Source organism: Coffea eugenioides, chromosome 11, assembly GCF_003713205.1.
Source record: "Coffea eugenioides isolate CCC68of chromosome 11, Ceug_1.0, whole genome shotgun sequence".
Lineage (NCBI taxonomy): Eukaryota > Viridiplantae > Streptophyta > Magnoliopsida > Gentianales > Rubiaceae > Coffea > Coffea eugenioides.
The window spans coordinates 4,742,171-4,814,259 of record NC_040045.1 but is presented as its reverse complement, the minus strand read 5'-3'; the positions used below and the strand labels follow the sequence as shown (position 1 = coordinate 4,814,259).

At 36.0% G+C, this 72,089-nt stretch overlaps 1 protein-coding gene across 1 annotated transcript; it reads left to right on the top strand.

The window, feature by feature from the left end:
- The first annotated feature begins 20,494 nt into the window (after nucleotides 1–20,494).
- LOC113751717 lies at nucleotides 20,495–70,694 on the top strand. The gene is given in 48 exon segments (XM_027295827.1): nucleotides 20,495–20,600; nucleotides 20,713–20,790; nucleotides 20,958–21,070; nucleotides 23,727–23,820; nucleotides 27,578–27,621; nucleotides 28,946–29,014; nucleotides 30,948–31,009; nucleotides 33,782–33,989; nucleotides 37,612–37,680; nucleotides 37,781–37,860; nucleotides 39,108–39,257; nucleotides 39,570–39,633; nucleotides 41,735–41,836; nucleotides 42,037–42,225; nucleotides 42,349–42,476; nucleotides 42,945–43,092; nucleotides 43,915–44,010; nucleotides 44,137–44,238; nucleotides 45,052–45,110; nucleotides 45,279–45,381; nucleotides 47,778–47,966; nucleotides 48,096–48,212; nucleotides 51,032–51,315; nucleotides 52,435–54,005; nucleotides 54,106–55,289; nucleotides 55,553–55,681; nucleotides 55,773–55,928; nucleotides 58,912–59,331; nucleotides 59,334–59,543; nucleotides 59,629–59,700; nucleotides 59,793–60,251; nucleotides 60,344–60,527; nucleotides 60,619–61,381; nucleotides 61,509–61,625; nucleotides 62,172–62,445; nucleotides 63,190–63,303; nucleotides 63,499–63,582; nucleotides 64,409–64,459; nucleotides 64,549–64,728; nucleotides 64,824–65,116; nucleotides 65,233–65,565; nucleotides 65,654–65,717; nucleotides 65,826–65,972; nucleotides 67,783–67,887; nucleotides 67,959–68,069; nucleotides 68,147–68,251; nucleotides 69,410–69,479; nucleotides 69,629–70,694. Coding segments are annotated over 48 exon segments (10,542 nt in total). The 5' UTR covers nucleotides 20,495–20,503; the 3' UTR covers nucleotides 70,330–70,694.
- The last annotated feature ends 1,395 nt before the right edge of the window (nucleotides 70,695–72,089 follow it).

The following is a 72,089-nucleotide window of genomic DNA, read 5'->3' as shown; positions in this document are numbered from 1 at the left end:
TTCATTCATACTATTATTATTCACTCTTAATAGTCTAAAAATAATGGTTTTAAGTCCCTCAATTAATCGCGCGCGTAAAAACGCGTACTCCCAATTTAAGCGCAATAAAGTGAAATCTCCAAGAAATTCTTATAACGATAGTATAACTAACTATCATTTGAGCACTTACACATAAAAATACCTATTTCGAGACTAATGTACAAGTCTCCAATTTTCTAATCTCATTGTACTCTCAAATCGGCTATAGTCTCCAAACACGTATTCACTATTCTCACTTAACGAGTTTTCAAAAAAATAACTTTTGGAATCAAGTCATTTTTAAAATACATGTGAGGCATAATTCCATGTATTTGAGCAATAAAAGGTTGAAATAAAATATTCAGAGAAAACGTGTGAGTAAATAATTAATTAAACCAGTAAAATAAAATAAAACAAGAAAATTTCGGGTCCTCACATATGCACTACTTCAAACTTTTTTCTATCTAAAATGGGTGAGAAAGAAGAGGTAAAGGAAAAGAGGTGGTTTGGGTGATGGCTAGGGATAGAGGGAGAGGAAGGAGAAAGAGGTGGCAAGGGACAGAAGTGGTTGAGAGAAGAAGAAAGAAGGAAGAAGCAAGAGTGGGTGTGGGAGTTGTTCGCAACCAGTAGATGGCAGGTTAGGGGAGAATATGGGTATAGGGATGGGGTTTTTTAAAACTTGTTTTATTGGTGTTTTTCTATAACTTGTAAACATTTTAGAATGTTACTATAGATAAAATTTTATAAAAATTATTTTCCTAAAATGGGCCTAAAACTGGTTTGCAAACAAACGTTGAAAACTAGTTACTAAACAAATCCTAACTCCATGTGGATTAGGTATTTCTAGGGGTATTTTTTAAAAATTTTACTGTAATAGTATGTATGAAAAACTTCTACTATAAATAGTTAGGTGTTTTGGAGGGTGCTTTTAAGGATGCCTTTTGAGATATTTTCTGAATTAAAAATTTTAGTGTGGTATCTTTTAAAAATTTTAAAAAAACTTCACCACCTACCACTACCCATTGTTGGAAAATAGCCACAAAACAACGTTAACTAAAACTAATAAAATGTAGCTTGAGTCGTGCTTTGCTTTAATAGCACTGTCCTAAGAAACTATTTTAGAAAGTCGAAATATTTCCCCAAAATCAAACAAGCCTTCTTCTTGGTAATAAACAAGAAGGATCAGAAACTAGCAAATATGATAAATCCAACAGAGGGTGTAGAAGGAGGAGAAGAAGAAACAACGAAATGAAACTTTCAGGAAGGCCTCTACTGTCAGCTTTGGTATATTTTCTAAACTGGAAATAGCTGTTATTTTAGGCCAGAAAGTGTACGTTGGAGAGGATAGTATCTGATAAATGTGGCCTAATTTCGTGTAACAGAAACTATTATTAGATAACATGCCCTGACTTTCTGTAGAAATAGTCAAAATTTGATTTATAAGATGTAAAGTAAAATTTATTTTTCCTCGTAGCAAAATCAACTTGGTCCATGTTTAACCCACGTGCAGGAGGGAGGGGCAAATCCGCCAGTTTGTACTGAAATTGGCCAAACTCAACTTCCCTTCCATGCGCATGAGCCCACGCTAATTACCAACTTAACACATGTCCAATAAAGGAGTAAATATTATAAATGATGAAGAGTCCCTTTAACTTTCCGATGTGGGACAAAACTTTTGAAATATTCCTATTTTTGCAAGACCCATCACCCCTCCCCTCTTCCCTCCTCTATTGCTGCTTCTACTGCCATCCCCCTTCCTCTCATCTTTTTCTCTTTCTCCTCTCCCTTCTTCCTTTTCTCTCTTTCCCTTCCTTCCCCCATCACCCCGTCCTCCCCTCTAATAGTGAATAAGAGGTCATAACCAGATTTTGTCGCAGCCATATGGTGGTTACGATAGTCGCGATCAGAGAGTAGGCAAGGGAATGAAGGGGGTTTCTAGCCTGGGGAGAGTAAGGGAGAGGAAGGGAGTGACAAAATCGTTGACCTTTACTCACTGGCAAGGTAAGTAGCATAAATCGCGCTTGTTTTTCTACAAACAAATGAGCTTAAGTCCTCTAAAAGATACCAAGAAAGAGTAGGACTGTTAATTGGGTTGAATGACACAAGTTCGATCGATCTCAGTTCAAAAAAGATTTGTTGAATTATGTACGGGCCTATATATAGGTCAAAATTTAAAATCAACTAATTGTCGTGCCCCATTTTTTTTAAAGAAAAAAATAATAAGGTTGAAAAAATAAAATAAGATTTATTTAGGGGTTAGAAAAAAAGTATTTTATTTGAAAATTTTTATCTTGGAATTAGTTTTTATTTTAGTAAATAAATAAAGAAAAATGAGGGAGTAAAATGGGACTTAAAAAGTGCGATGATTTTGGCCCAAAATAATAGTTTAAAAAGGATTTTTTTTAAAAAAAAATCGCTACTTGGTATCGAGTTTAGGTATACCAAATCACATAAAAATGTATTTTTAATAAAAATAGATGAAACTCTTTTTAGACGACTCCAGGTCTTTAAAAATAAAAGAAAATAGTTCGGGAGTCACGGTTGAAAAAAGAGAAGACAAAAATTTGATAGAATCAAACCTGAAGTACCTTTTCAACCTAATCAAGACTAGTTGCGAGATTTAGTCGAAAATTTTCTTAATCTAATTTATAAGACTTATCACATTAGAGCGTTTCTATATGCATGCAAATCTAAACCTAATGAATATCGAGAGGATCGAAATATCTCTTCAAAATTTAATTGGTGTAAATCACATTAATTGTAATGTCTAAAATGATTCTCATAAGAGGTTATGAATATGCAAAAATAAGATTCGAAAAAAAAATTATAATATATAAATGCATGTGACCTAAATGAGAGGAATGCAACATAACCGAATGGCAGATTAAGATTCGTGACTCAATTTTCCTTTTTATAGAGAGGATACAATGGTGTTAAGGTTAATAAGTCACATTCGTTTGTTTCCCATACTTGAAAGGGGACTTTCCTACTCTAGTCAAACAAATGAATTACCTACTTCTATTTTTCTAAATGAAATGCAAGTCTAAATGTCATGTTTTATGCATATAGGAATAAGAAAGATAATATATAGCGGGAAAATCATGCAAGATGAGAAAATATCCTAAAAGTGAAAAATATGTATAAAATGTGATGAATGTCATGCAAAAATATGAATTCTATTGCAAGAACGGCCTAAAGGATCTAGTATTGGACTATCCCATTTCTACAAATTTTCACCAGCGTTGAACTAGTGAAAATTCTGAAAAAATGGCCACAACTAGCGTTGGACTAGTGTGGTGACGTCATATATTTATTCTAAACAAATAAATCATATAAAATATAATTAAAGTAAATAAATACATAATGCACATAGAACGCATAACACATAAGCATAATTTCTAAATGCAAAACACTAATGAAAGTAAATAAACACGTAAACACACAAACATGTAAGCACACAAGCAAATAAATGCAAATAAAAGTTTAACTATTATATTCGGGGCTCTAATTACAATCTAAGGGGGAAATTTTTAAAATAATGACCTAACTAATTACATTTTTGACAAAAATTAAAACCTATCTATTATATAGGCTAACTAAATACATATTTTGAACACTTATCTATTACAATTTGGCATTTAAATGCCTCATTAATAATCATCAAAGTTAAATAAAATAAATGAAATTTAAAATGAATGAAATGAATAATTAAAAGAAAAGCACTCAAAACATGCAATTACACATAAAAATACATTGGAGCACATAAAAGAATTAAAAATAATAAGAGAAATTACCTCCCTTGAAATAGTGATTGAATTGGGTGAAATTTGTCCCATTTATACTCCAAAATCAACAAAACAGTCAAGGCACTAATTTAATTAATAAATAAATTATGAAGAAATGGAAATAATTATGAAATCTACCAATTAAAACATTGAAATGAAGTATAACTAACAATTAAAGAAGACAAACAACTTATATTTAAAAAATCAAAACTATCAGGGACCTAAGTGTAAAAATTAAGAAAGTTTTTTGGGTCAAATTATAATTATTATAAAAATTAGGGATCAAATCAAAGAAAAATAAAGTTCAATGACCAGATTGCAATTAAATTAGGAACCTAATTAAAAAAATTCAAAATTTGTAGGACCACAAAAAATTATGCAAAAATACAGGCCATTGGCCATTCTCCTATTTTTTTCTTGGGCCAAGGCCATTTTGGCCCAATAAAAACCCGAGGCAGAAGAACGGGCCAGCTTGCTATTTATATCAAATAAACTCAACAAAAAAAATAGGTTTCAAACTCCCAAACCCATGCTAAAACCCAGAACTAAAAAACCAACGGCTGTTTTTGGATTCCCTGTTTTTTTGGGTGTTTTTGAAAATTTTTTACTGTAGCAATTTTTTAAAAACACTCATTTGTTGTTTGGATTGTTGTTTTTGAAAAACTCATATTTTTTAAAAAACACATGCGTTTGGATTGAGCTGTTTTTGAAAAATAGCTATAAACAAATTATTTGAATGGTCCAAATGTGTAATTGGCAAATACCTTCGGGTCATTGCAAATAATGGACAGCTCGAAAAATGTCACCTCCTGCAATTGGGCAAAGTACTAGTTGGCAAAGGTTCAACCAAAACCCCTGTAAAAAATGTATCTAGAACTTAACTGGGTCATGAGTTATTCGTACGCTACCATTTACAAAAACAAGAACTAAACCGGCAAACTGAATACTTACTGAGGTTGTAGAGCAAAGTATGAGTCCGCAAATATAATACAAAGGTGCAAATCCTGTTCAAGCAATAATACATTAACTGTAGACAAATTAAAAGTAATCTCTCATTCACAACGATCGTGAACCAAATATTAAGTACAAACCGCTGCCAAATTAACACACTATCGGTCCTAGGCCAAGCACTGGAGTCTAATTATTAGCATTCCAATACATGTGCGCCGTCATTGCCCGCCGATTTTCATTCCAGTTATCTATGCCCTGCTGCGACATATCGATAGGTTGACCCATCTGCACTTGTTCCCCTACTATGTGTGCATCTGCAAAGGCACCATTTATCGCTTCTTCGTTGAAGTACTCGTCATTTGCACATAATCGCGCATAAAATTGTGCAAAGCACAACATGCAAGTACAATACTATTTTGCGTTGCTATCAGGTAGTTCTGCATTGGACCTTTGAGTATTGGAAAACACTTCTTAAGAACTCCAAATATGCGCTCAATAATATTCCTAACCGATGCATGTCGCCTATTGAACAGCGCTTTAGCTGCTTGCTCATGATGCGTGCCCCGTGCATCTCTAAACGGAGCTATAAACCCCGGCATATTTCTTTAGGCAGCATCTACCGCATAATATTTTCCTGTTGATTTAATGACATAGATTTTATTTAAGACCCCTACTCATTTATACGGAAACAAATGCAAAAATTTGTCAAAGAAATTTGAGACTATTTCCTACTACCTTGTATTATAAAAGTAATTCGTTACTGGGCATATTCCAAAATAGCATGTCAATTAAATTACCTTGCGGTGGCATTGGAAATCCTGAGCCCGGATCAAGCAAGGTCTCTTGGAGAATTTTGGCATCATGAGCACTACCTCCCAACCGACCAGAACAAAGACAAATCGCATATCATGATCGCAAGCAGCAAGTACATTCTGGGATAAGTCGCCATGCCGATTTCTGAACCTCTCTCTTACCTCTGCTTTGCACCAAACGGATATGTGGGTCTCATCTAAGGCTCCTACACAATCCTATAGAAGTTCGATGGTTTTAATATAAGTTCCAAAGCGCATAAGAAACCAGAAAAGTGCATCTGAATAAAAATGACATACATACCCAGAACCACGACATGAGCAAACCATTGTTTAAAATCCTTGGATGCGTGTCATCGATGTTTCTTGGCCTAACGAGATCACGACCTAGCCGAACCAAAGTTCGTAAGACACGATGAATGTGTCAATTAATTGTCTCCGTTGAATGCTAGAACCGTTCGTCTAGCACCCGGTGCCACTCATCATGGCTCAGGCACATTCGGGTTAAAGCAACGGATTCATGTACCCCCACTCTTTGAGAATGATATGCATGTCAATAACCCCGATTAACCAATAAATCGCACAGCAGAAGGAATTGAGGAACATCCAAGCGCCTATTCTCAATAATTCGGGATTCATGACCGTTTATCAGCTCAAGCACATAATCCCTCCTTGAGAGCGCACTATCTCGTACTCTTCTTCTTCTGGGGACCTGCTGATGTGTATCCTGAAATAAGAACATGAAACGCAATAATACGACGTACATAAGGATGTTGTCGAGCTCCTCATCATCTAGCTCGTCATCCAGTTGACCTCATTGAATGTGCCCCTGGTTGTCCATCTTCCTTGGGCAACAACTTTGAACTCTGAAACTGGCCAAGTAATTAAAGAACATTAAGCACCAGAATAGTACAAGTGGAATAGTATCAACCAAGAAATAATAACCATGTGGCACACATTCCAAGAAATTATTATAATAAAAAAAAGTCCAAGCATTATTTCTGAAAAAAAAAACACAAAGACATTAGGTTGATATCCTCAATATAATGCAAAAAAAATGTAACTATGAATACATAATCGGGAAATAAGCACATAATCCCTCGTATGTTAACTCACAACCACATTTAAACCCACCTCCACGTAAACCAATATAACCAATTGGTGAAATCCACAACAAATTTGGCTAAATAAGTTCAACCCATTATTATAAACACTCACAAATAAATTAATAGCAATATCCTCAATATAAAGAAAAAAGTAAGTTCAACCCTATTATGTAAACACGTGAAATATTCTCAATACAAGTGTGAGAACAATTATAATACAAGTGAAATTAGAAAACAAGACAAACCAATTGCTATAAACACGCACAAGTGAAATAAGTCATTGTATCCTAACAAGTGAAGTTCACCCAATTATTATAAACACTCACAAATAAATTAGGGAAAAGTGTCCTCAATATAAAGAAAAAAATTAAGTTCAACCCTGTGCCAACGAGTGAAATATTCTTAATATAAGTTCTTCCAATTACATTACAAGTGAAATAATTAAACAAGTTCAACCATTTATTATAAAGAGTCACAAGTGAAATAAGTAAATCTCCTAACAAGTAAATGGAATGTAAGTTCACTCAATTATTATAAACAGTCACAAATAAATTAATACAAATGTCCTCAATATAATGAAAACAAAAATATGCTCAACACTGTTATGTAAACAAGTGAAATAATCTCAATTTGGGTTCAACCAATTACAATACAAGTGAAATAATTAAACAAGTTCAACCAATTCATATGAAGACTCACAAGTGAAATAAGTAAATATCGTAACATGTATAGCAAATAAGTTCAACCAATATTTATAAACACTCACAAATAATTTAATAGAAATATCGTCAATATGGGGAAAATAATAAGTTCAACCCTGTTATGCAAACAAGTGAAATATATCCTAAATTTAAGTTCAACCAATTATAATACAAGTGGACTAAGTGAATAGTATCAACCAATTATTACAAACATTCACAAGTAATTAAAGTAAATATCCTAACAAGTATAGTAAATAAGTTCAACCAATTACAATAAACACTCACTAATCATTACAAATGAATATCCTCAATATATATTAAGACAAAAAAATATCCCAGGCAAAGTCACAATGTCTACTAAATCCAACTGCCCAAAATTAATATGGCAACTCCAAGTACACAATAAATAATAGCCATTGCCCTTTTCCTCAATAATTAATTGTTAGTAAACAACTTCAATCAAAATTTATAACCTCAGCACAAATAAATTAGCCATCATTCCCAGGTACGGAAAGGAAAAAAAAAAAAAACAGGCCCGGGTCCAATTACCTTTTGAGAAAATAACTGAACAAAGTCCAATATCAACTCCAAAAAAATTAATATGGCAACTCCAACTACACAAAATAGTCATTGCACTTTTTCTTAACAATTAATATATAGTAAACTACTTCAACCAATATTTCTAATCGCAGGACAAATAAATTAGCAGACATGAGCCAGGTACATTCACTCAATAAATTAGAAGACATTAAGCCAGTTATTTAAGAAAATAAATGAATAATTAATACCAACATCACCTCACCAAAAAATTAATATGGCAACTCCGAGTACACAAAATATTAGCCATTGCACTTTTTCCTAACAATTGATATTTAGTAAACAACATCAACCAATATTGCTATCCTCAGCACAAATAAATTATGTAAACATTCCCTAAATGGCACAAGAAAAAAATGATAACTGGCTCCGGTCCAAATGTGAGAACAGAATGAACAAAGTACAATATTATATGCTGCCAATAAAATTAATTTGGCAACATGGCTGACCAATATATACGCCATTGCACTATTTCCTAACAACCAATATTGAGAAGCACTACTACAACCAATATTGAAAAGCACACTCAAATTATTTAGCAGACAAATCCCTGCATATACAGAAAAATATCAGAAATAACCTGAACCAGATCCAAATGTTAAAAAATAACCACACAAAGTTCAACATCAGCTCACAAAAAAATGTAGCGGCAACTCCTGTCACACAAAATCAAAATCCTTGTACTATTTGCTAACAAATAATATATAGTAAACTACTTCAACCAACATTTATAAGCGCACACAAATAAATTATCAAAAATATTTGTAACCTCAACTTCACCTTACAAAAAAAAAAACTAAGGTTCGCGGTACAGTACAGAAATGAATAACAAAGGCCAATGTCAACTCGAACTACATAAATCCAAACGAACAGCTGAAATTTTAAGGCATGGGGAAAAAGGTAGAAGGCTGCCGCAATAGTCACTGGCTGGACAGAATGAGGTGCTAAGCGGGGGGAAAGAAGCCCCAATGTCTCACGAAGGCAAGGCGATCTTCGTCGTTCACGCATAAAAACCAAATGAGACGCTCCTCACGATTCCTTAGCAGATCGGCCATCTTGAGGCGCACAGTTACACCCAAGTGAAGACCGCTCAAACTGGCCAAGGCAGTCTCTAGCTCCTCGTCTTCATCAACAGGAGGCTTTTTACTCTTAGCGGGAGAAGAGACCGAACCGGAGATCCCAGAGCTCTTTTTACTGCTCAATCGTGTCTAGATGCTATCTAAAACCCGGACGTATTTCTGGAATTGGGGGGAGGACGGCGCAAAGAAATACTCATTTGACATGTCCCCCGATTTGCGCTTTCCTTTGCCCTTCTTCACATTCTCTTTCCCTTTCCGGGTCACATGAACGCCATCTTCTTCGTCTGATGAATCGACATCCACAACCCCCTTGTCCCTGGAACGTCTAGCAGCTTTTTCCAGTTCCAATTCGTCGGCCAAATTAGCAGGTGATACTACAAATCCAGAGCTAAAATCCCCAGTAGTCCCCTGATTTATGAAGACTTCTTCAAGCAAATGGAATAGCAGACATGAGCGGTTGTAGAATCTATTGTATCCGGGGTTCACCTACAGCAGACCAAAACAACTTTTTGTAATAATCCCTAACAATACTTTACAGCAAAAGAGTTTAAGTCAATAGACAGCATTGAGAAATAATAAGGGTGCAACAGGTCAGCAATATTTACAAATATTAAGGGATAAACTATATTTACAATTAATAAACAGCTTTGTTAACCATTATTAAACAGAGAAATCGAAGTATCAGACCTGAAGTAGATGATTCCATCTCTCATCGTCCATCATGAAGGTATAGTTGATTGAATCCTAACCCATACCAATGCCTCGCCTCTTTGAAGGACATAATACTTCTGCCGGATAGTATCGCGGGGAAAAAATACCCCGAAAGTCTCATTCAACAACGTAGTAATAACAGGGACAACATGGCTCCCGATGGTATGTGGTGCAATTTCTCTATTCCTATGCATGATGACCAGCTGATGTGCCATGGCAATTTCCATATCCGGTTTGAAGGTATTTCGTTCCTTATACGAACCTTTTGGTTTGAGCATCTTAGTTTTCTTTAGGAATGTCAAAACTACAAAAATATGTTTAGGGTGACCCCACATGGGAAATTAGACAGATTATAAGCGAATATTGGGAACTTTGCTTAAGTCATCACGACCTAGTCACTTGTAACTGACCATGAAGTAGTTAGTTATACAAAGACGCAAATCGTTTTTTCTCTGCGCCGACTTCGAAGAACAATTGTTAAATCCCGTAGTCCGAACCAAAGCTGTGAATAAGGATGTTAAAAATACGACTCCTACAGTTCAACACTCTTTAAATTTGACTGAATAAATGAACCGCAATTGTTGCTCCTTACCCTTCGAAGCACTCCGAGTCACATGGGGCATCACAATCCTAAAAATATGTACAAGGTACCACTAAAATGCTATTAGCAGGCCAATATTATAAAATGTTAAGAAAAAGTAACCGATTTTTTGTTAGAAAGTGGCAATCAGTTCCATCCATTTATCGAAGTTCATATGAGGTCAAAAATATGCGGGGAAACAATGTCACAGAATATAAACAGCTGCAAATAGAACAACATATGCAAGTTTTGACCATCTACTTTGGCTGTAGCAATCAAAACGAAACTCAAATTGCTATAATTCATCTATGACCAGACATGCAAGGTAGGACTAACCTGAATAGGTGACACAATGTGAAAATAATCGACAATTACTGTCTAAAATAACTGTGAAAAAGTAGACAATTAGGTGAGACAGATCCTAACTTTGGCTACCCTGTACATACTATTCAACTGTTGTGCCGTGTAATAAGCAGGTTCACTGGCACCTGCTGATTTAAACAATATCAAAAACACCTGATTATCACGGACCAATAAAATTTACCAAAGTTGAGTTTTATTTGCCAACATTTAATGGTAATACAATTGCTCCAAGAAGAATGAAATAAAAGTAGAGCACGGCAATCTATTGTTGGATATTCTACTTCTTCCCTACTTTTTTACTAGAGAGGCACATAACAGGGATAAAGAAGACATTCCAATCTGATGGTTTTAGGTTTAGAAATCCAAAAATGTGTACCTTAATTAATACACACACACACACATATATATATATTAGCTCAAGATAGGTAACCCCACCTCTACGGGGAAAGATGTCTAGGAATTCAGTCTCATATAAAGTAACTGATCTATTTAATAGATTAGAACAATACGAATTGACCAAATTCACCGAAACAGAGAGAGACCATGAGCTATTAAAAAAAAGCTATCTTATGAATGCCAAACACACATCCGAAAGCAGCAAACCAAATTAATATGCAAATAACCACTATGTCTACCCTGTGTAACAACCACCAATTGGGGCATACTTTGACATACGAGGGGAGGAAAAAAAAGGTACAAATCAGTGGTGAAGCTGACAGTATACCGAGACAAAATGCATCTACGAAACCAGAATAAAAGCAATTGCGGCAGCATTGATGCATAATTGACCCGTGTGAAATACAATTTCCAATTCACAACATGTCATTCGATTATTGGAAATAAATTCCTTTGTCTCTACCAATTACAATCTGCACAAGCATTTTCACAGGCTTTGATTGAACCAAAAAAATTTGGCTGAATAAATACTGTAGCCTTACGAATTAGGGCCCAATTTCGTGAACAGTTCAACGTACCTCCAAAGGGCAATAGCTGACCAGCGGCGTAACCATGTCGCAGCAAGCACAGCAGGTACCGACGACCTCAGGGAGCGACTTCGAAGCTGAATATGCTGCTCACTTTCTCAGCGCCACCCTGCCTCTTGTCCTCGATGGCTCTGCAGCGAAGCAAATTTCAGCTCCTTCTTCGTTGTTCTGCAACGCCGAAGTTTAGCTGGTAATTGTGGAGGGAGATGGGAATAATACAACTTTCGGAGAGGTGCAGCACCGAACCTCGAAGGATTAGCACCAGTTGGGTCCAAACTGTTAGTGATTTCTCCAACGAAAATGAAGCTCGGTTGTATGTGCTAGAACAGGAGCAAGAAGAGGAAAGATAACTTAACAGAAACTTTGTGCCGACAAAAATTGAAGGAGCAACGGGTTACTCAACAAAGGATTGGTTAAAAACTTGTTTTACAATTGGAGACCCAAAACGGAGTCGTATGTCAGGCGCGGCACTGTAGCAATTCAAATCCATTAGTTGACTGAAATTTGTAGTTTGACAACAAAAACAGTTTTAGCCAAAAACAGTGCATCCAAACACAACAAAAGTCTTTTATCAAAATCCAAATAGAAATAACCTTCAACCCAAACAAACCTATTTCATTAAAACCAAACAAAGTAATAAATCTACAAAAAATGCTATGCCTTAATTATGCATTAAATCACAGAATTAATCTACCCAAAAAGTCACACAAAACATACAAAAGAAGATTAAAGTTTAAAAGGGGCAAAATTAGTTCAATCTTTCCAAATTTTAGGCCACAGTGCAATTAGACAAAAGTAGGGGGTCAAAATATAATTTTTGAAAATTATCCATGCAAGCTTCGAAGAAGGTTTCTGCAACTTCTTCTCATTTCATCAAAATGCAAAATGCCGCCGACAAACATCAAAATTTGGACCAAAACAAGATTGTGCAGTTTGGAAACTTAACCAAATCTCATCACTTGGACATCATATCGAATCACATGCAAACATTGCAAAAATCTTAAACTAATAATCCATAAAAAAAATACAGCAGAAAAAGGAAAGAGACAAGGACAAATGGATCAAATTTCGGCATATTTGTTGCATATTCGGGTATATACGAAAGAAGAGGGATGAACGGGCTACCTTTTGACATCTTTTGGCAGCAAGTGTGGAAAATTCCAAGAAAAACACGTTCCAATGCTGGAATTTAGCAATCAAACTTGCTGCAGAATTTTTAAGGGTGACGAAGACAGCAAGTTCAAACCCAAATTTGAAAATGTTTCTGAGGTTTTCTCTGAAAATTTCCAACATGAAACTTCCTCCCCAACCAACGTAGTTTGCCCAGAAAAGAAAATCTTCCCACAAAAAGCCCTAGGGAGATCGAAATCAGGCGGGGAAGGTGACTGAACCACCAACTCTGGTTCAAAATTTTTTTCCGGAAAACTCTTTCAAAAGAGCAGATTCAAGCCTTGATTTGAGGGGATTCTAGACATTTTTTGCAAGAGGTCTCTAAATGAAATTTTCTCTCCTCACTTCCTAGTTTTTCTAGAAGCAAAAATCTCTCTTAATGGAGTTTTGTAGAAGGAGAAAGTGGAGCTCAAAGGTGGCTGATCGGCCAACCCTGTTTTTCTGAAATTTTTCTGCAATCTTATTCTTCTTCTTTTCTTTTTCTTTTTTTCTCTCTTTCCCTCTATTTTTTTCTTTTTCCACCGCCTCTCCTTTGTTCTCCTTACCTAATGGCTGCATTTGGAGCCTTTTATAAGAACCAAAACCTTCTCCCCAACTCTAGAAATGATGGTGCAGATTTTGCTGCATTTTCTGGCCAATTTTGGGCCATTAGATTGGCTTTAATCCAAATTTTTCTTGGTGTTTTAGATCAATGCCAAGTGATTTTGTATTGGAGTGATTGAATAGAGGAAAAAACAGAAGAAAAAATGAATGGAAACGGCTAAGAAATGCTGCTACAATTTGTACTGGCTTTGCTCTTCTTCTTCGTACAAAGAAGAAGAAAACCAGTGCGCTTTCCCTTCTTTTTTTTTTAACAAAAACTGATTTTGATTTTTTTTTATTTTGCTTTTCTTCATTTTCCTACAAAATAAAACAAAACAATTAAAAAAATGAATTCATTTAAACAACAACAACTTCTTTTTTTTCTCTCTTTTTTTTAATAAAAGATAACAATAAAATGAATTGATAAAATTTTGGTGTCTACACTAATTTGAGCAATTCAAAACTCAGGGCAATATAAATTCGACCCAAATCTGCCTATATATGTTTAAGGGATAATGTAAAAAATCTCCCTCGAGATTTCTCATAATTTTATTTAGTACCCTTAAGATTTTTAATATTACACTTACCTCCCTTGGCCATACGAAATGATTACAATAGCCTTAACATATCAATATTTTTTCATGCAATTAAACAATCTACTCCTATTCTCATATGATTACATCACATAATTAGATATTTATTGGAAACAAAAATAAAATTCACTCGTGGATTAATCGATTATATCCTAAACATAATTATAACATATTACAAATTAATTTTAACTTTGTTTGAAGTATCTGGAGATAAATAGAAGCAGATGTAAAACTAGTATTGGTACTCCAACATTTGAGGGTTAGGATGTAGTATTAATGCAGTTATTGAAAACTTTTGAATTTTTTTGAATTTCGATTGCAATTTTAGAATTTAGGGATTGATGGTTATAATGATCTTGGTGACAATGGTACTAATTTGAGATGTGATAATATGAAAGTTTAAAAAAGTAGAGATGAGGGTTAAAAATGAGTGTGACATTTTGTGCATATTCCATATTTTTTAAATAATTTTACAAAAAGGTAAAATAAATTTCACAAATTTATGAGGGCATTTTGGGTTATTCATTCAAAATTTTGACCATTAAATAGTTTTTGTTACCAAAATGGTAAATTTAGGGGAGATGTGTGTAATTTTTCAAGCCTCAAAGGAACTAGTTGATATTGTTAAAAACCTCAAGAAGGGTTTTTGAAATTATCCCTATGTTTAGTTGTCATTTCAATAATTATATCATAATTCATTTATTATGTGACAATTGTTATTACTTAACAAGTTTATGATACTAATTTAAAGTAGTTTTATGTGAATTTTCTATAACTTTGGGTTTTAAATTCAAATCTTATGCTTTTGGTGAAATACTTTTTAATTAAATAATAAAATGTGCAAAAAATTTTTATTTGGCCCACGCCAATATTAGATAAGATATCCTAAGAACTAATTGCACCAAGATTGGGCCCTAACAATTTAAGCTCGAGACAATCAATCCCTCGTGGTAAGGATGTTTTTTTTCATCAAACTAGGGCTTCAACTCAAAAAAATTTGGCCCAAAGATTCAAATTGATAATGCTGTTAAATGAATCGAGCTATTTATTAGCTTAACTCATTTAGACTCATTCGTATTTGATAACGGTTCGTTCAAAATTTTATATGAGTCGAGTTCGAACAATCATTTTTGATTCTATAAATAATCAAATGAACAAGAGCTCATTAGTGAATTTAAACCATCGTTCACAAAAGATGTGCGTAATTGTCATTTTACAAAATTTAGAGTTAATAATATTGTACTCCTAATTCCTATTCCAAGCTTTCCAGCTTCTGTTAGTCTCAAACCTGGGCCACTCAAACTTCACAAAGTTCCCATCAAACGTCTTGAGCCTATTCACAAACGGCTCATTTATGTTAAACGAGTCGAGTTCAAACTCGAACTCGAACTAAGGTTTTGTTAATGAATCGAACATGAGACTTGTTCGAGTAACTTAATAAATAGAGTTTAAGCATGAGATACTTGGTTCGACTCGACTTATTTACAGATCTACAAATTGACCATCCTAATAAGGAGAGGAAAAAAAAATAGTATGTGATGAGGTAGAAGAAAAATTTTGGAATAAGATACGAGCATTTTTTTTTCAAAAATAAAATTAATTTAATCCCTTGTTTCTTCTTATGCTCTATTTTTTGGCCTTCTTCCCAAAGTTTCTCTTTTTTTGGGTTATTATTTGATTTCATGTTCAATGTTTTCTTTTTTTTTTTGTTTTTTTTCATTACACTACTAATAGAAAACTGAAATTTGCAACAATTATTTTAATTTTCTCTTTCTAATATGGAATTCGGACTTCTGGAATTTGACAATATCAATGTGTATGTAACTGAAGTGGCAAAATGGATTCATATCCACCAATCCATCCATATAAACCAACCTTAAATGGATTTGGATGATCCATATAAATTCAATGGTTTTAAATGGATAACCATTTAAATCCAATTATGTTGGTGGATTTAAATGGATTATCCATCTTATCCATATACATCCATTTAACTTAAAAAATAGAAAACACATTTATAAAAATGTGAGATAAAATCTTGTGGGACCATCTATTCTTTTCTTCATAACTTCCTCATATGTCAAATTAATTTTGTGGGACCACCTATTCTTTCCTTCATAACTTCCTCACATGCCAAGTTGCCAATAACATTAATTGCATTTTATTTGCTTCTAGTTCCTAGACTTCTTCCATCCTTTTCAAAATTATATTTTAGTCTCTACTCTTGTTTTTTTTAATTAAACTCTCATGTAGTAATGATTGCAAACATTTATATTCTTAAGTAAAGAAAAAGCGAGAATGCATCATGCAGTGTCAAAATAATTTTTATTTTTTTAATTCTTTTATTTATAAAAAGAATTTTTCTAACGAGTGTCCCCGCAACATTGGTTAAGATATGTAAATGACAATTTTATTTTTTTTTTCCAAATCCTAGTACTTGCAATCCCTCTCCCCTTATCACCTAACCCAACTATCCAAAAAAAAAGACACCTAATTTATTAAGTAATATAAGGTAGCTTGTGTATCAATGGTATAATAAGGAATTTCATACATTTTTAGGTACTACGTGCACATATGATGAAAATATTTTACTTGTCAAATAATATAAGATTTCTTGTTAGAACTGCACTTTTATTCAAGACATCACTCTTGAACAGGAGTGCAAAAAATTGGAAACGTAAACTTCTTTTCACTGTAAAGCCGTATTCAATTCATTCAAAAGTTATAAAAATGTAGCCAAGTTCTTAATTGTTCATTACTTTACAAAATGATACTTAAAGTAATGACGAAAGATTAAATTGACCACAGCAGTTAAATTTTCTTGGAACTAAACTAATTTTATGAAGTACTGAAATAGAGTAGTAGTACAAGCATTTGTTATTACCAAAAGATTTTAGGTGATTTAAGAATAGAACTTTGGGGATATGTATTTTTTGGAAAAAAACATTTGGATCTTAAATTTAGGATTTGGAAGAGTAAATGGATAAATGGATGGATCATGGTTTACACTATCCATTTAAATGACATCCATTTAGATCCATTTATTAAATGATTTTAATTGGATTGGATCAATTTGATCCACTATCCATTTAACTAAAACCATTTATCAACCATATATCCATTTTGTCACTTCTATATGTAAGGATTGAGAGGTAAAATGAGTTGCTATGGGTAGTTTTCACTTCTAAGTAGTTTATTTGAAGGGTTTTAAGTGCGTAATGTCTAAGGCATGAATGTGCGATAAAATCAACAATTCCAAATCAATCAAGGAGCATGGTGTTTAAGAAAGCTCTCTTGATCATTAGGTATTACATCATAGGAGAGATTTTTCCTACCGAATGATTTTATCCACTTTCAATTCTATATTCATGACGAATGGTGCGTTTGATAAAATTGAAATTTGAAAAGTAAAATCTAAAATCAGAAGTTTAAATCCATTAAATTATTGAATTGTTAAGTACTAAATTTGATACATTTGAGTGTATATCACATTAAGTGATAAATGCATAGTTTATTACTTATTTTGAGAGTAAATTTTGTCTAGAAAATTTAGTGCCACTTAATTAATTCAGGTGTTCAATTTTTTGTTATCAAACACATCCAGATATGTTAAGATCTTAATACATTAAATTTAAGTGTTGAATTGGGTTATCAAACATGGCCTAAAAGCCTTTTAAGAAAATAATATACAAGGGAAATGGCTCTTAAGATGTTATTTATTCCAAATTTGTAAGGTTAATGATGATGATGCTAAGTTTATCTGCTGAAGAGCAATTGTTGGGTCTATTATTTTTTTTGGCGCAATGGTAACATTCCTATAACTTAAACTATTATAATCTAGGGGGAGGGGGAACCGATGGGAGTAGAAACTCAATCGGAAAAAGCCACTAAAGGCAGCCATAAATAGTGGCAATTTAGTGGGAAGCAAGGGTTGAACTCTTGACCTCCCAATACCACTAAGACTTAAGTGCTTGGCAGTGACCACCAGGGCATAGGGTTGGTGGCAATTGTTGGGTCTATTGAGATGGTGTGTTTTTTGAGGGTTTATACAAAACTTTACTGTAAATTATTTTTATGCATTTGAAGGTTTGGAAAAATTGAAAAATTATCTAATTTCCTTTTTCTTTCTTTTTTTTATCTCCTTTTGTTCCTTTCTTATTTTTCTTTCCCCGTACTACCGCTACTCTTCTTTCTCCCTCACTTTTTTACTGCTATTGCTACAGGTCGCTGCCATTGCCACCTTGCCCTTTGTTCTCTCTCTTTCTCTCCTCCATTTGCGATCAGAGATGGATAAAAAGGGGAGGGGGTTGCAAGGCAAATTGAAAAGGAAACTGAAAGGGAAAAGGAAAGGAGAAGTGGGGGGAAGAGGAAGGAGGGGAGGAAGAGGAAGAGGGAGAAGGGAAGAGGATAAAAGAGGGGGATAAAGAAGTGGAAGGAGAGAGAAGAAAGGAGGGGGAAGACAGTGGCAACAGCGGAGAAGGTAGGAAGGGTACGTGGTGATGATAGGTGATGAAAGTTGGTGGAAAATAATAAATTTTTAAAAATACCTTAATTTATCGTTTTACAAAACTTTTTACATGCTGCTGTATCCATTGTACACCCTGGTTGTACTAAGGCCCTGTTTGAAACTTCAAGTTTTTTGTAAGTTTGTACGCTACTAGTTTTTTAACAAGTTTTGCTACAGGAATCCCAAAAAATTTATCAAAGTTTTAAACCTACACATGTTAAATCTAATATACAAAAAATTTCCCTTCAACTTTTCTTCTTTTTCCTCCCTCACCCAACCCACCATGTCACTGGTTGCCAGCCACCACCGGTCCCGACGCCGACACCTATTATGGCACTGGAATCAGTGCCGGCTTTCCTCTTTTGTTTTTCTCTCCCTCTCCCTCTTCCCCTCTCCTCCCCGCAAGCGGGAAGGCTTGCGGGGAGGAGAGGGGAAGAGGGAGAGAAAAAACTAAAAAAAAATATATCGTGGCTGTAAGTTCTAATACAAGTCGGAGTGCGAGGGGGAGGGGAGAGGAGAGACAGAGAGGGAGAGGGGAGACAGAGAGGGAGAGGGAAAAAAGGGGAAGAGAAAGGAAAAAAAATTTGCAGGCTGTTGGGCGACTAGATTGCAGCTAGGGGGAGGGGGAGGAGAGTGGGGAGAGAAAGCCAGAAAAAAAAATCCATGGCTTCACCTATTCCGGCGTCGGAGGGTGACGGGGAGGGGAAGAATAGGGAGAGAGGCAGAGAGAGAGGGAGAGGGAGAAGAGGGGGAGAGAAAAAATTAAAAAAAATTTTTTCCCATGGCTGCTGGTTCTTCTACATCAGAGGTAGAGGTGCGGGGGGTGGGGGAAGGGAGAAGAAGAAGAGAGGAAAGAAAAGAAAAAAGAAAGAAAGAAAGAAAGAAAGAAAGAAAAAGAAAAAGAAAAAGAAAGAAAAAAGTTTTTCATTCTAAAAATTTTTCTTATAACTTTTATAGTAATTTACAATAAAATTTTAGACAAACACCTAAAAAACTCACCTTCCAATCGGGACCTAAATTTCTGAACTAAAAAGTGCAGGAGAAAAAAGGTGATGAAACCTAGAATAGTTTATATTAATATACATTTAAAGGATAAAAGCTAGAAGCTAGAGTATTAATAGGGTTAATTCCACTTTGTCCCCCCCAAACTTTGGACGATTATCCACTTCAATTCCTAAACTTCAAAATGGAACACTTAAGTCCCTAAACTTTTAAATAACTTCTAATTAAGGAAAATTGTTGACAAAATCCTGAATGCCATTGGTGGTCGAAGTGTCCCATTTTATAAGTTTAGAAATTTAAGTGTCCCATTTTATAAGCTTAGGGATTTAAGTGTCCAAATTTATAAGTTTTAGGGATTTAAGTGTCCAATTTTGAAGTTTAGGGACTTAAGTAGGTAATCGTCCAAAATTTGGGGGGACAAAGTGAAATTAACCCGTATTAATACACACATTTTAAGGGTAAAAGCTAGGGGTTTAATGTTTAGCTTTAAAACATTGGGTGGGTGAAAACTGGGATAAATGTAAAGTTACAGGGATCGACTTGGTAAAAATTGAGAGTTAAAAAGCTTCTTCGCTCCGGTCAGTAGAAATAGAATTCCCCCACTGCTGTTGGCTGACGGAACTCCCTGTGTTCTTCTCTTCCGTCTTCATCTTCGTCTTCGTCTTCGCCTTCGCCTTCGTTCCATACTTCCACGAATGGTTACTAGTACTACAATTATCGTGCTTTAGTATCGAATAAAAAGTAAGTAAATACCTGTAAATCAATGTTAAAATGCTTTGCTTTTCTCATCTTCTTAGTTATTTTTTTCTAATTATTTCATTTTTCTCAGCTTTCAGCTAGGGCAGGGATGCATCAAAATTTTGTAGTGGAAATCAGAATTAGGTCTAATTGATTAAATTCAATTGGTATTGGTGGTGGTGGTGGTGGTGGTGGTGGTGCGGAGGAGGAGCATAGGAAGAAAGGAAGATGTTCGAAGGGTTAGTGCGGCAACTGATATTGGGGTACTTGGGTCGATACATCAGAGACATCCAAAAGGAGCAGCTTAAGATTACACTGTGGAATGGTCGGTTGAGTATTTTTATGACTATTTCCTAATTTAACCTTTTTTTTGTTAATTTTGTTTTTAGCTTGATGATTGAATACTGGTATGTGGTTTTTCTTGTTTGTTTGTGCAGAAGAAGTTCTTTTGGAAAATGTAGAGCTGATTCTTGAAGCTTTCGATTACCTTCAGTTGCCATTCGCTCTCAAGCATGGTAAATCCGCTCGTTTATGTTCCATCGATTACTGTTATGATGTTTTACATCAGATATCAACACTCGTAATTGGTTAGATTTGAAAAGTATACAAAGTTTGTTCTTTTTTTGAATTTTTATGATCAGCTTTTTTTTAAATAAACATCTTTATGTATCTTGTATATTAGGACGTGTTGGTAAATTGAGCATAAAGATTCCATGGAAAAAGCTCGGTTGGGACCCCATCATAATTGTTTTGGAAGATGTTTTTATTTCTGCCTGTCAACGAGAGGACAAGGAGGTAACATTCTATCCAACTTGTGGTTTAATCTATTTTAATTTAGTTATTAGGTTGCTAACTTCATTTCCTTGGGTCTTCAACAAGATATGATCTGTTTGATGATCACAGAAACAAGTTAATTGCTCAGTGAAGTGTATCAGAGAACTTTTCTTAAGATTTAGCCTCTTTACTTTGTTTCATCTGAATGGAGCATGTTTATATTCTTGCTACTGCTTGTACACGGGGAACATATTTTAGACTTGCTTGAGTAAATTTAAGCCAGCTGCGTTGGATTACTGAGTTTGTATATGGAGTAGATGCTTAATTTAGTAGGTTGATTTTCGACTAAAATAAGACTATTTTCACTGTAGATCACCTGTGGTTCTTTGATTTGGCAGTTTGATATTCCTTAACATAATTTTTGCATGATATGTTTTGGCTAGTATGATTTGCCCTATCACAACATAAGCAATGGATTTAAACTAGGCATACGACAAAAATGGATTGGAAGGCATTCTGATAATGAACCCACCATGTGAGGGCTCGATAAACATCATACTGCTGTATGCTATTCACCTTGAGAGTCCAAAAAAATGGACATTTTTGTGTCAGAAAGTGGGAATTGAAAATTGGAGGTTGAGATCCCTCATCAAGTTAAGCATTGTCGACCTATCAAGAATTGCCTTTGAATTATAAAAATTCTTCTTGAAGATGTTTTGACATGTCCAGAAAGACCAATGGTTCACTGCAGGGTATGTACAAAACCTTAAATACATACAAGTCTACAGTGACACACCCCAGAAACACCTGAAAAACACTCCAAATATAATAAATACAAAAAAAAATTCCTTAATAAAAAGAAGAAGGAGGGGGGAGGAGCTGGAGTGGTTTTGGGGGGACGGGGGAAGGAAAGGGGAGGGGGGAGAGGAGGGAATGGGAAGGAGGAGGTAAGTGATCTGGGGGAGGGGTGAGGAGTGGGGCTGGATAGGGAAGGAAGAAGGGGGGAAAAGAGGAGGGCAAGGGGAAGGAGGAGATGGGGGGAAGAGGAGGGAGGAGAGAAAGGGGGGAAGGAGGAGGGTGGCTGGCAAGGGATGAGGGAGGGATGAGGGAGGGAGGAGCAGGTGAGGAGGGAGAGGGTGGAGTGGGGAGGTGGTAGGAGGTTCAGGTAGAGAGGGAGAAGACCAAAATTTAAAATTTCGAAAGTACCCCAAAAAGTTTTAATTTTATAGTAAATTTTTGAAATACAATGCTACAATTTTTTGAAAAACACCTAATCCATATGGGCCCTTAGTTCTCTCAAGAATTGCTTCCAAGAAGCTGTATATATTGGGGATTGCCTATTCCAAAATCAATTAAAAGTTCTAGTGAAGAATGGCTTTTCCAAAATATGCTTGTCCCATTCTGCTAGTGGAATATACTTATGTTACCCCTTTGATAGGTCACAGCACCAAAATGACTGCTCTTGCCCCTTCTTCATTTTGTTCCCTTCTTTATTTTGTTCCAATAGAGTCTAAGATAAAGGGCGTTTCTCATTCTCGTCTCTTTGACATATTCATCCCTACCCGGAAAAATTATTTGTTAACCATGACTGCGTGATTTTATCGGCATGAAGCACTTTATCTAGAGAAAGAGAGGAGATTGGCATTCAACAGTCATGAAAGTTTCATAGGGTTGTCACCTTACAATAAGCTACACAAATCCTAGTTTCAGTTCCAAAAGTGGGGAAGTTGATTTGATAGTAAAAATGATGCGTCTATCTCCTTCTCTATAAAGATTCCTGCAATTTTAGATCTTAAATAAGTGAAACCCCTTGAATAAGGAAAAGAATTGAGATTGGAATGCCAATTGTACATACTCCTCAAGTAAGGTCTACAATGAGGAAAAACCAGTTATCATGTCAGATGAGACTGTAACAGGTCCAAATTGGTGACCTTAGCAAGCCAACATTGTTTGGCAACGAAAGAATTTTGACCCTTTTGGGAGCAGCACCTTAGTTGTGCAATCTTAGTACTTCAAGCTGTTTTAGCATGTACCTACTTTTATGACTTAAACTCTTTCAGTCAAATACTTAAGTGTGAAGCTCTTTGCATGAGTAACCCAATTTGTGCAACCTAAAAAATTTTTCATAGAGATATCGACCAGTGGTGATTACAATAAATGCCTTTACTATATAGGGGATGTTGCTTATAGTAAAAGGAGGAACTTAAGCAAAAATATATGTTCTCTTCTGCAGGTTTGTTGTGAATCTAGTCTTTTTGAGGTTGACTCCATGTTTTACCAAGCCTAATTCCTGCCAAACCCTTGGTGCATTCCTAGGTTTTTCTGCTTCCTGTGTTTTGTAGATATCTATAACTTTATTGGAATCTATCTCCAGTTCTTGCTGTTGCTCACGTGAGATCTTATATATTATAAAGGAAGAGCAGCTGCTTCAACCAGTATTAATATAGCATGATGATAAGGATGAACAATTGCCCTGTATATTTGAGTATTATAGTCAAATTATGAGGTCAACTTTTTCAGATATATGTACTGTACATAGCCATGAATTAGTACCTTTGCCTTGAAATCTAATAATTACCTAGACATTTTGACTCTATACATAATACAGCTTTTTTTTTTGGTTCCATTGTTTTTTTAATGTACAGTTTTAGTCATGTTTCATTTCTTTTTTTGGCAGTGGTCTGTAGATGAAATTGAGAAAAGAGAATTTGCAGGCAAAAAGGCTAAACTTGCTGCTGCAGAGCTTGCCAAACTGTCAAGACGTGTGTGTGGTAAGTAGAATCATGGGCTTACTGTTATTGAGCTTTATGAGATAATCCCAAAAAAGGCGCCGAGCTTGCATTTCTAAGTGCTTGTAAAGACAATTTAGAGTGAAACTAAAAGAAGAATGCAGAAAGAAATAAAAGAACTCTTTGGTGATCAGCGGTAAGCTTATACATGAAGAGTACATGATTATGGTAGTTTTTCGGGTTCATATGTTACGAATAATGTCATGATTTGTACATCCACTTCATTGGGGCTGTATTGGGATTCTACGGGCTATGATTTCCTCTTGCTACTTATGTTTGCAGTTTATGCATAGTTCAGTGCCTTGCTATGGCGTATGCTATGGCTCCAGCAGAAGTTCAGCACTAGTGCATCCACTTTTAATTAGCAGTCACCATGTTCGCAATAGCACATAGCACCTAAAATATGGCCCTTTTGTTAATTTTTGGTGACTTTTTAAATCTGGTCAGTTCAATTTTAAACTAACAGCTAGCACTGGGTTGTGCTATATTTGTGCTCACTCTTGTGTACCAAATCATGTTGCCCTAATTTGTGACCATTATAAAAGAAAAAGTAAGGGCTGAGTTGCGCACAAGTTTTAATGTCTGTCAACTCCCTGGTTTTCTTTCTCTGCTTCTGTTCTTCTTCTTCTTCACTTGTCTCTCCTCCTTCTTCTGGGACTAAGACTCTGGACTACTATAGGATTCTTCATGGTTGATGCTGTTAATTGCCTATTTAAATGATCACATATCTAATTTGACCATATTTGTGTTTGTCTTGTTCAATTTGTCTTCTCTGTCCTTTGCTTTTCCTCTTAAAAGCATTAATAGATGAATTAACACGTCCATATCTGTTGATTTATTACATATTTGCTGTGACTTGAGGAATGTGTGCTTAGATGGTTTGCTACTATGGCTGTAGCCTATGGTGAACGTTTGTGCTAATAAGTCTTTTTATCTCTGGTTACATGTTTGTCAATGTTAACTGTTGGACTGGGTTCATCCTACATGATAGAGCTTTCTTTGACGAGTAGAGATTCAAGTTTTTTCCTATGAAGGAGAATGGTGGAGCTTGGAATTTTGAAAGGTTTGCAAAATACAAATGTATCTGGAAAGTGGCGAACTATGGAAACATTCTTTGTGTAAGGAGAGATTGAACAGGGTTTCAAACTTCATTTTTTGTTTGAACGGTTGATAAAGGTTGGCTTGTAGGTATAAGAGTTGCATCTTTCACAATTGATATTCCTTGGCTCCAAAAATTATTGTTCCCTTTTATAAAGATGAATTTTAAGATAATGTCACTATATATGGGGGTTGTTAAGCATCTTGTAATATTCTACCTTTAGCCAGATTAATAATACTGCAAAAAGGTTGTCTCATAAATTTAGAAGAGAGGATTATGAGATATTGCTTATAGTCATTGGCTTTTATAAGTGATCAATGAATATGGGTATGCAAAGGGCCTGATCTTGTTTACTTAACTTTTAACAACTTGCTTAAATGAAGGGTGATTCTTGAGAACGCTGTTTAAAAGATTGAGAAGTTGTCATTGTTTTGAAGAACATTTGAAAGACCAAAAGCTTTTCTGCAGCATGTTTATAGCTGCTTCTTATAATAGGGTTTCAGCTTGAAATAAAGCTAATATTTTCAGTCAAGGCAAAACGAGAAAAGCTCAATACAGAAGCTATCTGCAGACGATTATTATAAGCAACCAAGAATACCCAGAAAATAAATCTGCACTTAATATGGGAATGAGCATATTCTTTTTACTGAAGAACAGTAAAGAAAAAAAAAAGAAACTGGATCCTCTGTTAAGTTGAAAATTATCAATATAGAACAAGTTGCAAGTAGATCCTTGCTAAACTTTTTTATTTGTTGGTTTTTATTTGCATTATTTTTTAGGATTTCAATTGGATCGGAATGATTGATTTAAATGGTCATATTTAATTATGATGATTGGCTCTATCATGTTTGAAAATAATCTATCTTTTACTGATTTAGTTAGGGGTGAAAATTTGATTGCCATGTTGCTAACGAGTTGAGAGTCCATAGTGGAATAGCATGCTGGTTAACCTTGTAATCTGAAAACATATCTAACAAATGTGTCTTGGAGAACAATATCTTTTTCTTTTTTGGCTTTGAGTTTTGATATGTTGTTCAATAGGAATAAAGGAATCCAGAATTTGGAAGACACCATGAGTGGTTTTGTTTCGTTAGATAATATATTGGCTACTTCAAATTGGAAGTTTGGAAAAGTTTTACTTGCTAACACAGTCTAGCAAAGATACATTTTTTATTAGTACGCATATCTCCCAACAATCTTTAATCAGATTGCATTAAGTGTAAGAGGAGCATTACTTTCCTCTCTGCCTGGGATTATGGTATTATGTCAGCTTATACATAGATGTTAGAGAAATTTGTCCAAAATGTCTCTCACATCTCACTAAATGAATTTTTTCATCCTTTACTTTTCAAATAGTAATTTTACGTCCCTTACAAAATCAAGTTGGTAAAATTTGGTCCCAACTTAGGTTTTTGACTGCTGTTTACGTTAAATCTATCATATGGCCCGCATATGATCATTTTTTAGGAGCAAAAAGATTAATCCCATTTGTAGCTAAACAAATGATCTGATCCATATTTATTTTTGCCCTAAAAAGTAGGATCTGGCGCTAACTATGTTTATTTTTCCTTAAAAAGGTGGGATTGGACCCAATCCATATTCATTTTTGCCTCTAAAAAAGTGGGATCTGACATTTTTGTACATAAAAAATGACTGCATGTGGGTCACGTGGTGCTTTCAGGGTGAAAAGTAGTTGAAACCTATGTTGGAACCAAATTTTATTGACTTGATTTTGCAAGGGACATAAAGTTACCATTTTAAAAATGAAGGACGGAAAAATTCATTTGGTGAAATATTAGGGACATTTTAAATGATTTTTCCTAGATTTTAGAAAACTGTGTCATTTACATGTGTGCCATCTTTTGTTTGTCAATTTGATTCTAATGTACTAGAGTAGCAATATCCTATCAAATCGTAGCATGACTTGGTGAAAATCATCTTCGGTTGGGTAGAGCACAAACCTTGAATATGGTTTGGGGAAATACTTTTCTTTGTAAAGTGTGGCTAGTTTTTTATTGGTTAGACTAATGGTGCTAAAATAGCTCTTCAGTGAGGTCACTTCGTAATTGATTGAACTGCCAATGGGACTATAAAACAGGTGTATGTTTTACCAATCCAAGCATTTTCTGGAATTTCTTTATTATTTATTGCTTTGGTGGATGATTTGGTCTTAAGTGGAAGGAAGTCTCATAAATCTTATATCTTATACAGCCGACATGTCTTTAGTGGGACTGTTTTGTTGATTTCCTACTAGGAGGCAAAGATATTGATCCTTTCTGCAACGAGGGACAACATGACTATTAAAATTGGATAGGAATTTGAATTCTTATATGCATGTATATGTTAGTTTTTAATAGTTATTGCTGTCAAGTGACTGGGGAAGTACTGAAATAACAAAGAATGAACTAGGAAACATTTAAAGCTCTAGAAAAGAAATTTGTGTTGCAATGAATAGAAAGACTTATTCATCATTCCACTTATTGGCTAAGCTCTTGATAATACATTTGTGGGGAAGTATATTGATAAAAATTAAGAATTTCAGTTTACAAAAATGAAAAAGCTTTCCTTTTTGTGGGACTAGTAAATAAATTGTCTCCAGTTTCTTCTTTGGGTGTTTATAACATTTTCACTTTGCTGCAGATGATCATGCTGGAAAATCATTTAGTTCATACATTACTGCAAAGGTAACTATGATTTGTTCCTTTGCTTCTTGTAGAAAGTGTAGATACTGGTATAGGATGCATCTATGACAGAGTGTTGAGTGTCAATGGCACTTCAGTTTTGTATGCACTGTTCTTTGTTTAATTGTAGGAGTAGGAAATGATGAGGATGACATTTTTCTTGGAAAAATAGAGTTCAATCTACGAGTAACTACTACTGATGTGGCTCTCAGATATAAGTAGCTGTTGCCCCCTTTTGTGTACAAGCTAGGAAGTTGAACTAATTTGTGTAGCCAAAACATGATTAAAGATAATTACAAAGATGAATTATACGTGTGATTCAGGAACATACATCGGTAATATATTGTATGCGTAAAAACTAAATACAAGTATTTGCCCTGTATGTCCTAATTTTACTCTTGAGTACTCCTTTTTTGTGAAGTTCCAAGATATTACTCATCAATGAAAATTTGCTCTGTTTCTGCTTGTTACCATCTTTGAGTTTGCTTTTGTTATTAATGCTTCAATTATTGGATGTGAATTAAACTATCTAATCCTAACATGTCTGTTATAAAGTTTTGTGAACACTTAACTGGACTGGCTTAATCTGACAATTTAGGTCCATTTAATTCTTTAGTTAGTCAGATGTAAAGTAGAAATTCTAATGGTCAATGGAGGCAATGGGATGGAAATGATTTAATTAGTTTGATAAGGATAAATATCTTTTATTCATTTAAAATTTTGGTTGCAAGAGCTAAATCTCAAGAGACTTCGGGCCTTAGCAGTTGGTGTAGATTGTATGTAACTGGAAAATCTTTCTGTTGGTTAGTTTTGAGTTGGTTTTCCTGTGGTATGAAATCAAAAGTGGTTCAATGTAAAAACTGGAGTAGCTTTTATTGTTCGGAAGGTGAAAATGAATACTTTGCCAACGGCTCAGTTGACACTCTGGGGCCATATTTTACCTTAAATTAATTTAATTCAAATGCATTACATGAAGAAAATAGCCAAGGGAGTCCATTTGATTGATAAATATGGCCTCTGTTTGGATGGTCTATTTTAGGAAACAAAATTTGTTTAAAATACTATCTACAGGATTACTCTAAAGCACCCACAAGTGTTAGGAAAACACCAAAAGGAAAGTACGTTAAACAGAGTACTGGTGGTGGAGGTGGATACTGGTGGTGGGGAGGGAGAAGGTGTATTTTTGCAAAATAGAGGATGATTTGAGTGTTTTGGACAAGCACCAGCAGTTTTACTAAAATAACTACAATAAGCTACCCTTAACTGTGTTTCATTTCTGTTGAAGGGTTAAGCTCATATCTCTCTCTCTCTCTCTCTGTTGACACAGATTCTTGATGGCATACAAGTGTCTATAAGAAATGTCCACGTCCTATACCGGGACATGCTGACTGCTTCGGTACTATTTCTGCTATATTTCTTAGACGTTACATTGTATTTTATCAATTGAACATCCTAGCATCTATATATTTTTATTAGGGAATATGTATGTCAATGATACAGCAGAACAAAATAACTTGAAGCACTGTTGATATATCTGTTCGGTAATGAGCCCAATAAGAAAGTTGTTTGTTGAGTGTAAATATTTCAATTGACAGTTATTACAGAGTTATGTGGTTCATAATTGTTGTAAAGATGGTAATTTCTTCCATGTCTCGTTTTTGCCTTTATTTTGATAGAGATGTTAAGTCATTTCTTTTTGGTTCTTATAAAGCTGACTATAACCTTTAGGAATTCTAAATAAAGCAGGGCTTGCATGGTAGCTAATAATTCTAACTCTTTTGATGTTGATTAATTATTTTATGTGCAAAGCAGCTAGGCTTCTGCTACAAGATTCTCCTAGGGTTAGACATTTGCTGCTTGTTGTATACTTTTGGCGAAAAGGTTTGAATGTTTTGAATCTGCATAACTTAATTGGTCTTGGCTTTTATTTGTGCTAAGCATTGGTCCACGCATTACTATATTAACCCAAAAAGTGTCGGTTTATGTGAGATGTTGGTTTTGGTGAAGAACAAGCTTTGATCAACGGCTTTTGAAGACTCAATGCCAAAAATTTTACGAGGAAGGAAAGCTGCTCAAGCATTTTCCTTTAGAGAATAAAGAAAAAATAAAGAAGAGCAAGCACAAGACTGGCATTTCTGCCATGTCTTATGCTCTTCCTTTTTTAATTTCATTTTTTTGGGGAAACCGATGCCAGCCTGAAATTTTATTAATAAAAATAAAGGGGGGGCAATAGGACCTGACCTCCGTACATTTTTAGTGTTTTGAAAAATAAAGGAGTACTGCTCCCTTGCATGGAAAGGTCTAAGCATACTAGTTTGACATGACCTTGATTCTTCTTTGGAAATACTAACAGTAAATGTACAAAGCATTCTGATGGAGCACCCCAAGATGCAATGGAATCAGCCATGGAGTTAGCCTAGCTGAAAATCTGCCTTAAAGACCCCCAAACTTCCTTGAGGAGATGCCATATTTTACTCAGAACAGAGCACAAATGCCATTTGGATGAAGCATTGGTATTAATGAGAAGCACTAATGACTGGGAATCCGCTTCAATGTCCACATTTTGGAAACCATTAGAGAAAGAAAGATGTAGTCACAAAATGCCCCAGCTTCAGCAGATTGTACATTAAGCTCCCCAAATTCTCTGTAGAATGCAAAAACCAATTTGCCATGATGATCCCTCAAGATTCCACCTCCTATAACTTTACCATCAATGACACTGGCATCTGTATTCTGTTTCAATTAAGAGTAACACCAGAATGGAAAGGAGTAGACCTTGTGTTGTCCCCCTTCCTCTGCCATTTTTATATATACCCGCTCTTCACTAGTCATGGTCAAAGTGCACGCAGTTCAAGAAATTCAAAAGTTGACTAAGACTTGTTACTTGGCATCATGTTATTCACAATTTCCCTTCAATTTACTTTTGCTTTTGTTAATCAAGATCATTACTCTGGAAATTTTAGGGGGTTAAGATGGGGAAATAGTGGTTTCTTGATTTAATTTTTCAACCCATGTTCAAATATTTTGGCATGGACGAAACCAGTAAGCATGAACAATGAAATTGGATGGATGGGGTATTTTTTAGACTTTATGAAATGAAGATGATTAATCAACAGGTTCTTCAAGGGCTATTTTTGGTTTGGTAATGTCTGAAGTAATCTTCTTGTCAACGGTGATATTGTGTATTATTGTCATCATACTATGTCATTGTCTTTTTCAGTCTCCTATGTGGAAGCAATTTGCTGAAGAAATTACCATGTTACCGTTGATAGAACATCATTAGAGAGATTCAAGATACTTATTTCATTTTTTTTCCTTTTAATTTCCAGGCGGTGACTGTATTTGGTTTGAAGTTTTCTGGTCTGACTATTAGCCGACAAAATCTTGTTGGGTATTCTTCTACTCCCTGTAATGTGTGTTACTGTTTGAAAACCCTCACTCTCATCCATTAAAACCCTGAAAAATAGTGTAGCTGATTGAACCCACGCCGTGGCAAAGGGTAGTTCTGATATATTTGTTCAACCTGAGAGGGGGGTTAGGTGTATTTTGTTGAGGTTGTACTTTGGTAGTCAGATACAAGTGCTCTCTCTCTCTCTCTCTCTCTCTGTACTTCACATTTTTCCATCAAGGATGTGACATCGGTATGCTGGCTCAAGCTTAATAAATGACATTATCAGACAACTTTCTCTGTTCTGCATTTGGTCTTTTCTAAAAGTTTCCTAATTTTCTCTCACTATGAGACGCATATTTCTCATTGTCCATCCTAATAGGTTGACAGCTTGAGCTTTGATCTTTGAATTGTTTTCGTGTATGTTTTCGCTTACTGCAGCTCCTTTTGTTGTAGGGTGAGTAGAAAATCTCCTATAACTAGCAGCACACATCAGTGACTTAGGGCCTTCTTCACCGCAAACAGGGTTTCAACGTAAAATAAGAGAAAAAGAAGGAATTCAGAGAAGCAGGAAACTACAATAACTAAATTTCTCATTAACTTGGGGATAAGTTGATTAGCTCCCCATAGAACAAATAGGTCCAAATCAATTCCTTTTATAGTGTTGAGGATTTAAATTTGTCCTTAAAACTTGTTACTAAGTAACTGCTAGACAACTAGAACTTTGATATAGTGAAATTAGTCAATAATTTGAGTTATTATCCATCGCGCGTTCAATGGAAAGTTCTGTATGATCATTACTAAAATTTTGTTGAATAAAACTGACTATAAAGCAAGATTTAAGTGTGGCATGGGCGTGAATTATTGAGAATGGCTTCACTTTATGGTTTCTTAATTTTTTTTCTCTTTTTGTGCATCTTAGTACTTAAGATTTGAGATTTTGTTGTTTTGAGTATGTAAACAGCGGTATAGACCTATTGCATGGTCAACTAATAGTACTGAGCCAAAGATCAAATGTTGTTTTATTGTTGTGAAACTTCTTTTCAAGTGTATACTTGTCCAAAATTCTTTAGGAAAAAGGAATTGATATTCTTATCATTTACCTATTTGTTTACTATTATATAATGGATGGTCACCAACCAAGTGATCACTCTTTTTCTCCTAAACTATGTTAACATGGTATCAGAGCAAAGTTTTATGAGAGAGAAGTCGCAACTTTCAGTTAACTGAACAAGTTAATGGTCATTATTCATGAGCTATTTTTGTTGCAAAGAATTTTCATGGTCGCCATAGCATTGAACCTATACACAAGCCAGTAGAGTATACATTTCCTTGACATTTTCTCATTTTGACCAATCACATTTTATTGTGTTTGTCTTATCTTTTTGACAAGCCACACATGCCACATATGATTTACATTCTGTTAATCGTATTTGAAGATTACAATTTTAAATTAAACTTGTGGAATGCACTGTGTTCCGTTGAAGTATTCATAATATTATAATTAAAGGTATTGCAGCTTAAAGCATGAAGATGCATAATTAGAGGTGAGAAAGGTAAGGGTATTCAAGAGCTTAATTTACTCATTGGCTATGGTGCCAAACTGAAGATTTTCGAGATACTTTTTGGATATCCATTTTTTCCGAAGAAAGTATGCTCTTGATATAATTTGATGTTGGCATGATATTTCAAATGCATGAATAACTTTTGTGTGTCCCAATTTGAAATTATTCCTAGAAGAGTGTGAGTTGTTAGAAGATCCAGTAGAGTATTGTGGAAAGCCACATTATCTAACTTACACTACAAATTTTTTGCTTTCTGGTGTTAGTTAGATTGAAGGGTGTAAATCTGCAAATTGGGTTGATTCAATTTTAAATAGAGATAATGTGTTTGTCGCTCGAAACTGAGCGGCATGGAAGAGTAGAAACAAAAAGTTGTTGCCAGGTCAAGTGCACAATGTGTGTGCAGTGCTGTTGCTCATGTACATTGATTTGAACTGGTTAAAGACATATGCGAACTGGGTTTTGAGCATAATCAACTTCTGAATTTAGCGTCTGATAACCAATTAGCAATTTATAGTCCATGTAACCTATTATTCCATGAGAGAATGATGCATATGAAAGTTGATTGCCATTATTTTAATTGGGTTGAGTTGCTAGAAGAGGCAATTAGATAATGTCTGGAACAATCTTTAAATTGATTTACCTGACGTTTTTACCCAATTTTTTTGGAGGTTTACTTGTTGGGAGCTTGTAATAAACATGCTACACCTTGAGGATATTCTTGAAATATATATATTTACAAACATACATGTATACATATATATACACACACACGCTTGTTAGTATGTATAGTAGGGCTACCTACTATGGGATAACTCTTGTTGAGTCGGTTCAGTCAAAGTATTTTGGGAAACGTGATTTTGGAAGTCTTGATCAAAGCTGGGCACTGTGTATCTTATGCCTCTACTTTGGTATTACATCATTAGTTCTCTTACTATTTATTGAAGTACCATCCTAAATGATCAGAGTATACAAGACAGATTCAGTTCAGCTCTTCAGATATTGTATTGCTGGGATTTTCTGAGTGTTGGAGTGAGTACTTAGGAGTTCCCATTTGACCATGCAGAACTCATAAAAAATGGTCTAATTTTTTTTTTTTGGTTCTGACAATACTACCAGTTTTTCCTTGAGAAATTCTCTTCTGTGGAAATTTACATTGTTTGCATTTTGCAACATCCTCAACTCTTCCTATTGTGTTATTGTTTCTTTTCAGATTATCTAGTGGGAAAATAAGAGGGGGCCAAGTCAATAAAGTGATTGAAGTTCAGGGGTTGGAGTCATACTGTAGAACTTTTCAAGGGACTCTTGATTTGATGAGTATGTATGGTGGCATTGATTCAAAGTATCAAGAGAATTCAAGACCTGAAGGCGATAAACATGTTCACATGTTATCCCCATTGAATGTGTTAGTGTATCTTTCGGTATGTATATCTTGCTGCTTCCTATGCTTTGTTCCTCTGTTTAATTGTCCTTTTTGACTCTGCCCGCGCTATTGCTTCTTTTGTGTTACTTGATGTTATTGTTGAAACTTGAAACTTGATTTCCCCTCCTTTCTTGGTTGTTTGGACCACTACCTGACTCAGTTCCCACAAGAGAAATGCATCCCCCCCCCCCCGGCTCTTTGGATTAAGTGGAAGCTGATTTATAACCAATTCTTTTGGCGGGAAAATCGCCAATTTAGTCCCTAACCTTTTTTTTATTGTCGATTTAGTACCTATACATTATTTATAGCCAATTTAATCCCTAAACTTATATTTCGATTCCAATCAAGGAGCTTAGCGGTGGCGCCACCGCATAATTTCCATCAGCTCAACCCAAAAGGGGTATTTTAGGAACTTCCATTCTGCAGCCTTAACCAAAATTAACCGAAACCAGTCTTATGAAAAATACCCACCCAAAACCCAAAATGAAAACAAAAATGACCTGTTAATGTAGATTACTCAAAACAACGTTGCTTTCTTCGGCTTCTTCTTACAAGCAGTTTATCTCACTTTTAGTACTCACAGCCTCTTTCTTTTTCAAATGCCTCTTTCTTTTACTTTTAGTACTCAAAAAATGACCTTACCGATGCCAAATGCCTTTTTCAACTAAACCGACAAAAGCTACTTGAAATTTGCCAGCAACTTCTGCTGCTTTTTCTGAAATTTGCGGACAATCGGGTAGGGACCAGGTCTAGCTCTCTCTTTTATCGCAATAATTGCCTCCTTAATCATCTGAAAATCGGCCATGGATGAAAATTGAAAATCGCCATTGCTGAAATTGAAGACCGAAATTTGGATCAGATTCAATAGCGACCTTGTTGCGACCAAATTTGACATGGAGGAGATGGGTGGAAGTGCTGGAGAGGGAGAGGAAGATGGAGGAGGGGGGTAGAGTGGGAAGAGGGAGGTAGAGAGGTTGCGGTTGTGGGAGAGTGCGGCAGTGGAGGTTGGGAGGGGAGTGATGGTGAAGGAGGGGATGTTGGGTTGGGTGTCGGGAAGGTGGTGGAAGAAGGAGACATGGTGGTGTTGGTTTGGAGATGCAGGAATTTGTGGAGCAGAGGAGAGCGGCATTGGAAAAGTATTTGAGGAGGTTGGCCAAGCATCCGGCCATTCGGATGAGTGAAGAGTTGAGGTTGTTTCTGGAGTCGCAAGGAAAGCTGCCGCTGGTGAAACGTACGGATGTTGCGTCGAGGATGTTGGATGGGGCGGTGAAGTTGCCGAAGCAGTTGTTTGGCGCGGAGGTTGTTGCCAGAGTGGTGGATGTGAATGAGGTGGCCTAGCCTGCAAAAGGTGGGAAGGATTTGCTGAAGCTTTTCAAGGAGGATTGAACCTTTTTTTTAATTTTGGTTAAGGCTCTAGAATGGAAGTTCCTAAAATACCCCTTTTGAGTTGCTCGATTGGGAAGCTGATGGAAATTATGCGGTGGCGCCGCCGCTAAGCTCCTTGATTGGAATCGAAATATAAGTTTAGGGATTAAATTGGCTATAAATAATGTATAGGTACTAAATCGACAATAAAAAAAAGGTTAGGGACTAAATTGGCGATTTTCCCTTCTTTTGGCCCCCTTCTGTTTATGAGTAGAAGCATCTGTGAAAGGTTTCAAAGAAAGGATGGATGACATGAGAGAATCCACTCTGGAATTTTGGCAGCAAATTCACTTGGATTTTTTTGGTCAACACTTTTTGATAACGCATCAATCTTAAAGCTATATCTGCCTTTGTAACCATTGTCGGGAAAAAAAAAACAAAGCTAACAAAATATTTTTTAGTTCTGATACCAAATTGAATGCAGCACCAAAGAAGTTTGTACAGTTGAGATCTGATTTCAGAATGTCTTGGCAGAAATCCTAAAGAGTGTAGAGAGAGTTTCGAGAATCTAAGATAGGAGAGGGAAGCAATTGGTGTTCAGGAGAAAGGAAGAGCACGACAAGGAGAAGAAATTCTTGAAATTCTGCTTAGATTTCCTTGCGATTTAATGTGAATGTGAGGCAGAAATTCTTGGAGTTCCATCTAGATTTCCTTAAGGTTTACCACCATGGTGCAACTTCCTTCAATACATAAAGGAGGCAGAATTCAACAAGATTGACTTGATAAAGAATTTTTACCTCAATTTTTTTTTATGTTCCTAAATTCATTTTTTGCGTATATGTGGCTGTGTGGAAGTTTAATAGGCGCAAACATTCTTATGAAAAAGCACTTGACTGCTAAGAGACATTAACAGTGAATGAAGCTGAAAGCTAATAAATGTGAGAAGTCTAATTGGAGCTAGCTGCCAAATTTGGTTTCAACACATATAGAATCCAACAGAAAATCCTACTTTGTATTGTCATGTGACTGACATCATGGCAGGCGCCTACTTCAGCAATCTACTCCAGCATATGGTGAGATTGAGTACCATACTACAAAAACAAAACAGACCATCTATAATAGGAAATTATAGCTGATTGAAATACATCGAAACTGCTTGAAAAATGGAAGTCTGCTTTTACAATTTTCCATTTGCTCATATTCTTGCCTCTGCATCATGCATCAAGGGTAAATATTAGTCCTTAATCACAGATAGCATTGTTTAGGATGCTTTGGACAGAACATGGCCAAGACATAGACATTGGAAAATTGTTTAAAGTTTAGCACTGGCATGTAGATAATGTATATGGTGTAACATGAGCTTTGCATGGTCTCTTTGCAGTGTTTGTTAGCTTATGAAGGAAGTTCTTTGCTATCGGATAGGGCATCAGCTTAATACTGTCCTCAAAACCTGTTACTCCCTCCGTCCCACTTTGATAGTCCTGGTTGTTTTTTCACACAATTTAAGAAAAAGTAGTTAATTTTGTTGGAACAATCAATTTAGATAGCTATTTTCCTAAAATACCCTCACATTAATTAGAGTATAACTTTATGGGAACTTGAATTGATGGTAAAAAAAGAATCAACTCTCATTAAATGGGGTAGGTTTATAGTAACAACAACTTACATTGAATAAGGGTATTTTAAGAAAATTAAAATACAACTACATTCTTCAATTGGAAACTGGACTATAATTTGGGACAGACGAAAAAGGAAAACAGGACTATCAAAGTGGGACGGAGGGAGTATTTATATGATGCACTTTGCAGTACAGAAAAGACACAAATTCTTGCATATGCTTTGCATAATTCTTTGAACGTGCCTTGAAGTTGGCACAGTTTTCACAAGTCATGTTTTTATGGTCGAATTTTCAGCTCTCGCACTTCATTATTATGAAAGGTGATTTTACATTTCTTTTGTATTTGTGGATGGGTATTTGTCTGCCCTTTTATGATACTTACAATCCTGCGTATTCATGCATTTTTTTTTTTGTATCTATCTATTTTATTGCTTCTAATGCCTTATACTGCACCTAATCCAGCATAGATTAACTCTTCTTTGTCATAGTTTTGTTTTCCTTCATAGCTTAGGTTCTTGATTGTAGTTTACTGAAAATATACTGTTCTAATGTGTATTTGTATGTGTGGTAGGCTTATGGTCTGCCTGGTGTATATTCATATTTCTTTTTGTAACTTTTTTTCTTTTCCTTTCAATAGGTGAATAGATCAGGAAAGCTCGAGAACGATGCTCCTCAGTATAATGTTAATGTTGTTTTAACTAATCCGGTCTGTACATTTGTTACTGTTACTTTAAAGTGAAAATTTACCTTTAAGTTTGTTAATAATACCTTATCTTGATTAAATTTGTAACTTTTATCTCTTTTAGGTTGTGTCTTTGGATGAAGTTCAGTTGCAACAGATTTTGACGCTTTGTGATTATTTATCAACGTGTCCAATGAGGGAGAAGTGAGTCTGTTAACATGTCATTATCTGGAAAACGTCTCCGCTTCATGCTCTTGTTTTGTCTGTCATGTCAATATGTTGTTCTTCATCTTTTCAATAGTTCTCTGGCTGGTTTTTGTCTCTTGGTAATGATAGAAGTGGTATTGGTATCTTGCCTTCTTTTCTTTTTTAGTTCAGTAACTGAATGTATCTTCACTCTGATTGGCTAGATTGGAGTTACTAGGAAACAAGAATATCCTAATGAAATGGCAAGTTGTTTTGATTTCTAGAAAAATAGATTTGAGGAATCTACAGCTCAAGTGCAGCAGATATAACAGATATAACTTCTTAGGACATCCTCTGCACATCTTCTAAAAAAAATGGAAAGGACAAAAAACTATTGCCAAATGACCGAGGAGGAGAGAGAATAATGGCTTCGTATCCCTGAAATCCCTTAGATATGGATGCTAAATACTGAAATAGAGGGGAGCACAAAAATACTCAAATGGTCCTAACAACCGAAAATGCTAATCCTTAATGTGTCTGGTAAGTGAAGTTGGTTTAGACTTTAACTACCTTGGAGCAGGCAGCCTTCTGATATTACTCTAGATGACCCAAATACCTAATGTTTCTACTGCAGCAGTGGCTCATCCTCAGCAGTTGTTGAAATTAAAAAAATATCCTGAGCATTCTAATTCTGCAAAACTAGTTCAAAGAGCCATAGGGAAGACATGTCTACTGTGAGACCTTCCCTTGGGCCATGAGCTTTCTCTTCATTGATATACCTTAGACTTAGGTTGGCAAAGGGATTGTTCCTTTTTGAGGAGGTACTGTCTGCCAGCATGATCTCCTTGCTATCTGAAAGAGGTTCCTATTGAATCACATGAGCTATTAGCAAAAATAGAGATTTCGTCAATTGAAAGGAATGCTTTTACTGCTGTGGGTGAACGCTCTAGAAGAAAAGATGTTTGGAACCTCCTGCCACAAGGAAGGGGATCTCTGTATTGAGAGCTTCCTCACTCCCTGCTTTCGGTATATGAACAACTTAAAGTCAAGCTGTGATAATTTACTCATTTTTTTTTAATTTACTGATTATCATAGGATACTTATTGTATGTGCTGGGATATTTGTTATCGTATTTGGCTGTTGTTGTTTAATTATTCTAGGTGCAGGAATGTACATTTCCAGGACAAAATTATGTATCCTCCAAAATGTTTTGAAATTGATACACAAATGTAATTACCCTTTTGTGATGTCTTCAAACATTGTAGATATGGAAGGTATCGTCCTTGGTGGAGTCCTTTAGGGGAAAAGCGCAAAGGTTGGCAAATAGCATGGTGGCACTATGCTCAGGAATCTGTGCTGTCAGATGTTCGAAAGCAGTTGAGGAGAACTTCTTGGAAGTACCTTGGAGAGCGCATGTAAGTATGTTCATTTCGTTGAAAGCTGTTTTCCTTCTTTTTGATTCTATGAACTGCTATGGTGGCATAGATGTTATTTTGTGCATGTTAATAATCTCGTATATAGTTGCAACAGTAATATTTAGATATTAGTTACACATGTAGCAAATTCTTCTTCACATTGGCCACAAAAGCAGTATTGGGTTCTACATTCTATCTTTTTTAAGTTCAAATGTCCAATTTTGTTCTCATCACCATTGACTTGGTATGTATGCATTATTCATACTTGTGTCTGTTATCGATAATAATGTTCGAACTTCATTTCAATGGCAGGAACCAACGCCGGAAGTATATTCATTTGTATAAAACCAAATTAAAATGTCTTCAACAAGATCAGGTATGGAATTTCATTTGTGGGGATTGATGTAGAATTTTTTGTAATACCTTTCTTCTGTTTAATTATTTGCTTTGTATCATAAACTCCATGGCCAATTGTTCAGTGCTTTTTTGCTATTAGTGTTGTAGTCTTTTGTATATATGTATAATCACACCAACAACATGGCAAATGAACTCAATTAAAGTCCATATAAAGAATCAGAATAAGTTGGTAAAATTTATTATGACATTGGGAACCGTTGAAACTATTTATTACTAAGAAATCTGAAAATTAATATTGTTGACAATCTCTCCAATGGGGCCCCAAATTGGTGATATTGTTACTTTCATCATGTTAATGTTTGCCTATAGCCATCCAATTTATTAGATGTGCTACATTTGTTGTCATTTCATAATCTTGCACCTTTAAAATCTTTATAGAAAAAATTATTCCGTTGGAATATGCATGTTCATGGGAGCATAAGATTTTTCCATATGTGCATTTCTGAAAGTAATTCGAAATACATGTCAAAATTAGCATATTGTTAAAAGCTGTGAAAGAATTAATCGTAAATTTGGTGGGAAGACCAGATTTTTACTGGCAAATACAATAGTGCACTAAATATTGGGGGAGCAAATCTCGTCTTCTCATACTTATACTAGTGCAGCTAACGAAAAGTTCAGGGAAAAATAAGAAACTCTGGAAATTTGCTCAAGCATTATTTTGAAGTTGCTTGGAAGATTAACAGCATAGTTGGGGGGCTCCAATGTTTACTTAAAGAGTCTCTATCACAAAGTAATGTCGTAGGAACTGGGAGTAATTCTGTGAACTTAATTTATGTGTTAATTTTATTGTGAAGGCTACTCACGTAATTGCTGTTTCACATAGATATATTTGATTTTGATGTTTATAGCTTTGAACAAGGCAATATGTCATGCTTGCTGCATGAGGATGAATAACTGTTGTTCATAAACATGAACTGGCAAATATGTTTTAACGCTATACAGATAGTAAGAGACTTCCTTGATCATCGCGGATGAAGATAAAAGTTGAGAGCAAGGATATGGGTATTAATCATTCCTGTAGAATCAGTTAAAGTTCTGTAAACTTGGTTATCAATTTGAATTTGTGACAGTTAGGGCTGTCCATCTTTTGCCATCCTTTATGGATCTTTATAAGGTTGGCAAAGTAGAAAAAAAAAAAGGTTAAGAAGTTTTAAGAATTCTACAAGGAAAGAATTTTAAAAAACTCTGAACCAAATGATGCATTGTTTTTGCTGAGGATACCAAGCACGTGACACAGGATGACTTTGTTAGCAAAGGAAAATCTACAAGAATTCTTTGTGCACTGAGAGATAAAGCAAGTTTGAGAAGAATTCCAGGTCAGCTGTTCAAATAATGGACATTGACATTCATAGACATTTCAGAAACAACATTGGCATTGTGGTATCTCAGTTGAAAAAGAAGACAACTTTTTGGAACTTTTGGTCAATGCTTTTAAACTTGGGAAGAATATTCTGGTCTACACAAAGCCGAGGAAAAAGTGAACTTAACAGTTGCTGGAATTTGTTAATTAATTTGGTGTGTTGGAATACAATTAGCCTATTTGGGAGGTAGAACAAATAACATTAGGTGCTCTTTGTTCTGAATGAATAGGAGGAAAAGGACAGGACAGGACAGGAAATGGATGCGTAAAAGTTTTTTGTGTTTGGATTGTTTTGAGGAGGGAGGGGGAAAGGAAGGTATAGAGTAAGTTACTAAAGTTTTATTTTCATCCTAAAATCAGCACAAACATGGAAATGGAGCGGAAGGAAACCATTTTTATGAATTTGTAGTGTAGTACCTAAATTACCCTAATTTCAATCAAAGTTTGGTATTTGATTCCTTTCCTTTCCTTTCCTTTCTGTCCTCATCCCTAACAATGTACTGTCTTTTTATTTTTATTTTTTACATATCTTATCGAAACAAGATGAATGTCTGTTTTGTCCTTGTTGACTCAGTTTTCTTTTTCCATTTGCTTTTGCTTTATCTTTAGAAATGTACAGTTTATGTTAATCTTTTATTTCTCTTGTCAATGACTTCTAATATCCATGTTGTTACATGCTTGCCTTGGCCTTAATCAGGCAATCGAGGAAGATGTTCTTTGTGAGTTGGAGGAAATGGAGAGACTATCTGATATAGACGACATATTAAGTTACAGGTCTGCTGCGGAGCGTGAGATAAAGGTACATATTGTGGTTATTCTAGCTTTGGAGTGTCGACTGAAACATCATTCTCTACATGCCATAGCCCTGTGGTGAATTTGTTTCGTTAAACTTTAGCTCATTGTGGACGTATATCGTTTTGACACCTGTCACTTTTAGCATGTTGAATGATTTTGGGATGCCCTTGCTTATTTTCTTGGGTTATTTTGGTAATTTTCTAGGATTTACTTGCGACTTCATTGTCTAGCCGTGGAAGTAATGGTGCCAACTTTGACATGTCTTTGGAAGATGAGCGTCCTTCAAACAAACCTCGTGGATGGTTGAACTGGCTATCACGCGGCATGCTAGGGGCTGGTGGAACAGATGATTCTAGTCAGTTTTCTGGTGTTATTTCAGATGATGTAATCAAGGTAGGAGCAGCTATTAGGAAACTTGGCACTTATTATTGTACTTATGAAATATGAATGTGACTGCAATGCTGTATTCCTGTCATTAGTTGTAGTCTGTAAGGTTATTGATATTTGTTATTACAGGATATCTATGAGGCAACAAAGTTCCGTCCTGCTCCATCAATGAATGAAGATGCTGCCAAAGCTGATGAAGTCTTCTTATCTTCAATCAAGTTTAACATTCATCAATTTACTTTTACTCTGCAGAGCGTGTATGTTTTTTCTCTTGCATTAAGAATGAATATGACTATGAGAAACACTTATACCTTATCTTGTTTTGTATGTCCATGTACCAAAAGTTGCTTACGGAGCTCCAAATTTTAATTCCTTTAAAGGACTCTCTAGTGATCCTCGAGCAAATACCTGTATAGCGTGCATGATAAAATTCTGGTTTACTTGACACCTTAAGAGTTTTAGGACTATATAGTTCAGAACCTCCATTCCTTGGTTTTATACTTCACCAAATGAAATATGCCATTATTTGTTTTCCTCCCCGGGGTGTCTTTTTACTGGTCAAATGTTTTTAGTAGATCACTGGTATGACAAGGCAAATCAGATGCTTGGAAACTTGGTGTTTCTGCTACGACGTATAAATTGTAATGTCATTGTCTTATTGTTAGCTAATATTTATTGGTTTCTTTAAAAATGACAATAACTTGTAAGTTGCTATCATCTTTTAGGAGATTGGGACGTGCAATTGCTCATTTGATGCTTGATAGTGTTTCCACTGAATGCAAGATTTGGGAAAGATATACTGGAATCACTGCTACAATTAATGCAGTCCAGTTGTTTAATCCATTTAATAATCAAGTTATTCTTATGACAAAGGTTGGTGCTGACTTTCTCAAGTATAATTTATTTAACATTTGATGCAAAATGAAGGCATTACTTCTATGATTGACATTGTGTAAGTAGCATGATATAGGACAATTTACAAGATATCCTGATCGTTCATCCTATCTATACTTGATTCACATTCTTCGTGTTCAATTAACCTGCTGGTGAAATCTACCTGGACTAGCTACTTTCATAGCTATACTTAATCCACACCACATTATGTTTTTCTTTTATAATCATTCTGCAACTATGTATTGCTGTATTAACTTGCCTATGTACCTTTGCATAGCTTTGGCTGTGCCGCCAAAATTAACTGCTCCTTCCCCACATCTGTGCCTTGTCATTAAAGGGTGGTATCATACGCTGGGTCTTCTGTGTTTCATAAGGAATTCAGCATGCTTCTTATTGTTCCATCTTTATCATTCCAGTCTCAAATCCCTCTCCTCTCTGTGTGTTCTTTGCGTTTGTGAGCTTGCTTAATGTTGTGTTTGTGGGTGACTGCGTGAGAGACCTTGCATAGTTTTTGACCATGTGACTACTACATTTAATTACTCAGTAATTGCATACGACCACGAAACTGCCAGGTTGTCGGCAAAGAGGTGGGGAGACTAAATTCTCCCCTTCTTCCCTGGTGCTCCCTGTAAGCTTGTTGTGCTGCGTCTATCTTCTTAGTTTTGTCTCCAGTGGTAACATTCATGCACCTGTAATTTAAAAACATATTCTAATTGGTTCAAGCAAAAATATCCTTCCCAGACCAGATTACTGGTTTATGCGTGCTTTGCAATTTCTCATCACTGACATTAATCTTTTCAGATTAACACCAAGGAAAATGAACTCGACATTGAACCATCCTTAAGTATCCAAGTTGAGGTTCTGCCTCGCAGTTGTGAAGTTAGTTCATCAGTGAAGGTACTTCAGGTTTCCTATTCTCCTGCATTTTTCCCCAATCTGGATTGCATTTTTCCCCAATCTGGATTATCGTCCTTTCTGATATTGTCTAGTTGTGTTGTAATATATTGTAACATCCATGTCTAGGTCAATCTTCAGCCTATTGAAGTGAAATGTGACACAAGATTTCTTATGGATAATCTGGAGTTCTTTTATATCTTCGGCAATTTCAAATTTCAACAGGAAAGGGTAAGTATTCAAGCAATAAGATACGGATTGTAGTAGAAAAATTTATCACTAAAGCATATTTTCTAAGTAATTAATATCATTTGGTTATTCCATGTGATCAAATGAGTAATACTCTTTGTTATTATTCATGTGTTTCATCATGAGATTCGTTTCATATCTGAGATGTACGTTAACTCATACTTTTCCTAAAATTAAGTGTGTATTTTGTGAATGTTTAGTTTTCCCTGCAGGTTGTACTGGTGTGCATGGCTGTACTGCTTATTCCATTCAATGGTAACTCTATTATTGGCTAGATGATCTGGCATTCTTTAGGCACCATCTGAACAAAGGGATAAATAAAATTAAGTACAGTGTATTTTGTTACTTATCTTGAATGTTTAGTTTTCCCTGCAGGAAATTTTTTAATAACTAGGCACTGTACTGGTGATCATCTGCTAACTATCACTTTCACATGTCATTACTTCACCGAACATGCACCTTCCCTTTTTCATTTTACCTCACTTTCCTGAATAAACACTGTCCAGAAACAAATTCTTCTGTTATTTAAACAATGGCTTAATGTTTCTTCTTTGTGGAGAAAGCGCTATATTATAGTTTGTCTCCTCAAAGAATGTGATATTAAATTACACCGCTATGTTGACCTATTCTAGGTGCCTTATACTGTTTGGAACAAAATACTTCGTGTAATTTTGGGTTTGCAATGATTTTCTTCACCTGATTTATTTCACAATATATTTTATTTTTTGGGTTAGAGATCTGGCAAATATATGTTATTCATATGCACTAATTAATTACTTGTCTGTCTTCATGTAGATTCTATCATCAATAAATGAGATCAGTAATGTCCGCACGAGACTCCTGTCTAAAATTGAGTAAGTTCAGTTTTATAATTTGTAACATTTTTTTAAAAAAATTAGCTAGTTTCAGTTTTGAAAATTGAACTCAATGTATGTCAAAATTGCTATTGTGGTTGGACAGGTTTGAGCTAGCATGTATACAAATTTTGTGAATTGCTCTACCTTTTCTCCTTTTTTTTGCAGTTGCATTTTATCAAATCGAAAAAGCGTAATGTGGGATGTCAATCTTGCCTATCTTCTTTTTACGATACCATGGGTGGACAGAAACTTTGAAGAGCACAAAGTGGTAATTGCATGATAACACTCGTTAATTTCTATTTGGATCACTAGCATCACAGGACAATGTTGAAGTGCATAAAATGGTAATTGCATGATAACGCTCATGTATATCACTTTTCTTCAATTCAAGTCTAATTTTTACTTCATTTTGATACGCTTCTTCTTAATGTTTTCCTATAAGCAAAATGTTGGGCCTCAAAAATATAGTTGAAAACTTGCATGGTACTTCCAGTCTCTGGTTTGATAATTATGTTGTCTAGACTTCACATTTAAAAGTGTTGTTTGTTTCAAATCTCAGCATGTTCGTGTTAGATGTATTATGATTCTCATCTACCACAGTTTTATCTAATATGTTTGTGTTTGTTTGGCTGGTTTGGGAATGTCTAGATTAAGAAAATGTAGGCAATTGGTATTTCTGGAGATTTTGGTGGTTCTATTTTAATGTGATTTTGTGAAGAAACATTGAAGAACGGGTTATCAACCAATCGACAATAATGTGAATTTTGAATTACACCATTATTATGGATTTTGAAGTCCTGTCTATGAGAGATGTGAGAATCCTGAGAAATTTCAAATCCCATAGTTGATGTGAAAATAAAGAATAAGAAATTGGAAGTTTGAAGAATTACATATATTTATTATTCCTTCGGCAAAAACCATGTATGCTAGACATACTCTGAGATGATGTTCTTTTAACATGCATAGCCAAAAGACGTATTATCTACCTCGTTGGGCTGTGCATGAAGTCTAAAAACCTTATAGGAGTTAAACTTGTGTAGATTCCTAAATTTTCTATACTCTGAGACGTATTATCTACCTCGTTGGGCTGTGCATGAAGTCTAAAAACCTTATAGGAGTTAAACTTGTGTAGATTCCTAAATTTTCTATACTCTGAGAGTTTTCTGCTGTTATGTTCTTATGATTATTTATCAATATAGATGTGCTGAGAACTGAACATGAAATGGCAAAAAGAAATGGATATTCCTGTGAAATGGGTAGATGTAGTACAAGATGGGTTAGATCTTGCCTTACTAGCACTAGCGGAAGAATGAGAAATTGTGGCCTGCGTAGGGCTGTGAACGGTACCCGTGAACAGTATAGTGGGAAGAAAAGAAGAAAAGAGGGTAAGAAGAAGGAAAAGCAACTAGTCACCTCAAAACTCAAATTTTGTTCATCAATTCTCGAAGTAATGTAGATACACAAGTATTTATAACTAAAAAACTTCCTAAAACTTCTCCCAAAACTGTATTTTAAATAAAAAATTTAACTAGCTGTAGAACTCTAATTCCTGTAGGAAGTTACCTTCTAGCAAAGGACTCCAATTACTCACCTAACATAATAAAGGCTCAAATTCTAGAATTCTCCTAAATAACAGAATATACTAAAGTAATAAATACAGAGAATTGAATATGACTATCACAGACTCCAAGAATCACCATGGACAAACTCCTTTAGACCAAAATTTCTTCTTGTTTGCCAATGAGCCTTTAATTTTATTCTTAGGCTTCCAAAGACGTGAATATGTGTCCAACAATCTTGGGGCTGCTTCATCAGGGTAGGAACTAATTAATTATAAATTGACTTGGACAATTATTCTGCTTCATCAGAGAATTGACTTGGACTGCATTGGATACTCGAGTTTATTTAAAATGAGGCAGTTTGTGGTAGTTGGCTTTGTCCTTGAGATGTTAAAGCTCAGTTTAAACAAAACTGTGTAGTAAGTGAACTGGTTTTAATCCTAACCTCCCTTGGAGAGACGGTTTTGTCCTAAAATCTCCACAACCTACCAACTATAGATACTTTCTAAATGTGTGGTCGGCATGGGTGAAAGCACCTGCATTTGACCATTTAAGTGTTAACAAGTCGTTTGAGGTTGGTCTGCTTTCATGCTGAACCCTAGATGCGAAATGATGCTCAACTCCATAGTATATGTCAAATTACGGTCGAAATAGATGTACTGGTTAAGTTACTTTGAGCTCTGGCTTAGTCATAGCTCTTCTCTATATGCAACATAATTTCAATTTAAGGTATAAAAGGCTCAACTAGAATATCAACTATAAATTGCATAGAGAAGGAATCTTGAGACAATTGCTACAAGGAAGAATCTGTTGCTAATATGCTGACAATATTAACATAGGAATGCAGCAAGCCAAAACAATCAAAATGTTGAAATCACCAGAAGCTAGACAAACATATAGTAAAGTTTTAGATTCATCAATCTGACAAATAAACCATGGCACCATGTTGCTATTTTGATCTACGACACTTCAGTTGTTTCAGCTTGTTGGTTAGGAAACGCTATGAGTTTTCTTATATATGCTTGAAGCCTTCAGGCTTGCATCTTTATTTGTACATATCACAATTTCAGCATTTTGCACTAATCTCAAACTTAACAATTGGCAGGTAGTAGAACTCGGAGATTTCACATTTAAATCTAATTTTAAGAGGGGTTCTTTGGCTTCTGATCTGCAAGGTCATTCTCACCGTCATCTGAGTGACTACTTGATCTCCAGTTCCGGTGATTTCTTCCCTTTGGGTTTTCAACTTGATGATTTCTATGATCACTATCAGCTTAACTTTAGCAATTTTGAGGTCAGGATTCCATACTCTTCAGTTCTGCTGATGGTTTCAAAATGAAATTTATAGTAGTTTCAAGTCTATGTTCATACTATAGAACTTAAAGCTGTTTCAAGGCTGTAATTTTGAAATTGTGACTTTCAGGTTCTAGTGTCAATCCCTTGTTCAACTGAAGCCATCCCAATTTTCGAGAAATTGAACTTTTCAGCGAACTTAGAATCTTGCATTATTCCAGATGAGGCAGTATTGAAAAGATTAGATGTAAGTATGTATCGCTTTTTCTATTTCACATTATTGGCTTTGCTAATGCAGAGATTTTCTTAGAACTGCTTTTCTCTAAAGGCATCATGGGCAATTATTCCGCTCTGTTTTGTCTATTAATTGTCACATTAGGAGGCTTCGTAGGATTTCCTATCCTTGATGTTTTTACCATATCTTGTTACATAAGGCAACAAGTTTCACACTTGCATATTATATTATCCAACCATTTTGAGGCATTTACTTAGGGCTCATGCCTTTAAGCCCTCATTAAAAAGCAAGATGAAACTACTATTCTTTATACTGAAGGCTGTGCTGGGAGAGGGGGGAGGATGGTTTGTGATTGGCAGGGCAGCAATCATGCCAAGCAGAGTGGTTTTTTCCCAAACGTGAACATGAGCTGGATCTCCATCAGACAGGCATGGCCAGGGTTCCAAAGCCGCCAGTTCCAGTTTGTTTGAAAGGCAGAATTGTCACGCCTCGGGCCCACAGGCCCAAGACACGACCAGAGTTTCATCAGTCAAGTCCAACTATTTGGGTTTCCATCCTCGCTAGCCCAAAATGGATATCCCAAGTTGGACTTGAGTGCTCAGCCGCCACTTAAGTATTGGTCTATAGCACTGTACATGCACCCCTCCTTTTTAGACTTTGCATCCTTCTAGACTGTCGGCTCAGTTGTGTTAGATTCTAGAGGTGGCTCCTGCCCTAAGGTCAACGTAGGACTTAACCCCTCACAGCACTTAGTTCCTTCACTCCCTTGTGTAGTCCGGCCCAATACCACTAGCCTAGTCTCACCCTCTGCAAAGACCACAGGAGATTTGCCCTGATACCATAATGTCAAGCCCTGGGCCCGTAGGCCCAAGGTGCGACCAGAGTCTCAATAGCCAAGTCCAACTATTTGGGCTCCATCCTTGCTAGCCCAAAATGGATAGCCCATGTTGGAATTGAGTGCTGAGCCTCTACTTAAGTATTGGTCTATAGCACTTTACATTTCTGATGTGGGATGGGGTATCATAGGAGCTGAACTGGCCCTTGTAGGGATGGTTATTGTTATGATTCTGAAACCTTCAGTTCTGGTCCTGCAAATTACATTTAGTCACTAATGGTTATAGATCGATTCTAAAAATATATGATAGTGAATTTGCAAAAAACTGAAGTTAATGAATTTAGGGGGGAAAAAGGAAGCTTTCATGCTATAATTAGTAAACAAGGAAAAACAAGCTGATACAGCTTATATGAAAAAATATTTCACCATTGTCTGAAAAGAGTTAACTTGGTCTATCTCTCTATCTTTTATTATTATTATTTTTTTTCCAAATGGATGGTTCGAACAGGACCAGAACTGCTCCAGGTCCATGTTTAATAAACCAAATCCGAAACTTTCAGCTAGGGTTCCAGTCCAGGTTCTGGTTCTGGTTGGTTTCAGTTTGACAAATTTCCTGTTTGGTATCATGGCCGTCCTACCATCAGGTATCCAATGATGAGCGGGGTCTCAAGCTGCACATAAGTTTTTGCAGATCGAGCTCAACTTGTAAATTTAACATAAGTTATTCACTAACAAAGGAAATAAAGAAACTAATAAAGCTTGAAGAGCTCATGAGCCTAGCATTAGAGGGTTTGAATTTGACTATTTTAGGCTCTGCTTGGATTAGGAGTTTTTTTTTTTTTAAAAAAAAACCTCATGTTTTTTCCCAACAAAATCTACATTAACCTCCCAAAAACACACCAAAAAGTAACCCATAAAACACACACCAACACCACAATATCCCCTCTTTCTCGTCCACCACCTGTGCTCCCCCAACACCCACTTCCGCACCCTCCTTTCCCCTGTCCGCCGGAAAGAGGGAAGGCGAAGGGGAGGAGGAAAGGGTGAAGAGGGGAAGGAGGGAGGGGGAGGGAAGAGGAAGGAGAGAGTAGGGGGTGGGCAAAGGAGTGTGGAGATGAGGGTAAAAGGGAAGAGATGGGTAGAGGTGACGGGGGTGGAGGTAGGTGAGGTGGAAGAACACCTTTAAAGACACCCCAAAAAAACACGCATCTGGAAGGTCTTTTCAAACTTTTTCTGCATCCAAAAAGTTATTTTAAAACTTCTTCACATTAAAATGTTTAAAAACCCATTTCAAAGTGTCCCTCAGTTGTTCAAGCAGCTCGAGCTCGACAATTTTTGATTGGATTCAAGCTGTGGACTGTTGAGTTCATGAGAGGTGTATGGTACCCTTGCCATGTCTTATATGTAAAACCAAAGCATCTATGAAAAGCCTTCATCTTCAACTATACTCATTTACCCTTTCATCCAAACTTCGTGCCCTCAAAATGAAGAGAATGGAGAGTGCCACAAGAATGATGTTAGAGAGGGGGAGAGAGATGGGAGTTTTTCAATTGAGTTTGGAACTTTTCTAGGTTTATTTTCCTTTCCGTGGCTTTCTGTAAGCAAGCATGTCAGCAAATAGGTTAATCATTTGATTTGTTGACTCTCCCAAGTTTTTCTGCACTATGCTTGAGGTCTGCCTTTATATCTTGTAATTCTGGCATCTTCCAACTTATCTCTTCCTATTTGCTGATTGAGGGTCATCCTTCATATCCTTTGGCTAAAATAAAATCAAGGTCTTTGTTGTATTATTTTACAAGTCTAATAACAATGACTTGTAGCAGGCCAGAAAGCATCGTCTTTGAAGACCTGTACTTAATATAACCTTAAGAAGGAAAAAAAAAAACTACTAGATTGTGTGAGCTCTTCTTAAATACGGGATTTTTTTCCCTTCATCAATGATTGCATATGGTGATATATGTTGATATATTCACTTTTTTTGTTCTTTGTGTTTCAGGTCTACATCCACATTCCATCAATTCTTTTCCACTTTTCGCCATCTATATATTGTAGCATTTTGGGTCTAATTGGAAATTTTAATGAGCTGCACTGCAAATCAGAGTGTGCAGACCTGAATAATGGAAATGAGGTTCATAACAACTCAAATGGACTTGGGACTTCTGAAGTTTTCTGGTTTTCTGTTAGTGCAAGTTTGGAGTTTGTTAATTTCAAAGTTGACCTTGAAAATGAAGTGGAAAATGGCTATGTTCTCCTGCTTTGCCCTTGGAGTTTAGATGTTAGGTATGGTCCTTGCATTAAATTTTTATTTTGCACATTCAAAGTAAATAATGGCACTATCATCAATTGTTGGATGGAATTTTAATGTGGTAAGTTCCTTTCAGTTGTTGCTTTATGATCTGGATTGATATGTCACAGATTAGCAGTGTACTTTGTATTTCTCTTTTGCTACATGCGTTACTTTTAGATACAGGAATCATTGCATATCTTTGCAATGCAAATACTTACCAACTACATCTCTGGGTCAATTAAAGCAACTAGCGACAAGACATAAGCAAAACATGTTGGGGAGTTTAAATGTTGCTCAATTTTAAGTAGATTCTTTGAGCAAGGTTTCTTGTAGATTCATATGATGCTTGCAAGGAAAATTACCAAGAAATAATTTTTCTTAAGACAGATCTTCATAACTAGTTAGCTATAACTGGCAAAGAACTATTTTCATGGTCTGTACTGTTAGACTCTCAAAAGCTGGAAGAGGCTACTGTCAATTTCTTATGGAGTGTATTATCAGAGCATCTTTATAGAAGCTGAAGCACTTATGGTAACTGGTGATGAGTTTATCCATACGAAAATTAAGATATATAGAGAGAGTAAAAGTAAATATGACCATTGTTGTCCGCTAATCCCTTTTTAAAAGGCTCAAAAATATGTGGTGATTGGATGACTATATCCCTGTAGGATGGTCCTGAGTAATCTTCTTCTTCTTTTTGTACTTGGTATCAGAAACTGCGACAATAGCTAATGATGCATGAATACATGGGAGAACTGATTTCCCTTTGTAAGTTTTGTAATTTTCTGTTAGAGTAGTGTTTTTAGTTTTAATTCTTGCTAGAAGGTTCAGCCCACTGGGGCCATAGGAAAAGGGTTTAAGACTTGTGTAAAAATATAAATTTGAAGCTGTTTAATTCTTGCTAGAATGTTCATCTGAAGCTGTTTTAACTTGTATAAAAATCTAATTTATGGTTCATATGAAGGTGTGAAGTATACTTGTGTGGATTTTGTAAGGCCCTGCACAAGAGTATCTTTCACCTTCATTTGAAATATATAAATTTCATTGCAAAATTAGTTGGTCAAGCTGTTGACCTTCAATATAAGTGTGTTGTGTGACACAGCTTTTTGCAGTTTCAATCTGAAAGAGTTCCTGGATTGCTGGATGTCCATGAAGGGATTGCAGATCGTTGCTTATCCAAAGAAAAATGTGGAAACCAAATATATACTCTGCTCCTCTGGAGGAAAGTTGACTACTGAATCTTCAGATCAGGTTGAGAAGGATTGCAAACTTACCAATCAAAATGAGAACTTTGATGATAAGACTGCAAGTGCCGATGGGTGTTTGAAGCTGCATTTTGAATCTTACAAAGGATTGGAGTCAGCTTATGACAAGTTTTCAGTAAGCTTAAGTCACGTTGAGATACACTGCTACCCATTCATAATTGGCCTTCTGGTTGGATTTTTTGATAGAATTTTGAAATTTGGAACTTCTGTTGTTCATCAAGACAGCTCTGTTGTGGATGGTAATTGTTCCTGCTCAAGACCTCATTTTGATTTTGAAAAGTATGGTTTTTCTAACTTTGTTGAAGGAGGATCCTCCGAGTGCATGAGTATTCCCTTGGAAAATTTTCCTTTCACTACAATCTGCAATTCTGGTCCTATTGTTGCTTTTGAGACTTTGGTTAACTATGCCACTCCTCGGTGGAGGAAATATTTAGACTTGAGAGTCAGGAAAGTCCAATGGAACAGGTGCAGTTTGAAAGAGGGGTCTACATGCTTTTACTGCCACTTAAAGAAACCCAAACATAGTGCAGACCCTTTTTGGCAAAACTCCAGTAGTAATGAAATGTTTGAAGCTGAATTTAACCTCTACAGCATGAGGTTATACTTTCATGATTCAGCATGTGTAGTTGGAACTATATCTTTGGCAACCTGTAAATCATCTCTTTCAGTTTGTGATGGTTGTTTTGATTTTCTGTGTTCTATGGAGGGATTAATTCTTTCTTCATCTTGGTGGCCACAAACTATTAGTGGCTTCCTTTGGGGTCCCTTACTACCCAATCTCTCTCCAATTTTGAACGTACGTGCAAGGAATGATCCCAGTGGTTCAATTGAATTGAGTTTTGGCCTTCAACATGTGTCCTGTACTTTACCTCCTGAGCTTCTCGCTGTGATAATTGGCTATGCTTCCTCACCTGAATGGAGCTGCAAGTCTGAAGACAATCCCATTACCTCAGTTAACTCTGACTGTAGTGATTTGGAAGTGAGCAGCTCCACCTTTTATAAGTTTGAGATACTAGACTGTGACTTGTTGGTACCTGTTAGGCAAGATGGATCTCAGTTTCTAAAGCTTGATATACAACAGTTGCTTGGTTGTTTTATTGAAAACAGTGATTTTAAATTTGTGCTGAAGGAAATTCCTTTTGAATGTTTGGTCGTGGATGACAAAATTTCCAACAGAAATCATTGTTTAAACTTGTTTGGACGTGATTTATCTCTGTCGCTAATGCTGATGAAGGATGACCTATTTGATTCCTCAAGTTTTGATCTGAGTCCTGGATGCCGGAATGTTACTTTAATTTCATCATTCGATGCTGATGTTTGGGTGAGAGTCCCCTTCCAGTTAGAGTCGTGTAATGTTCCCTCTTCCTATCCAATTTGTGTAATGTCAAAGATTATCAAGTGTCAGCTTGTTGCTGGAGGTATGGACAAACTTGGCTGCCTTACTTTCGCTTGTATCTTTTTGCATCCCTTCTGCCTTTCACTTTCTTGAAGCTTTGTGCATGTTATACATGTTTACAGGAATATGGACAGTTAGTGGCTTCAGGGCACTGGTGGATATCATAAATCAGTTTTCCTTGGTGGACAAACAATCAAAATTATTCAAATATGATGTTTTAGAGTTCCTTGAGTTGAAAAGGCAAATGGAAGATGACACTGTGGCCTTGCTTGAAGATTCAGCAGTTACCTCCACAGATATTAGGCTCTGCATGAGGTCACTGTCCATTAGGTTGTGTTCTCCAAAAAGTGAATCAACTGTTTCTGAGCTTGTAGCAGAAGTTGAAATGCAACTCATGTGCTCTGCCTCAATAGTGGAAGGCAAACCCTATTCTGTCAATGTTTCATTATCTTATCTCACTTTCTTTTCATCTCTGAATTCGGTTATGCTCGTGGAGTGCCCGTCTTCCAGCTCTAGCTTGTTATCTCCTAGAATGACTCTTTCAGTGTCAGATCAGGGAAAAAGTAAGGTTCTTGTGTCTCTTCCTTGTATAGATGTTTGGATGCACATGTCTGACTGGAGACAGATCTTTGTATTACTTGGTGACTACCAACCACAAACTTCCAGAATGTCTACTGTAGATGCATTACCAAAAAATTACCATGCCATTGAAAATTTGGCAATTACTGTACAATCTCCTACTTTGTCAAGGTCTTTATCATCAGAAAACCCAAGGAATGAAGCTGGTTTTTCTGCTGTAAAGTTGGAAGGAGTTGGCATTACTACTTATATTCCTGTTCAAGTCAATCGAGAAATATTTAGCATACTTGAAGAACCCCAAACCCAAAACCAATTGCCCTTTGACATTATACTTGGAAATCAGCATGTATTTCTTGCTTTTGCCTTTCAAAGTAGTTGCAGTGAGATGGTTAGCAGTGGCAAGAATGTGATCCTGACTGTCAAATTGGAAAAAGTGGGTGGGATGCTGGTGCTATGTAAGGACAATATTCCAAGATCCTGGTCGCTTTTTGAAGTGTTTCAGGTCAATCTGGGATCTGAAGTTTTAAATCACCAGATCGAGGATGCACAAGTAAACATGGATATCCATTGTGACAGTCTTGACATATGGCTTTCAAATGATACATGTTGCTTGTTCCGCTATATGTTGTTTGAAATTCCAGAATCTGGGCCTTCTCAACTCATGTTCAACAGTATTAAATTTAGTGCACAACTAAAAAAAGTCTCCATTCTTTTAACTGATGCTAAGGTAAATATTATGTTGTGGAAAAATACTTGTGTGAATTACATTTGGAGATAATCAGCTTTTATATTATCATAATGTTCTGGCATCATACATGAACTTTGAAGTCCTGTTGTGGCCTGTGGCATGTTAGATACAGCATGCTTGTTTAGAAGTCTTTGATCATCCACTGAGATGGGAAGATAATTTAAAACTTAGTTGTCTCTGGTATGCTAGGTTATTTTCGTGTTACTGAGCTGTATTCACTATTTATTTCTCTTTCGATGTAGTGGAGTTCATGTGGGCCTTTGGTTGAGATTCTGATGAGAAACCTGCTCTTTAATTGTAACATAACACAAAGTGAATTGAATGGAGCAATTGAGGGCGATCTTCAAGCAAACTACAACAATATTGACGAGGTACGTCAGCATAAAACACGTGATCTGGCAGCATGGGGTGCTGATTTCATTATCTTGGCTCTCTAAATGATGATATTTTATCTGCATGCAGGTCTTGTGGGAGCCCTTTGTAGAGCCCTGGAAATTTCAGTTAAGCATATCCAGAAAGCATGATTATAGTTCTCTCCTGGACGGTGCAATGATGACCCATGCACATCTTAAATCAACAACCCAGCTTAACTTGAATCTTACTGAATCTCTGATTGAGGTATATAAAAGTTTTTTATTTAAAAAATGCTTGAGTAGTATGGTCAAGTTAACATGGTTCACTTCCTGAATTTGTTTGTCAAAAATGGTTGCTTGACCAATGGGTCTTTCTTCAAGTTGTTGGTTGTCTTGAGTTTATGATATTTGGAGAATTAACCCGCCTACTTTGGGATATGAGCCAGTAATATTTGTTGAAGATATGTGATATGTTATTATGGAAATATTTGATATTGTAAATATTAGGAAAGATTTGATTATAGTATCATATGATTATAGTATTATATATTAATTAGGTATCATATGATTATAGTATCATATATTAATTAGGTAGTAGATTGATTTAGATTAGCATAATTTTAGGATCTAAATTAGGTTACACTTGTGTATATATATTTGTATATTGTGTAGTCCAAAGAGATGAAGAAGAGTATTTTCTCTCCCTTTTTCTTAGTTTACATGGTATTAGAGCTTCAGGCTCTGTTATCAGTTTGTCTTTTGACGTGACCCTATTGAGTCACTTTTAGATCTTTCTTGTGTGAATTATAATGGCAGATATGAAAGGTAGTAGTAGAGAGATGAAAACAGTAATTTCTGATGTTATTCCTACAACATCAAAAATTACTGAACACAAATTGAGTGGAAAAAAATTTTTTGGATTGGAGTAAAACTATTCAGATATATTTGCGCAGCATCGATAGAGATGATCATTTCACTGATGACCCACCCGTTGATGGGGAAGAAAAGAAAGTTTGGGGAAGAAAAGAAGGTTTGGCTAAGGGAAGATGCAAAACTATTTTTCAAGTGGAGAGAACAAAGCATATCGAAATTGATTGCCACTTTGTTCGTGAAAAAAATCCAGCAAAACTTGATCTCAACCAGTCATGTGAGAACTGGAGAACAGTTAGCTGAGATTTTCACTAAGCCTCTAAATGGTCCGAGAATTGATTACATTTGTGGCAAGATGGGCATGATTAACATCTATGCTCCATCTTGAGGGGGAATGTTGAAGATATGTGATCTGATATTATGGAAATATTTGCTATTGTAAATATTAGGAAAGATTTGATTATAGTATCATATGATTATAGTATCATATATTAATTACGTATCATATGATTATAGTATCATATATTAATTAGGTAGTAGATTGATTTAGATTAGCATGATTTTAGGATCTAAATTAGGTTACACTTGTGTATATATATTTGTATATTGTGTAGTCCAAAGAGATGAAGAAGAGTATTTTCTCTCCCTTTTTTCTTAGTTTACAATAATGAACACCAAGTGTTTTCCCTTCTGAAAGATATTCCCCTTTGCTGTTTCCCCACCAATGCTTCATAGATTTCCCTTTTCTCTGTATATCCAGGAAATTTCTTTCTGTTTTCCAGTTCTTTGTGATGTAGGTGAGTCTGTTTTTGGGTCTATCCCCATTGGACAACATAGAAGAAGAGGCAGTTTCTGTAGGAATGAGCTAGATAGATGCTGTTCCCAGTTAGACCCTTTGCAGACTTGGGATTAATACAATGGTTAAGTAAAAAAGATTCATTGCAATACCATGAATGCCTGTTCAACAGTTGAAGGCAGTTAAAATGGCTGATTCTTGATGATGAAGTGTCAAAAAAACCCAGATAAATAAAGGAAAATATCATTTACATACTCGTGTTTATCTAGTCCTTGCATGGTTGGAAATGAGACAACTTTTCTTGCATGAATGTCAAAATAGAATTTTCTTGTAAAAACTGGTCGTGGGCTTGTAACAGGATTTCTGAAGAGTAATTTGAGATGTTTGACCTTCTGCTATTCTGTTTAGGTCTATTTCCCTCAACCATCATGAACTGCAGCTAGATTCACCTCTGCCTTACATATTGCTTGGAAAACCCCTTTACTCTCTTTCAGGTTCACTAATAAGTCAACCTGCACATCAAAAGCATCCTTGTAGTGCATTCTATGTTGAATGTTTTGCTAATCCTTCTCTAAAGCGTCATGACTTGATCAGACACTGGATTACTGTATCCACAACTTTAAAAACATTTGCTGAATTCTGCACAAATTATGATCAGAAATATATTTGTGTGTTCTTATTAAAATCTTTAAGTACAGTGGGCTAATATTACATTTGATTACATTTTGGGTACATTACATTCTTTCTCTACTATTTATGTATTTAACCAGAAGACCCATGACCTAATTGATGTGACCAACCTGCAAAAATTGTCTGTCGGGGCCAAAACAAAAAGAAAATGTGTTCATCGAGGACCTTGTCTTCATAGGGGTCCTATGTTCTTTAGTCACCATATCGTAATCAAAACTGAAAAAGTAAAGTATTTACATACCCAAGTGCCATAGGACTAGTTCCTTGGAGAACTGATGTTTGTGCAGGTTTCTAAAATTCAAATTTTGATTGCATTTGGGGTGTGCTCACTCTGTACAGCTTAATGATAATATTTATGCAACTTAAACATAATTGATCTAAACATGTAAAGTATTTTGTTGTATTGGTGATTGTATTATTATACAGGTGGTGATGAGTAATTGTGTTGCTTGCTTTAAGTCTCTGGGCATTTATTGTTTTGCATAGAAGTCAAAATTTATTAAGGTAGATACCGTGACGCCAGAAGGTACTTTCCCTTATTAACAGTGCGATATGTTAGAGGATGAGTCCCTTAACAAAAGAGGATTATGTAATAAGGAGAGTATTAGTCTTACCATCGATTGCATTGTTGTATTTATTTCGTGCTGTAAGCTTGTAAGAAGTTTCAAGCTGTATTATCTCATAATCAGTTGATGGGTTAATAGATCTAACTAAACAAAAAAAGAAGCTAAGCTTTTCATGATGTCAACCAGTTCATTAGCCTTGAAACTTGCTGTTTGTTGAAATCAGGTTCTGTTGAATGCAATACTTGGTTTGGCACCTTTTATAGGCCTTGTACATTTTTAGATCATATTTGAGTCATTATTTATGTATCTTACTCTTGCTTCTTAAGGTTATTTACCGGACGACAGATATGATGAAGGATGTCTGGGAGCTGCCAGAAATAACTACTCGATCAACGAGTCCAAGATTCTTTAAGTCTCAGATAAAGGAGAATCTAGATACCAGAAGATATGCTCCGTATATACTTCAAAATTTAACTTCCTTGCCCTTGGTTTTTCATATTTGTGAAGGGGAGCTTGTTGAATATGAGAATGCATTGCCCTCAAAAGGTGGATATATACTGCAAGCTGGTTCTTCAGTTCCAATATATGTTGATGAAACTCCAAAGAAGCAGCTTTTCCATGATAGACTTGTTCAATCATCTGAAAGACACTATAGCAAGCAAATAGTTGAGGCAGCTCACAGTTTTATTATTATACAACTAGAGGGCACATCAATACCTTCTCCTCCAATTTCAATGGATCTTGTAGGTCAATGGATCTTGTAGGTCTTAGATACTTTGAGGCGGACTTTTCCAAGCCAAATACTAGATCTGGAATTGTTGATGGTGTGGATAATTCAACAGGATGTAAAAAGGCACAAGGGGATGGCAGGACAGAGACAAAGAGTGGCTTTGTCATTCCTGTGGTTGTTGATGTATCAGTCCAGCGCTACTCGAAGTTGCTGCGAGTATATTCAACAGTATGCCCAAATCCTAGACATACTTCTTGTGCATTATTATTGTTTTTCAGCAGCATGCCCAAGTGTTTCCAATTTTGTTTTTCAGGTTCTACTAAAAAATGCAACTTCTGTGCCTCTTGAAGTGCGTTTTGATATTCCATTTGGTGTGTCTCCAAAGGTATTGAGATTGGAAGGAAAGTATTATTTTTTCTCCATTATTAGTCCTACTGAATTTGTGCCATTGAGCTTTGCAATAATTTCTTTTTCCAGATTCTAGATCCTATATATCCAGGGAAGGAGTTTCCTCTGCCTTTGCATTTGGCTGAAGCAGGTCGAATGAGATGGCGCCCTCTTGGCGATACTTACCTTTGGAGTGAGGCTTATAACGTCTCAAATTTAGTTTTGAACGAGAGTAGGACTAATCTTCTGCGTTCCTTTATGTGCTATCCATCTCATCCTAGCAGTGCTCCTTTCCGCTGCTGCATATCAGTTGATAATAGGTCCTTGCCTGCAGTCAATGGACTGAAGAGAAGTTTCCCTTGTGAGGATAGTGCCAAAACCTCCAATAAAACCTACAGGAAAGAATCAAATGACTTGCAGATCTCAAAAAAACGATTGATGCATCTGGTGATCTTAACTAGCCCATTAGTGTTCAAAAATTATCTTCCAGTGACAGTTTCAGTGCTCATCGATAATGGTGGTATTACACGTAGTGCAGCACTTTCCAAGGTCTTTAGCATAACTTGTAGGTTTCCTAGTGTTCCATAAGCTGAACTTCATCATTTGCTGGTGTTTTGAAAAATTTATTTGTGCTTTTTCAGGTTGAAACTTCTTTCTTTCACATCGATTCCTCAAATGACCTGACAATAACTTGTAGCATTGAGCGCTTTAGACCTTCAGTCCTCAAATTTCCACGTGCTGAAACATTTAGTGCAATGGCTAAGTTCAGTGGAACCAAGTTCTCTCTATCTGAAACTATTGCTTTTGATTCTGAGCCACTTGACGGTAATTTTATCTTCTTTTTGTAGAAGGATTAAAATATTTTTGTTTGTCTTCTCAAAACCTAATTCCTTGAGTATATTATTTATGGTTATAGGTCCTTTGTATGTCACCATGGAGAAAATAATGGATGCATTCTCAGGGGCTCGTGAAATATGCATTTCTGTTCCATTCTTGATATATAATTGCATTGGTTTTCCTCTTATTTTATCAAACTCTGTCAATGAGCTCAAGGGCAATAGTTGCATTGTAACTTCATGTTACGATTTGCATGAGCACGACCCAACGGTTGGCAGCAAAGTTGGGTTGAGTATGCTTTCTTCTACTCAGGATCTCCTTAAAGCTCCAAGGAATTCTCATCTAGCATTCAGTTCATTAAGAAATAAAATTGACAAGAAAGCTGTTGACTCCAAACTGTATAACAAATTCTCGAGTCCATATGGTCCATCAAAATTGTGCCATGGGTGTGCTGAGATGCCTGACTTGGATGCTTCAAGATCATCACTTCATATGCCTAAGGATGAGTCTGGTACAAACAGACAATTAAAGTTGAAACCAGACATGAACTCTTCTGATTTTGAGGGAATTGATTGTAAGAAGGCCAATCCTTGCATGTACTCTCCTGGTCAGATTTCTAGTTCTGGTGAAATATTGGTCAGGTTGAGTAGATGCCTGCCTGATACTGTTTCCAAAGAAATCCCCAGTTCTTTGTGGTCGAGCCCATTTTTGCTTGTTCCACCAACTGGTTCAACTAGTGTAGTTGTTCCTCAGCTGTGTGGAAATGCTGGGTACCTGGTATCTGTTAGTGCTGTTGCTGCACCATTTCCTGGAAGGACAAAGATTATAACATTTCAGCCAAGGTATTGAGCAGGGATCATCATGAATTTGATTCTATGTGTTTTCTAGTTGTTATCTGGTTAGCTTGAGCAGATTGTTCTTCTTCTCAGTTCATATCGTCTTGATACCTGTATTTCCCTATTTCTCCAGGTATGTTATCAGCAATGCATGCAGCAGGGCCTTGTTTTACAAGCAAAAGGGTACTGATCGAGTTTTTCTTCTTGAAGCTGGACAACATTCTCATATTCAGTGCATAGATATAGCCAGGTAAATGTATCATGTGACTAGAATTCTATCTTCTTGAATGGGAGATATTGACCCTTGCATGAGGCTAAATCCGAATTCGCAATACCTGATTGAAATTTTATTAGTTTTCATACTTTTAGGTATCTTGGTTTCTGATGATATGAGAGCCATCGAATTGGATATTTTGGTTCTCAAACTTTGTTTCTAAGTCCTATATGTTCTTAGAATTCAGTAGTTTCAAGCCTATTTCTTAGTGCTATTAAACTACCTTCTGCACCATATAGAATGTATGGTCTCATAGACAAGAAGCAAAGAAAGGTATGAGGCTGAATAACTTAGTTGAATGAATTATAGTAAGTGTAGAATGTGAAGGAGCTTTCACTTAAAATGGAAAATGTCTTCACAACAGAATTGCTGCTGTCAAATTATATGCCATTTTGCCTTCCTGGGTCGCGCACATATCCACCCAAACAAAACCAGCAAAATAAAAATCTATAATAGAGAATACAAGCCTACAAAGTATAGTGCTTTCCTGTTTTTTAATATTCACGCTCTTAAATTCTCCAGGGAGTTTCTTGTTTGTATTCGTTTTCATGAACCTGGATCGCAGTGGTCAGGTTGCTTCTCACCAGAGCATCTAGGTGATACTCAGGTTAAAATGTGGAATTATGCATCTGGTTCTGTAAACATGATCCGTGCGGAAGTGCAGAGTGCTGATGTTTCCATTGAAGATAACAAGGTAGTTGGAAGTGCTCATGGAAATTCTGGAACGAACTTGATACTCTTATCTGATGATGATACAGGCTTTATGCCCTACAGGATTGACAACTTTTCAATGGAGGTTGGTAATCATTTGATCCTTGCTTTGACAAGAATGGTATTTTATCATGTAGTAGCAGCAAGGCATTTGAAGTTTTCTAAGGTTTTGACTTTTTCTCATGATCTCTAATCTTTTAATGTCGCTCTATTTTTGCGAAATTCATAATCTTACTAATTGGTTTGCATGGATTCACTTTTTCCTTTTCGTTATTCTTTCTGTTACTTGACTTGTGGCTATTAACTGACATGGACTTCTACATTTATTTTTGTTTGGGTTTTGTCTTATTATTTTTGCCCTATTTAGTTGTCAAGAAGAATTATCATACTGGCCTTAAAAGCTTGGGTTGCATAAGATCTTTTGAAATATACAGACAAAAATTGCAGTTTGGATGAGCTTTTCTTTTTTATATCTAAAGAACCCTGTTCTTTGCTATGTTACTCAGACTCGGGTATGGGAGTCTGTGAACACAGGTGTTCTAGTGCAAAATGAAGCAGGGCAAAGTGAAGGGTCCGACTAACAGAGGTGTTTTGCATGCATGCACTAAAAAAGGAGAAAAAAAAGGGGGAGGGGGGAAGCTTAGGCTTTAGTATGATCTCTCTTGCTCACAACACCCAGAGACATGCATGAAATATATTCTGGTCTTATTCCTTCAGTCAATAAACAGACGGAATGTGTTTTTAGATTCATGTAGGTGGTGTAATGGTCCTTCAACTAGTTATTTTATGAGATCTTGATTATGACATTGCCTTCTTTTGCTTATTGTAGAGACTACGAGTTTACCAACAAAGATGTGAAACCTTTGAAACTATGGTTCACTCTTACACATCTCAACCTTATGCATGGGATGAACCTTGCTTTCCACACCGTCTGACTGTTGAGGTATGACCTTTTGTGAACTCCAGATGACATTTTATTTCTGAATTCTCCTCTTCTATTGTTTCTATACATGTTTGTGTCCAATTAATCAGGTGCTTGGTCTGTTGAGGTATGACCTTTTGTGAACTCCAGATGACATTTTATTTCTGAATTCTCCTCTTCTGTTGTTTCTATACATGTTTGTGTCCAATTAATCAGGTGCTTGGTGAGCGCATTATAGGGATATATACACTTGATGATGTCAAGGATTACTCACCAGTATACTTACCTGCAACTCTTGAGGTAATCTTATGGTGTGCGCTAATCCTTTTGAAAATATATTGCACTTTAGCGTACTTCAAATAAGTTGTGTAGTTAAAAATTATCTTTATGCCACATATGAATTTCCCGTAGCTTATTAAAAGTCTTGCTCTTCTACTTGCTGTCTGCAATTGTTGGTGGATAGATTCAGACTTCAGGCTTGTCTATCCTTTGAGAATTGAGTTTTGATGATCCCATTTTGATCCATCAGAATTTTTGCAATCTTTCTCAACTGGAATGTCTGATTGTGTGTTTTGAACACTATACAATGTTATTTTAAGTAGCTTCATTTACTTAGACAAGGGCCAGAATTTCAATTTTAATTGCACATATCCAGACTTCAGCATCAAAGCTTCTCTCAATGCAAACCTTACCCCTTCCTGAACCACAAAAAAAAAAAGAAAGAGATAGACTAGGGTAACGCGCCCATTGTACAAAACAGGGAAAAAAAGATAAAAACAAGTGTGTGCAAGATAAACCGGATGATATCGTTGGTGAGTAATTGAAACGGTTGTGCCAGAATTGACAATTGACATTGTGGAATTAGCATAGCATTCAAGTCAAAGAATTTCTGCATGCAAATGTTTTCTGATCAAGGAATATATAACTAATCCATGATGGTAACTTGTTTTTATGTATTCTTTTAGTCCCTTTCTGCCTTTTTGTCGACATTCTACATCTTTTGTAGTGATAAAATTTCTATATTTTTTGTTCGTTCTAAACAAAACTCGGCATTTGTGTTTCTTTAATTGATGACTGGGATGAATGTACTGTCAGGATGAGCTGTCATTTGTATTATCTTTTGCAGAAACCCGAAAGAACTTTGCTGGTTTCTGTTCATTCTGAAGGAGCAATTAAGGTACGCATGCTGTACTTGATATATTTATTATGCCATATTTTTCCTTCAGTTTTCAGGAATGATCATATTTAGCTGTAACATTATGGCAGGTCCTCAGCATTATTGATTCCAGCCACCATGTTTTGAATGATTTGCCTACTTCAGACACCTTTAAGTTTAAAATTAAGCAAAAAGAAGCACAAAAACGTGAAAGTTTTGGTCCTTTTAACCAAAGGATATTAGTTGACATTCCCTTTATTGGGATCTCTCTAATGAATTCCTACCCAGAGGTATGTAAAAACGTATCAAATTTTTACATAGCTGCTGAAACAAATCCAATTACATGGATCAGTGCTTATATTTTTGTGCTTCTATTCTGTTGTAGGAGTTGCTCTTTCTTTGTGCAAAGAATTCAAGAATTGATCTTACTCAGAGTGTTGATCAACAAAAGTTTTGCTTGCATATCTCATTCTTGCAAATTGATAACCAGTTGCCAAGCACTCCATACCCTGTCATTTTGTCCTTTGACAAGTGCTATAAAGGCAATAAGGATGATAGGAAAAAGATTACAGGTCAAATTGATTCCGATAGGTTGCAAGAACCAGTGATCTACCTATCTGTGGCAAAGTGGAGGACCAAAAATATGTCGTTGGTGTCATTTGAACATATTAACTTAAGGTTTCTGCTGTTCTGTCAATTATGTCTAATATGTTAAGAAGCACTACGGAACTTGTTCTCTATGATAAATTTAAGAAGCAGTATTTAAACTTTGTTTTTATGAACAATGATTGCAGAGTGACAGATTTTCATCTTGAGCTTGAGCAAGATTTGGTGTTAAGTCTATTAAGATACTTCAAAACTATGCAAATGAGGTTCCAAACCAGGGTTCTGCAGCAAGTAGATTCTACACTTTATCCATCTTTTTCTGACCCTGGCATTGTCAAGGATACTAATGCACAAATTCAGGCCCTTGTTACTACTTCATATCAAGAAGACTGGAGAAGCTCTTCGCTTCCTCCAGTAATTCCTATTGGAGCTCCCTGGCAGCAAATTCACCTTCTAGCGAGAAAGCAGAAGAAAATATATGTTGAACTGCTTGATCTGGCACCAATTAAGATGACTTTAAGGTTTTCCGTTTATCCGCTTTTTTTTCTCTCTTTGTAGTTCTCCTGAGATAAACAAACCCTGACCTGTATGATGTGTTACTTGCTCCAGCTTTTCCAGCAGCCCATGGATGCTTCGAAGTGGGGTCCTTGCATTGGGAGAATCCCTCATCCATGTAAGCAAAAGCTTTCAGGAAATTATGTTAAATTTTTCTGATGTGAAGGTGATTAAAGTTCTTGATGTAGCTTTATCTGTTGCTAATACTGATGACACTGAAATACAGAGGGGTTTTATGGCCCTAGCAGACGTCGAGGGTGCAAATATTCACCTTAAAGAGCTAATTCTTTCTCATCAGCTGGCTAGCTGGGAATCCATCCAGGAGATCCTTATCAGGCATTACAGTAGGCAGTCTCTTCATGAGATGTACAAGGTAATCTCTAAGTGGTGTCTCTGCATCTCTTAGAATCTGATTGGCTCATAGTTACATTCCATTTATTCTTCCAAGGTATCTTGTCCCTTGTTTTCTTGTCCTTCAGCATCAGGAACTGAGACGGTTTGGCAATTAGAATATCAGCTTATTGGACTATTATGTTCTGATCTGTAGGAAGATTGAGAGATTTCGAGCCTGAAGAGTGAGAATTTGTGCTTTTCAGGGTGCTTTATGTTTATTTGACCCAATACTCGTGCTCTAGCTCTTCTAATGATCTTTTGATTGTATAATACTATCACATAGAACATTACAGTGTGGAACTTGACTTTCCTGCATGAAGTATTTGCCAGTTTTCTTCTTCTTTACGACCAACATCCTGCAGAGCCTTTGGAACTGCTACAGTTTTAGACCTTGAACGTCAACTTGCCAATTATACTAATATGTCAAAGTCTCTTGGGAGCATCTTTAAGATTATCAGAATCCATTGCAACACAATTGTACAAGCCATATAATTCTCCCTTTGGTGACAGTTGCTTTTAACTTCGAAAGAAGTAATATGCCCGGTAGCTTGCTGTATGTAAAACCAACACTAGTCTGACATAAGGACTGGTAGAAGTTGCCAAATTTTTCATTTTTTTTTACATAGCAAACATGTCTGTGATAGTTATTTTCCAACTCAGATGGCAAATAGCTTCATGCAGATTTCTGAAATCAGAGAGAACATAGTGAGGCAGCAAAGTTATGTAAAGAGGGATATATCTACAATAAGGTACAGGGTGAGAAGTTGGATGTAGGTGTTGGAATCTAAGCCAGATGATGGTGTAGTTACCGAATCTAATGATGACAAATAAAACCCTGGAGTGATTGGTCTTTGACTAGAAGTGCCTGGTGGTGAAAAGGATGGAGCAGGTAACTAAGGAAAAGGAAGAGCTAACTCTGAGCTAGCTCATTTTGTATATTGTGGTAAGAGGAAAAGAAAGTGGCAATGCAGCATATAAAGGAGTAGATAATAGGTTGTGATACTTGGATTCCAAAACTTTCCCAATAAAGTAATGCTCTTGCCACTGTCTATCTCTCTCATTGACCAGTACTAGTTCGAATTGGACAAAAATTGGTGAGTGAACCAGTCTTTTGACCTGTTCCTTAAGTTCAAAAAGTTTTTGTCTTGCACAAAAATTAGACAACAAGCTTTTCTGAAGAATGTAAATCAATTGAGCACTCAATCCTTTTGGAGTATTCAGATTATACTTTCCTATATAGTGGGGTTGATGAAGGCATAGATCAAAAAAGAACGCAGTGAGATGCATATCTTTTATTTTGGTGCTTTTCTAGTAATTGGTTTGTATGGTCCTGGATTATTGGCTTCCCAGCCTTTTAGAATTTATGCTGAAAATACGTGCAAGTCCAATCTCCAAGTGTGGAATGTTTTGATGCGTTTTTTCCCTGGCAGAATTGGCTTTCATCACATCAAATTAGGGACATTAGGCTCATTAGCTTGTTTATTCCATCTTAGCCTGCCTCATAATTTTTTGGATACTTGGAGACTCTAAATTTATCCTGTGGAGTATTCTTCTCTAATCTGATGAGAATTAGGGAACAATGACCTTGGCCTCCCTCTCAATCTCAATTAGCTGGACAGAGAACCAGTGCTGTTCACATATACATCCATGTCTCTTGTATGAAGAAAAATTACTTTGAACTCTGCATGTGCTAAAACTGTATTTTAGATATTATTCTCTGATTGTCTTTTTTTGTTTTTCTTAAATCAGCAGTGTTAGCAACATATTAAGCTTTTATTGTTTATCTATAGTTGTTTGGTTCTGCTGGCCTTATTGGCAATCCTTTGGGATTTGCGAGGAGCGTCAGTCTTGGGATAAAAGATTTTGTATCAGTTCCTGTCCAGAATGTTTTTCAAGTAAGTTTATACTACTCTTTGCTAAGACTATGATTAACCTTATATAGTGGAATTAACAATGGCTCCTGCAGAGCCCTGTAGGACTCCTTACAGGCATGGCACAAGGCACCACCAGTCTTCTGAGTAACACACTCTATGCGATAAGTGATGCTGCGAGTCAATTCAGCAGAGCAGCACATAAGGTACTTGTTACCTAGCAATACTTGAAACGTGTAATTGTTATTGACTTCTTAGTGGTAACACAAATCTCCACTTCCAGGGTATTGTTGCTTTTGCATTGGATAACCAGAATGTTGGGCAGATGGGAAGGGAAAAAAAGGGAATTTCAACTAATAGCAAAGGTGTAATTAATGAATTTTTGGAGGTGCGTTTCTCTGTTATCACAATTCTCATAATACTTGTTGATTGCTTTGATAAATTGAAATTTGTGTTCATTTGCTTGTATTATCCAAAAACTTCATTCAATTACTTGATGTGATTAGATGTAAATGAGCAATTTCTGGCACTTCTTTTGTAGTAGTTCTAGTCATGCATTTGCATAGAAAATGGTGAAAAAGATTAGTACTGACTAAATTTGTACCATTCACTAATTTTAACTTCTCTCATGTATAGATGGTAACATTTTAAATATCGAAACTGTTCACTATTACAGAGTAAGCATCAATCAAAGTACAATATAAGTTTGTTCCGTCAAGGAAATTTCTTTGGGTAATCATTATTTTTAACTGGTTAGATTATTGCACACAATTTTATTAGTATAGTCATTTCAGGAATGGAACACCTGTGAAATTGGTTGTTTCCAAATGCACGGGTAATAATTAATAATGTTTATATGGAGGATGTTCATGGGAACTTGGCGAAAGATATCTTGAAAGACAAGATGAGAGTATTAAGTTTTTTCTGGTAAGATGATTTTGTTTTCGATCAGTAATTGTAAAAAGAATATGCACAAAATTAGAAAATGAAACGGAAAGCAAAATATATCCAATAACACTAACAAATGGATTTAGCTAACAAGTATCAACACATAAATTCACCGTTCATCTGATATGGAGTACATAAATTGAAGTATCCAATAAAATTTCACTATTCACTGTTCACAAAGTAATATAATAGTTAATAGAGTAGTTAGGAATCGCATTACTGCAAAATGTAGTTCATTTAAAGTAGTATTATGAAAGTTTAAAGTGGAGAAGTTGGCAATTGTATTACTACATTAGAGAGACTATCCTCATGGAGAGTGAAGCGGTATATCCAGCCATAGTTGATCTAATAGAAACCATGAATTCAGCAGGAATTTAGCCCTTTTTCAACAGTAACATCAAAATCTGTTCGGCTTCGTAAAGTGATTTGATTGCTTCTTCTAGAGTTGCTGGTCTGCATGAGTGATGATTGGCCCATATCACATTTTTATTTGTTTCTATATCAACCATTATACACTACCTATGTTTTACAAGAATATACAAGTGAGCCATAAGAATGATTGTTCAAATATTAATGGACTTTAAGCTTCCCATTTCAGGGGCTTACTGGCCTTCTTCAATCACCTGTTCAAGGTGCTGAAAAACATGGCCTACCTGGAGTTGTTTCAGGTAATGTTTCTGGTTGTTCTGTTATATCTTTGTACTAATTGTGCGTTTTCCCTTGGACTGTTGGTAGTCCAAAATCAACTAGCTGATTCTGGCGACTGATTCCTAAAGTTTTACATATTCCCTTCCTCATTCTCTATTTGTCCATGCAGGCATTGCTCTAGGTGTAACAGGACTTGTGGCAAAACCAGCAGCCAGTATCCTTGAGGTTACTGGAAAAACAGCACAAAGCATCAGAAACCGAAGCAAAATTCCTCATGTCGGTTCACAGCGATTTAGAGTACGCCTACCAAGGGCTTTAAGTGAAGGATGTCCACTGAAGCCTTATTCTTGGGAGGAAGCCATTGGAACAGCTGTGCTTAGGAATGCTGAAAATGTTGTGAAACTGGGAGACCAGATCTTAATCATGTGTAAGGCACTTAGACAGGGTGGTAAATTCGTCATTGTCACAGACAGAAGTATCTTGGTGGTGAGTTGCTCCAGTCTGGTTGATTTGGGTAAGCCCGATTTCCTGGGGGTTCCGGCCAGCCCAGAGTGGGCCGTAGAAGCAGATATTGGAATGGACAGTGTAATTCATGCCACTATTGATGAATGCGCAGTACACATAGTAGGAAGCAGTATGGATACCTTCTCGAGGGCATCCCCGCACCAGCAGCAGAAGCACAGTCAGGGAAGTCGGGTAAAGCGGTGGAACAATTATCAGAGTCCTCTTCCTCTATTCCAGACTAACTTAGAGTTTGCCTGCAAAGAAGATGCACAGGACCTTCTACAAATGCTTTTGTCTACTATTGAGAAGGGAAAAGACAGAGGCTGGGGCAGGACCTACATTCTGCACCAAAGCAATCTCAAATAGCCAAACTGGAGGCAGACTTCTTCCATTCGCAATTCAAATGAATATATTTTTCGCCTGCCACTGATTTTTAACGATGCCAGCTCATTGCTGAAGTGAGTTCCAAGCTGTGTACATTAAGCTTCTTGTTGTACATTTTGTACATATTTGTACATTTCATTCGTAGTTCAGCTTTCTAGGTCTTTTTCTTCGTCGCGAGCAAAATTCAGAGTCCAACCACACATAGGTCTGTGTTCTTGAAGATCCCTTGTTTAAGGAGTAATGCTTCCAGTATAGAAATCTTTTTTGTAAACCTTGCCACCCTTTTCACCCTAACAATGCTTCCAATATCATATAGATTACAAAAGGCAAACTTACTGTATTCGACATAACATGTAAATGCAGGGTCTTGTCCATCCTTAGATAAACCAAGCAAAAAATCGAATTTCACCTCCCTGAATATCATATTAGGTACATAAGACCACCTTGCACTCCCTCCCCTCTTGTCTTGTATTCTAAACATTTGTGGTCAGTTGTGAATCAAAAACACTTATCTTAGAAAAACTGAACCGTGATGGGCACCTTATAATTGTCAACCAACTCTCCCCAATTCGCAAAAGAAAATGTACGGTGGTGACATATGTACCACTGACCAGGTTTGTTGGGAAACAGTGAATTTAAGGGATAATTTCAGAAACCTCCCCTGAGGTTTCTGACACTTTCACTGACATCCCCTGAGGTTCTCAAAATTTCACTTACCTCCCTTGATAAAAAATTGGGCCCCTTTTCTGACGTCATCGGCCAAAATTACAGATATATCCCAAGTAGTTGGGGTTAATTACTACCGTTTATGTTTAAGTTACATAATGAATTTTCTTATTCTTTACGTACCTATTCTTGTCATGCAAGATTACACGTCTGACTTCAAATTACGTACTTTGCAAGAAAATGTCTGTGGAGTCATTTGTTACAAGACAAGAAGTTCAATCAAATAAGAACAATTTATGTACACAGGTGGGATTGGGAATTCAAGCTTGTCCTTTTTGGTATTTAGGATAATGTTTTTATATGAACTCAAGGAAGATGGATAGCCTATTTTGCAAGGTTATTAGGTAATTTACCTTTGTGGAATTCTTGATATCAAGCCATTTGATTGCTAATGTGGACAGGTGGCTTAAGCGCGTAATAAGTGCCATGGATTCGAAGTTCGGCTGAAATATCACATATCGAACGAAGTCTTTATTAGAAACCTAATTAGAAACCTATTAGAGTTCAGTGAGCTCTCGTACTAAGCTCCACCGCCAACCCTCCATTTCGAAAAAAAAAGACAAAAGCAAAACAAAAGCAAACACACGAAGCGCAGAATAACGTTGAAACCCGCAAGCGGGATTATGTGTTTTTTCTATTTCAAGGTTAGCTCGCATGCGGGTTAATGTTATATTTGAGCGCGAGAAGAAAAAATTGGTAATTAGGCTCTTTGGGCATTATAAGTAAATATTTAAATTAATGGTAGTTTTATTACACCAATATTATTGTATTATCATTATTATGATTATTGTATTATTTCTTATGCAAATATAACATTTAATTATTTAAATTTGATTTTATTTTTACAATTTATAAAATTTTTATCACTTATATAATATTTTTAAAACCCTAATACATCTAAATTTGATTTTATTTTTCAAATTTATAAGATTTTTATTTAAAAAAATGGGATACGGATAAGATATCCGGTTGGTTCGATTTGCATAGGTGCATATGAGAATATCCGAATACTCCTG